Here is a 69,577-nt window from a genome sequence, read left to right as displayed (position 1 = left end):
TGCTGTCTGTTCAGGTCTCATTTGTATTCAGAACAAATAGCGCTTTTGCTTGTACATTAATTCTATTTGCAAACTGCTACACCTCGTTGGGGTGGGGGAGGGAATCACTTTGGGTAAGTAGTTTTGCCAAGGGAGTGAAGTGGGCTGTGTGTGTGTGTGTGTGTGTGTGTGTGTGTGTGTGTGTGTGTGTGTGTAAGAGAAAGACAGAGATAGAGATAGAAATAGATACAGAGACAGAGAGACAGAGGCAGAGGCCAGGAAGGGAGAAATAGAGAAAGAGAGAGAGAGACAAGGTTGGACCAGCTTGCTTGGTGTAAGAGCCTAAATCAGTATCAAGGTTCTGGACTCAGACCAACCTGCTACAGAATGCCAGAGACAACTGAATGATCAGGAGTCAGAAACAGCTGAGATTCTCCACTGACGGCCTCTGCAGAAGCACATCTCTCAGATGCTGTGCCCAGGACTTAAGATGGCCTAAGAATAGTGAGTCGTTGAAAAGCAACACCCCTGCATTCAGAGGACTCCCACACAGATACGGGTTCAATACACATGTAAACATCTGCCCAGCAAGCACCCACACCTCTTTTTTTTTTCTCTTTATCAGTCATAGGACTCAAACTCAGGGCCTGGGCGCTGTCTCTGAGCTCTTTTTGCTGAAGGCTGCTGCTTGACCACTTTGAGGCGCAGCTTCACTTCTGGGTTTTTTCTTAAATGGTTCATGGGCTAGAATAATCTTCACTGACTTTCCTGCCTGGGCTAACTTTGAACCCTGATCCTCAGATCCCAGCCTCCCCAGTAGCTAAGAGGATGGTGTGAGCCACCAAGAGCCTGGCTGACCAGGAGATGGTGTTTAATGTGTCTTGGGACTGGAAGGGTGTGCCAGGCAGTAGAGCTCTTCCTTCAAGATCAAGACTTTCTTCAAGGTCAAGGATTTGGGGAGGTGTTCCAGACTGTGACTTACAGATGTTCGACCCTTTTATTTTAAAAAATATGTACATTTAAACAAATCTCTATTAGGATGGGGAAGAGGGATATTCACAAGACAGCCCGTTGACCACTTGAGAGGGGGTGGGAGGGAAAACACGGGAAAGGGGAGGGGTATCAATATCCAAGAAGTAAGGTACCCACTCTACCTGACGAATGTCACTGTGACCCCTCTATACATCACCACGACCATAAAATTAAAAATAAAATCAGCATGCGGAGGAAGAGTGCATTTCTTTTTGGAGCACAATTTAAAGGAAAAAAATAAAATAAAATTAGTAATTGAGATTTGAAACTCAGGGCCTGGTGTCCTCCAGGCAAGCCCCAGAACCAACCTCCAGGGAACCCTAACCCACCCCACCTCCTGGGAGGGAGGGGGAGGGTGGGGGAGGGGGACCCCCCCATCGTCCCCCCATCCCCTTAGAGAGGATGGTCATCACTGCAGATCTGCCCCCCCCAAAGAGCCTGCCCATTCCCAGCCCATCCCCCCGCCCCTCCCCCTCCCCCACTCCCGGCCAGGCTGGGGGCTGGGCCGGCGGGCAGCGCGCAGGCGCAGTGCGCCCCCCCCCCCCCCCCCCCCCGCCCCTCCGCCGGCCCCGGGCTCGCAGCCGCTCCTGGCAGCCGGCCCCCCGCCCCGCGTGGGTCGGGAGGAAGAGTTCCTGGCAAGGATCTCTCGGAGGAGGAGCAGGCTTGGACGGGGCGCGGAACATCTCCTGGTGGCCATCTCCCGCCTCCACAGGCAGGTAATGGGGTGCGGTGTGGGGGGGGCGGGCAGTGGAGGGGGGGCACCCCGCCTGCGTCAGGGCCGGCGTGGGAGGGGACCCTGAGCTCTGCCCACACCCCACCCCCGCCCGCCCAGGGCCGCAGCGAGGCTGTGCTAATCTCAGCTCTGCACCACCTGGGGAGAAGCCCCTGGGGAAGAGGGGGGCCCCCAACCTCTCTGAGACCCCAGGAGATCTGGCACTGGGCTGGGGTGAAGGTCGGAATCGTCTCCTGCGGGGCTCTCACCTTCCCTTCCCTGCTGCCCTAGTGTCTCTCCCTCCCCTCCACCCCCCACCTCTCCCTTTTTCTTTCCCCAATGATAAAAAGGATGGGGGGCTAGTTTTTCTGCCTCCAGGTGACACCCCCTCCCCCTCAGGTCCCTGTTGGCCTCTTCAAATACCACCTCAACCACAGCTGGGTGGGTGTTTAAAAAACAAGACCAACCAGAAAGAATGGAAGCAAGAAGCAGGTTTGTGGTCACTTTCTTATCATCTCCCCTCCGGGTGATTCTTGAGCGCCAGGAGTGCCTGAGCTGAGGTTGATGTGGTTCCTGGCCCATGAAACGGTGTGTAGAAATCTGCCCCCCTCCCCACCCCTGGCCCCAGGGGGTTCAAAAACCAGGAGTGATGGAGGAGGAGGAGGAAAGGCCAGGCTCAGAGGCCTGGCAGGTGTGGGGAACATTTTATCAGGAGGCTTTTCTTCACCCCATTCCACCAAGAGTGGGGATGAGGACTGGGCCTGGATGGGTGGGGGGGTGGCTCAGGGCCTCTTCAGCCAGGGCCTCGCCTTGTCCTTGAGTGTGCTGGCTTCCTTCCTGGTCAGAGGCCTGCCTAGACAGACCTTGCAACATATAGCCAATCTCCAAGGCAGATGGACAGAGAGGTACCAGCCAGGCCTTAAGGCCTGGGCTCTGCTCCTGGGCTCTTTAGCTCAAGGCTACTGTTTAACCACTTGATCACTTCCAGCTTCCCCCCCACCCCCACATACACACAGTTAATTGGAGCTGGTTCAAGACCAGGATCTGAGCCTCTTGTGTATCTAGGATTATAGGCTTGAGCCACAGGCACTCCGCTTCCTGGCTCTATTTCGAAAGAAGGAATATTGCTGCCATGAGGAGCCTTTTAATTTGAAATTCTGGAAGATGGATAATGGTATCTACTGTACTATTTTAGTGCTGACTTCATTTCCTGGTCCAGAAGATCAGAAATCTGTGCATGTTTTAGGGGTACAGCATGAAACCCATCTGCTCAGGTCAGATTTTTCCATATTCACATGAAGATTTATGAGGTGGTAACTTATGTCAGTATAGCCAAGGATAATTCTGTTATATTTTTTTCCTCTGCCATTTGGAATACACATATTTTTTAGTAGTCATGAAAATGTAATAGAAAATACACACACATGCACAGAACTCTCTCAAATGCGATAATAAAGACATTCCTCTTACTTGGTAAAATCTTTCACCTCTGTTTTGTTTGGGTAGCATCCACTCGTATTTTCTCTGTAATAGACTCTGTTTATCCACAGTTTTTCCTCCCACAGATGCCACTGAAATATAAGAGCTACAGTTGAGTTTTGGAGAAACTATTCTTGTTTGACTAAAATCCAGGGTAATGATTTATTTTTCCTGCCAGTGAAGATAGGTTCCCCCCCCCCGACTTTAAAGTAAATTCACACAAATAATGTGTGATATATATATATATACACACACACATAAATTTGAAAGGTAAAAAGAAATTCTACCATCTACAAATGTGTATACATTTTTTTTTTTTTGCCAGTCCTGGCCTTGAGCTCAGGGCCTGAGCACTGTCCTTGGACTTTCTCAAGCCTAGCGCTCTACTACTTGAGCCTCAGCACCACTTCTGGCTTTTTTCTATGTATGTGGTACCGAGGACTCGAACCCGGGTCTTCGTGCATGCTAGGCAAGCACTTTAACCACTAGGCCAAACTCCTGGCCCCATGTGTATACATTTTTATGTAGACAGAATCAAACCATAAATACTTCTTCCCCCCTTGTGTGCCCATCCTAGGACTTGAACGCTGTCCCTGAGCTTGTTTTGCTCAAGGCTAGCACTCTACTGCTTTGAGCCACAATGCCATTTCCAATTTTCGTAGACTTTCCTGCCCAGGCTAGCTTCGAAACCCAGTCTTCAGCTCTCAGCCTCCTGAGTAGCTAGGAGTAGAGGTGTGGGTCATGAATGCCCAACACAAATATTCTTATAGCTTTCCTTTTACTCAGTAATCCTACATGGAAATTGCTTGATTATTTATGTATTTATTTTTGGTGCTGGTCCTGGGGCCCAACTCAGGGCCTGGGTGCAGTCCTTGAACTTTTTTGCTTAAGGCTGGTTCTCTACCACTTGAGCCTCAGCACCACTTCCGGCTTTTTCTATATAGGTGGTACCAAGGAATCGAACCTGGGTCTTCATGCATGCTAAGCAAGCACTCTACCACTAGGCCAAACTCCTAGCCCTGACAAAGTCATTTTTTCTTTCACTCTCTCGCCCACAAATTGTACAGCTCATTTCCCACATAGAGTCTCATGAGTACCAGTGCTCTCTTTGTTCAAGAGGAGAGCGATTTTAATACATCTAGGTGTATGAGACAGCCCTCCAAATATTGTAAAGATCCACTCAACATTTGATGGACAGAGGAGAGTCGGGTTTCCTTTCTTAAGGGCCTTGTCTTTTTTAATGTTGAACACTTTAAGTAGTTGTACAGAGGAGTTTCCATCCAAACCGCCAGTTTGTGAGTACCATGACCTTGGGCCATGTGGCCCCTTCCATCCTTCTCCTCCTCCTCTCCCAACCCCACCCCCCCTCCCCTCAAGTTCCTGGGGTTCCATTTTCACGTGTGCCCATTGAATATTGACACTGCTTTCACCCACTTAATGATCATAATTGATTTGGGGGCGGGAGATACTGGGGTTTGACCCAAGGGCCTGTTCTCAAGGCTAGAGCTCTACCACTTGAGCCTCAGCACCACTTCCAGCTTTTGTCTATGTATGTGGTATCGAGGAGTTGAACCTGGGTCTTCGTGCATGCTAGGCAAACACTCCAGCACTAGGTCAAACTCCCGGCCCCTGCTTTGGTTATTTTTGAGCCGGAGTCTCGCCTTTTCTCTAGGACTGCCCTAAACTGACTCCGATGTATCTGGGACGACAGGAGCTCACCAACACGCCAGCTTTCTCGTTGAGATAGGGTCATCTCCAGAACTTTTCTTTTCTTTCTTTTTTTTGTTTTTTGTTTTTTGGCCAAGATTACAGGCATGAGTCACCGGGGCTCAGCTTTTACGTGATTCTAATGACCTTTGGTGACTGGCAAGCAGTGACAGAGCTGTCATTTTAGTGAGTGATTTCCCTCATGGGGGGAATCAGTTATGACTGCCGGTTTCCGTGTGCTCAGCCTTCCCCAGAGGGACTTCAGACTTGGCTCCCACGTAGACAAACAGCAGCAGCAAATAAATAAATAAATACACAAAACACAGTGTAAACGTGAGCAGGTGGTGTGTGTGGTGTTGGAGGGACTTGAGAATACATTGTGAATCCTGGAGTGTTCCTTTCTTGTTCAGAGATCATTGCAGATCAGAGAACCCAACTGGGATGTTTGATGTTCTCTCTCCCCCCCCTTCCCTCCCCCTCCCCAGTCTCTGTCTGCTAAAAGTTAGGTAAATAATAAGCCACTTAGAAGAACTACCTTAACAGCATATTGGAAGAATCCAAGAATTTATTTTACATTTTAACTAGCATCTAATCTAATTGGTGATTTAAGTATGGAATTCTGCCTTCTACACACACACACACACACACACACACCACACGTGTTTTAAAGCATAGAGTGACCTAAAATCGTGTGTGTGTGTGTGTGTGTGTGTGTGTGTGTGTGTGTGTGTGTGTGGTGTGTATGCTTGGACTCTGGGCCTCAGTACTGTCCCTGAGCTCTTCAGCTCAAGACCAATACTCTACCACTTGAGCCACAGAGCCACTTCTGATTTTCTGGTGGTTCATTGAAGATAAGATTCTCAGGGACTTCAGTGCCTAGGCTGGCTTTGAACCATGATCCTCAGATCTCCTGAGTAGCTAGGATGACAGTCGTTAAGTGCCTGCCTTAAAACACTCTCTTCCCTACTCCCTACCCCCTGCCCTGCCCCTGTCCCCCAGCAATTAGAAAATTCATACTAGATGGTACTTGTATGTTTATTGAGGATAACATATTTTATGCCAATTGGTAAAACCACTACTTCAGTGATTAGAAAGGATCTTTTCTGGAAAGGGAAGTGTCGGTTAAAAATGGCTCAAGTCTTGCATTCCAGCACATTCTTCAACTGCCAGCTGGCACATTCATCAGTGTGCCAGAATGGATTTCGGAGTGTCACAACATAAACTGCCATCTTCCAAATCAGGCCTCACCGCCTTCACACGACCCACATCAACCTACTTGTTTGAAAACTGCCACAAAATACTTTTTTTTTTTTTTTTTGCCAGTCCTGGAGCTTGAGCTCAGGGCCTGAGCACTGTCCTTGGGCTTTCTCAAGGCTAGAATTCTACCACTTGAGCCACAGCACCACTTCTGGCTTTTTCTTTGTATGTGGTACTGAGGAATCGAATCCCGGTCTTTGTGCATGCTAGGCGAGCACTCTACCACTAAACCATGTTCCCAGCCCCTGAAACTATTATTAAATTGAAAAGTCCTTAAAGGTAGTGGTTACTTTTGTATAAGAGAATTATAAGTAGTTTTGTTAGCATTCCTAGATTTCTGGAAATTTCCTGCAATAATTATATATATATATAGTAACCAAAATAAAGTTTTGTGCTTTAGATTTATAAATTTCTGTGTGTATGTGCCACTGTTGGGACTTGTAGTCAGAGCTTTATGCTAACCATTTAGCTTTTCACATAAGGCCAGCACTCTACCACTTAAACCCCAGCTTCTCCTCTGGCTTTCTGGTGGTTAATTGGAGATAAGAGTCTCATGGGCTTTCTAGGCAGGTTCTGCTAACAGAACACTGTGGATTTGTTCTTGGATGCACTTGACTGAGCCAGACTGGGGAGGCAGTCTCTAAGAAGCAGGAAACTGGCAACTGAAGTTCAACCTGGGATCCTCCAATCTGTGTATCTTCAGTGGAGTCTATAATTGATTGAGAATGGTTTAATTTAGAAAAGCAGATGTAGATTAGTTCAGGAACCATTCAGTTAGGCCCTGGGAACTTAATAGTAAAGGAAATCTGGGAGGTCTGACAGCCAAACCTTGCCAAAGATGGTGAGGCTAAATATACAATGTTTCTTTCTCGTTTTTTTTTTTTTCCTGTTTGTCTAAAATGGGACTAGAGCTCACTCTTGGGTGGTTTGTGTTCATTGGCAAATACCTTACTACTGAACCACGCCTCCAAACCCTCCTTTTTACGTTTATCTTTTGAGACATGGTCTTGTTATATAGCCCAGGCTGGCCTCAGATTTGCAACTTTCTGCCTCAGAGCTAGAATTACAGTTGTGCTCACTACTTCTAGTTACCTTCCCCATCCTCCCAGCCCTTTCTTTTATTTTTTTGAGGGGTGGGTGGTCCTGAGGTTTGAACTCAGGGACTGGAATTCAAGGCTAGCCCTCTATCACTTGAGCCACATCTCTGCTTTCAGCTTTCTTGCTGCTTAACTGGGAATCAAATATCTCACTCTCTTTTCTGCCTTGGCTGATTCAGAACCAGCTCCTCATATCTCAGCTTTGCAAGTAGTGAGAATTATAAGCATGAACCACCAAGCATCTGGCTTAAAAATGTGGTATCATTAAGGACTCTGAAATGTCTTTAATGGATCGAGTTACCTATTTGTGTTATTTAGTCGTTGAAGTCTTGTATTTGTACTACTTATACACTTGGTTCTTATGCAAATTTGCATAAAAATGCCACCCCCATGGAGCTAGGAGTTTGGCCTTCGTGGTAGCCTAGCCTTAGTGCTTGCCTAGCATGCACAAAGACCTGGGTTCGATTCCTTGGTATCACATGCATAGAAAAAAGCTGGAAGTGGTGCTGTGGCTCAAGTGGTAGAGTACTAGCCTTGAGAAAAGTCCAAGGACAATGTTTAGGCCCTGAGTTCAAGACCCACGACAGGCAAAAAAAAAAAAAAAAAAATATATATATATATATACACAAAGTTAAAAAAATGCCACCCTCCAAATGATGCATTGATTGATTTTGATACCCATTTCACATTAACTGTGCCAGTTAATGTGAGTGGGGGAAAAACAAGCTAAGGGAAAGTACCCTGGTCCTGAGTTCCAGCACCAATACTGTCTCCTTCCCCATCACAATCCCTCTATCCCCTGTAAATTTAATGACTTAAAGTAATAGTCATTTTGTTGTCTATTGTGGTTTCTGTGAATGAGGATTTTGGAAAAGAGTGATGAGGTTGGTGATTCTGATTCAGAGTATGCCATGAAATACGTAGCTGGTGTGAGAATACTCCAGAACCACGCCTCCAAACCCTCCTTGTTATGATGGGCTTAAGCTGATTAGGCATTTCTTACTCTTGTTATGGTCTCAGAATCTGTGCTTTCACTATGTGGGCTAGTTGAGTTTCCTTACATTATGGTGGCTCTGGCAAGTCAGACGGCGTATCCGGCTGCTTGAGGGTCCAAGCCCAAGGATACCAGCTGAGAAGAAGCAGTTTGATGACCTAGCCTCACAATTCACAATGTGTCACTCAAATGTTTCAAAGCTCTTCTTATTTTCAGAGGGGGTGGGGGGGACTAAACATCTCTATCTAATAAAGCCATCAAACATTAAAGAACATTTAGCTTGGGAAATATTAGATTAGTGACTCTCTTTGGAAAAGAGATTATATTATCAGTCGTAGGTCTAAGAAGAAAGATGTTATGTTTTTGCCTTAAAGGGGAGGAGAAAGACATATTCCCCTTAGAGCTAACTGAGTGGGGAGATTACCAGACCATTCTTTGAAATAATTGTCTGTGCCTTTTCATTCCCCTGTTGGAATTATGCCTAGACGGCACACGTTAATTTTCATTTTACTTTTCTTGAGTAATGAGTCATTAGGAGAGAAAAGGTCAGCAGTAATTTTTTTTTCCAGTTTTTCTTGTTGGTGCCTATACTGGGGCTTGAACTCAGGGGCTTCAGCACTGTCTCTTAGCTTTTTTTTTTTTTTTGCTAAAGATTGGCACTCTACTCCAGGAATCATAGCTCCACTTCCTGCTTTTTTGAGGGGCAGGAAAGAGAGGATGGGGGAGGGGAGCCACAGAGAAGATTCCTGTGAGCTAAGCTTAATATGTGCTCATCTGAAACACAGTGAAATCCTTAAAGACCGTGATGAGGAAGAATGTGGTCCCTGTAGGCTAGCTGCATAGATGAAAACTGAACAACGAAACCTGTTGAAACTCATCTGCCTGCCTGCCTATCTGTCTATCTATTTGTGCTGTCCTGAGGCTTGAACTCAGAGTCTTAGGGCTGTCCCTGAGCTTTTTATGCCCAAGGCTAGCGCTCTACCACTTTGAACCACAGTTCTACTTCCAGTTTTCTAGCGGGTTCATTGGAGATAAGAATCTCACATATTTTCCTGCCTGGGCTGGCTTTGAACAGTGATCCTCATATCTCAGCCTCCTGAGTAGCTAGGACCGCAGGTGTGAACCTCCAGAACTTGGGAGTGTTTGAAGAAGGGAGAGTTGGATAAAGGAGAAAGACAGCGGGTTGGCAGTAGATGATACATTGTGTGTGTGTGTGTGAGTGTGTGTATGTATGTGTATCTATATAGATATTATATCTATATATATCTATGTCTATATCTATATATATATGGAATTTTCACAATGAGCCTCTCCACCTCCACACAACTAATATCTGCTTATAATAATAGAGAGAAAAAAAATCAGAACTAGCCAGGAGCTGTTGGCTCATGCCTGTCACCTTAGCTACTCAGGAGGCTGGGATCTGAGGATGTTGATTCAAAGTTATCCTGGGCAGGGAAGTCTCTGAGACTCTGTTGTCCACTACACAAAAAAGCTGGAAGTGGTGCTGTGGGTCAAGTGATAGAGTGCTGGCTTTGAGCAAAACTGTTCAAGGACAATGCCCAGATGCTGAGTTTAAGCCCCCCCAGGATTAGTGCACATACACCTGCGTGCGAGCGTGTGTGTGTGCGCGCGCGCGCGCACACACACACACACACACACACACAGAACATTCGATAAGGATGAAAACGCACGTGGTTCGAGATGTCAGGGAAGGCCTCTTTCTTAAGATAGAATTTGGATTGGCCTTAAAAATAGGACTGTGTGTGGAGCAGAGGGAAGTTGGTAGAAGGGAGGCAGAGGGAAATGATTGGGCTGCCAGGGAAGACACAGACTGGTGGCTTAGAGCACAGTGTGGAGGCGCTAAGAAGCCGAGGATTAATAGCGCCTATTATTAAGGAGCCACTGAGGAAAGAGACAGGAAGTTGAAATTCGATATGGAGTAGGTTTGCAAAGAATCCTAGGTTCTTTTTTTTTCCTCCTTAAGTTTTAGCAAGGATCTATTTTAACAGTGTAGAGATAAATAAAAAAGGAGGAGGAGGAGAAGAGGAGGAGGAGGAGGAAGAGGAGAAGAGGAGGAGGAGGAGGAGGAGGGGGAGGGAGAGAAGGAGAGGGCAGAAGCAGCTGCTTCCAAATGCTGGTGGCTAATGTCTGTAATCCTAAGTATTTAGGAGGCTGAGATCCGAGGATCACGGTTCGAAGACAGCCAGAGCAGGAAAGTTGGTAAAACTGTTTTCTCCAATTAACCACCAAATAGCTGGAACTGTGGCTCAAGTGGTACAGCACTAGCCCAGGGAAAGCACCGAGGCCCTGAGTTCAAGCTCCGTGGCCTACAAAACAAAATAAAACAGAACAAAACCCCCCAAAACCCCAACAAAACCCAAAACAGATTCCTAGATTCCTAGCTAGGGAAGTAGAAAGATGGTAGTGTGTCCCAAAACAGAAGGGGGGAAGTAAGGAGAGAAAACTGTTTTAAGTTGAAGCATGACTAGAGGTGGAAATGTCCCGCCAACCTTTGGGGCATAAAGCACATGCCCATTCGCCTGGTGCTAGGAATGTGACCCGTAGGGAGGCCTCGTTGTGTGTTTGTCATGACGTCTAGCAGCAGAAAGGAGTAGGATGCCGTTCAGAAAAGGAAGCAGCAAACAGAATTGAACAGTTGGCTGTCCAGATGGTGCCAGGGAGCAGAATTGCATTAGGTTTCTGGGCCACAGTTTAAGAGTTTTGGCAAAGAACCAAGAAGTCAAGAGCCAAAAAAAAAAAAAAGCTTTTTCTCTTCTCTCATTTTTTTTTTTTCTCTCTCTCTTCTCTTTGGGGGTGGGTGGAAGAGGAATCACTAGATGGGAAGACTTGGTCATATTTCGTTGCTCTGTTCCCTTAAAAATGCTTAAAAAGAGAGTTTTTCCCCCCATTGTGTTTGTTTTATTTTTGCCTTATCTGTCTTTGGGATGATAAGGGAGTGGACACAGAAATGCAGGGACAAAGGTTAAAAAAATGCAGCAATGATACTCACTCGACACTGGGTTGAAAACGAACTGTACAACTTGTGGGTGGGGACAGGAGGGGAAAAGCTAGGAGAGAGCAAGAGAAGGGGTACTCTTTACCTGACTTATGTAACTTATAAGAAGAGGAAAATTTTAAGGTGTAACATTTTTTTTTCTTATGCAACAATATATAGCTGGGCATTAGGGACTCAAGTCTGTAATCCTGAGATCTGAGGATCAAGCTTCAAAGCCTGGGCAAGAAGGAACATCCATGAGACTCTTGTCTCCAATTAACCCCCCAAAAAGCTGGAAGTGGAGCTGTTGCTCAAGTGATAGAGTACCAGCCTTGAATGAAACAGCTAAGGGACAGTGCCCAGGCCGAGTTCAAGCTCATGATACCAGCGTGTACGCGTGCACACATGTGCTCACACACACACACACACACTGTACCTTTTTTTTTTTGGTCAGTCGTGGGTCTTGAACTCTGGGCCAGGGTGCTGTCCCTGAGCTCTTTAGCTGAAGGCTACCACCCTACCCCTTGAGCCACAGCGCCACTTTCCACACACTATACTTTTCTGTGTCAGTAGATACCTACATTGTTACATTGTCATTTGAATTTTTAAATTTTTTTATTTTATATGGACTGTTTTTTTTAAAGATGGAAGAAAAACAATCAATAGGTCAAGATGTGAAATAATGTTGACGGAGAGTTCAAGCCCCACAAGTGACCAAAGGAAAAGAAAAAAGAAATTGACTGAGACAAAGGACAAACAGAATGAGAGATGGCTAGAGATGGGAGTGAAAACCTTTCTTCTCTTCTCCTCTCCTGCTTCATCTTTTTGGTTGGTCATGGGGCTTGAACTCGGGCACTGAGCACTTTCCCTGAGCTCTTTTTGCTCAAAGCCAGTGCTCTACCACTTTGAGAAACAGCTCCACTTCTGGTTTTCTGGTGGATCCTTGGAGATAGGAGTCTGATAGACTTCCCTGCCTGGGCTGCTTTTGAACTGTGATCCTCAGCTCTCAGCCCCCTGAGTAGCTAGGATGACAAGTGTGAGCCACCAGTGCCCAGCTGAGAAAGAAAACCTTTTATAGTGTTTCCCCACCTTTGTGGCCATCCTTCTTTTAGGTCCTTGAATTGATGCACTACTGTGATAATGGAGTTGAGTTCTTCACAGTAGCATGAATATACACGTTTGTCTTTTATTATTTCTTTACAGAGACTTGAATACCTGAAGAAATGGATACTTCACAATCCAAACAATATCCAGTGAAGAAACGGGTAAAAATACATCCCAACACGGAGATGGTCAAGTACACTTCTCATTATCCCCAGCTGGGAGATGACAGCTACGAGGAAATCAATGAGGACTATGGGAATTTTCTGGACCAGAACCCCAAGAAAGGTCTCCTGAGTGAAATGAGAAGGAAAGGAAGAACTTTCTTTGGCACCATAGACACTCAGCCTCTCTCCACAGAAGCCCCAAGGACCAGCGAGACGGGCCGATTCCAGGGCTTTGCCGAAAAGAATATCTTTCAGTCTCGAAAAATGTGGATCGTGTTGTTTGGATCTGCTTTAGCCCACGGCTGTGTGGCTCTCATTACTCGGCTTGTGTCCGATCGGTCCAGAGTTCCCTCCTTAGAGCTCATTTTTATCCGTTCTGTCTTGCAGGTCTTCTCCGTGTTAGTTGTGTGCTACCACCAGGAGGCCCCGTTTGGACCCCGGGGGTACAGATTGCGCCTCTTCTTTTATGGGGTATGCAATGTCATCTCTATCACCTGTGCGTACACCTCCTTTTCCATCGTTCCTCCCAGCAACGGGACTGTCATGTGGAGAGCCACCACGACGGTGTTTAGCGCCGTCTTGGCCTTTTTACTGGTGGATGAGAAAATGGCCTGCGTGGATCTAACCACTGTGGTTTGCAGCATCGTCGGGGTGTGTCTTGTCATGATCCCCAATATTGTGGATGAGGAGAATTCTTTGCTGAATGCCTGGAAAGAAGCCTTTGGGTACACCATGACCGTGATGGCTGGAATGACCACAGCTCTGTCCATGATAGTGTACAGATCCATCAGAGACAAGGTCAGCATGTGGAGCGCCCTGTTTACGTTCGGGTGGACCGGGACCATCTGGGGCCTGTCGACCATGTTTGTTCTCCAAGAACCCATCATCCCTTTAGACGGAGAAACATGGAGTTATCTCCTAGCCATTTGCGTCTGCTCTACCGTAGCCTTCTTAGGGGTGTATTATGCGTTGGACAAATTCCATCCTGCTTTGGTCAGCACGGTCCAGCACCTGGAGATTGTGGTGGCGATGATCTTGCAGCTTGTCGTGTTACACATATTTCCAAGCGTATATGATGTCTTCGGAGGCGTGGTCATTATGATTAGCGTGTTTGTCCTTGCCGGCTATAAGCTTTACTGGAGGAATTTAAGAAGGGAAGACTATCAGGAAATACTAGAATCTCCCACGAAATGAATATACGATTCCTATTGTCTGGTTAACGTCCACTTAGGCACATGTGACACTGCCACTTTAAGGTTTACCTATAAATGTCTTTTGTGTTCTATAACTGACAGAGTGCTATATAATATAATTAAATATGCGCAGATGCAGAAAAATTAGTCTAATATATTCAAGAATAAATATTAAATAAGAGATGATTCCATGAATCTTGTGTCTTTGCCGTTATTAACAAAAGGTAAATTGTGGGAAGAGAACATCAGTTTCTATCACTACAGAAGAAATGAGGGGCCAGGAGTTTGGCCTAGTGGTAGAGTGCTTGCCTAGCATGCACGAGACGGGGGTTCGATTCCTTGGTACCACATACATAGAAAAAAAAGCTGGAAGTGGAGCTGTGGCTCAAGTGGTAGAGCTCTAGCCTTGAGAAAGCCCAAGGACGGTGTTCAGGCCCTGAGCCCAAGCCCAGGACTGGCAAAAAAAAAAAAAAGACTTGCCAGGCACTAGGTTCATGCCTATAATCCTGGCCTTCAGATTTTGGCATTCAGAAAGCCAAAACCTGGAGGATTGAGATTTGATGCCAGCTTTGGCAGAAGAGTCTGTAGGACTCCATCTCTACATGATTCAAGTGATAAGAGTTCCAGCTGAGTAAGCAAGTTCAAGCTGGTTCAAGGTCCTGAGTTCATATCTTCCTATCTCAGTTCACAAAAACAAAACACAATGAAAATACCTTGTGAGACTTGAGACTTATTGACTGATGGTACATGTTCATAATTCTAGTATTTGAGAGGTTAAAGCAGAATCACAAGTTTGAGACCAGAATGGATTACATAGTGATTTCCAAGCCAGTTAGGGCTATATAGTGAGGCACTATCTAAAAAATAAATGAATAAACAACAACTAAAAAAGAACACAAGACTTGAAAGATCGAATTTATGTGATCTTAAAGTTCCAATATTTTAAACTGGGCACTGGTGGTTTATGCCCATAAATCCTAGCTACTCAGGAAGCTGAGCTATGAGGATCAGGGTTTGAAGCCAGCTTGGGGTAGGCAAGTCCTTGAGACTCTTATCACTAATAAAATATGCAGAAAAAGCTGGAGGTGGCACTGTGGCTCAGGTGGTAGAGTGCTAGCTTTGAGCGAAAGCAGCTCACACAATACCCAGGCCTTGAAGTCAAGCCCTGGATTGGGGGGGGAAAAAAATAAGTTCCAAAATTTTGAAATGGTTAGGGAAACACAACACACACACATCTAGCGGTGGTATGCTGGGTAGAAGAGCTGAATTAGCCAGGTGTGGTGAGACGATTCCTCATTTTGTCTTTATATCAAGTTCAGACACAGCTCGGATGGGGTCAGATCTTTTGTGTCCCCACACGGTTGCCTCACCCAGCAGAACTTAGGGAACCAGACCACAAGGAGGTACCCCAAGGGTTGGGCTGGATCAGGGGGACAGGGCAGAACCAAGCTCCCACAGGAACTGACCTCTTACACCACAAGGCTGGCCCCAGGGCCACGCATGCCTGCTCCTCCCAGCTGGATCCAGGTTCGAGGCCAGCTAGGACGGCAAAGTTTTGTGAGACCTCCCTGCTTTTGTTCAATTAACTAGGAGGGAAAAAAAAAGGAGAGAAGTGGAGAGCTGTGGTTCAAGTGGTAGAGCACCAGCCTTGAGAAAATAAAGAAGTAAATAAAAGCAGCACGGGGACAAGGCCCAGGCCCTGAGACGAAGCCCCTACAGTTAAATTAAATTAAATTAAATTAAATTAAGCAGACACGGGGCCCATCGGGCGTCCTCAGGCTGCGGCTTCCATGGGTCTCCCACGTCTCCCGGCTTTGTCCCCTAACAATAACGTCCAGCTGCAAGGCTCCAGTTCCGATGCAGCGAGGACCGCCGCCATTGGGTGGCTGTCGAGTCTTCTCCAGCGGTGCCCAGACACAGGAGCCGCAGCGAGGCGCCGCCAGGCCCGGCGTCGCCCCAGCGCCTCTCCGGGTCTCTTCCCCACCACCGCCGCCGCCACCAGCCCACCCCAGCCGCTGGGCCGGGAGGGAGGGGGGGGGCGCTTGATTGACAAGCCGGCTCGCCCAATCCCAGGGCGGCTCAGATAGCCGTCACGACGGAGACCCGGGGACGGTGCTGAGACGGCCCATCTGATTGGACGGGGGGAGTGCGTTTCCTGCCTCCGGGGTCCCGCCCCCCTCGGGAGAGCTACGCGGCGGCGGAGCGCAGGCCTCGTGCGGTAACGGCCATCCCGGCGGCCGCCCCGGCGTCCTGGGCTCTTCCTCGGGAGACGAGCAGCCGCCCGGGGCTGGACAGCGGCCAGGTGAGACCCCCGAACCGACCGGGGGGCCGCGCCTCGGCGGTGACTCGCGGCGTCGCTTCCTCTTCCCCGCGGGGGAGCTCAGCCCCGGGGCGCCGTCTGCCGGCGGGGCGCGGAGGCCGTGCGGGGCGGGGGGGGGGCGACCTCGGGCCTCCCCGCCCTCCCCGCCCTCCTCCGCGCTCCTCCTCTGTCCCGGGGGCCGAACCCCATCCCCTGAGCGCGAGATGTCTGACTCCCTCCCCCATGCCGGGACAGGCGAGCCCCGGTCCTGGGACACGCGGTCCTTTCATGTTGGGGCTCCCAGTCCATGCCTACCCCGGGGCCGGGGGGCCGGGAAGGAAGGTAAGGGGCGTGGTAGGAACCGCGGGGGGGGCCTGGGAGCCGGAGGGAGCCCGCAGTGCGCGCCGGCCCCTCCCCCGCCTCGCTCTTCCCCGGGGCTCTGGCCGGACCGGAATCCGGGGCTCCTTTCGCCCGGGCTGTGCGCTCCGGGACGCGGAGGTGGCCTGTCGTGGCTGAAGCGAGGGGGACGGGTTGGTTTGGGTCACACCAAGTCCAGGGCCCTGGCGCCTCCCTGGGGGGAGGTGGATCTGGCCCCAGGCCCTGGGCCGGGCAGTGAAAGTGGAGCTCTGCAGCGGAAAGGTCACTTCCCCGGGTCCTCGGGAGGATGAGAACTGGAGGTGGAGGAAGGTCTGGTCCCTTCCCAGCCGGGGGAGCGCGGTCAGAAGTCTTCTCTTTTACATACTTGGACAGGGCACGCCAGCTCTTAAAGATCTTGGGAGGCATCTGGACATCTTTGTGTCTTGATAGCCTCAGCCTGCACAGTGAGGTCAGTGGGGGAAATAATGCAAGAAGAAAGGGTCGTTTGGATCTCTTCTTTCTTTTCTTTTTAAGTTGGTGGTTGGACGTGGGCTTTGAACTCAGGGTCTGGGGTGCTGTCCCTGAGCTTTTATAAGCGCTCAAGGCTGTGGCTCTATACCACTTTTGCTGACCACAGTGCTACTTCAGGATGGTTTCCTGGTGGTTCGTTGCAGTTAAGAGTCTCAGGGGAACTTTTCTGCCGGGGTTGGCTTTGAACCGTGGTCCTTAGGTCAGTCTCCTGAGTAGCGAGGATGACAGCCACCTCCACCGAGTGGGGAGTTTTTCAGTAGTGTTGTGTGGGTGTGGGTTACCTGTGTTGGGTCCAGTCCTTTAGCTTTTTCCATTCAGATCTGGTGCTCTACCACACCTTCACTTGAGCCACGCCCTCACTTCTGGCTTTTTTCGGGGAGGAGATGAAGGGTCTCCCAGACTTTCTTCCCAGGCCAGCTTCGAACCTCAATCCTCAGATCTCAGTCTCTTTGAGTAATGAGCCAGGAGTGAAGACCGGCTACTGTTAGTCGTCACATTTTGTTAACGTAAACACTTCCATCTTTGTCTCACACTGCTGGTTTTCTTGGGGGAGATTGTGATCTGTCCAGGGGTTCCATAACCACCCCGTGCTGAATGTTGGGCCATTAAAATTTAAATGCGTGCCTCAACTTTCTCAAGCATTGTGGTTTAGACTTCGCAGTGGTTCCAAGCCCATGTAAATAAAAATGCGTAATGTTTGGTTAGGCAGTAAGTGGTACTTTGCGCTGTGGGTGTTCCTCTTTTTTTCTTTCTGAACTTTAAGAACTTCGCAAAGTTCAGGGTGGATTGAGGTGATTATTGTTATAAGTAAATCTGGTCCGGAACCCTGCATGAATAAGTTTACTGACCTTGATAATAGAGGAAAAATAGCAGAAAGTTAAATGAGCATTTTGTTGATAAGTGAAATTGAAAGGAAATCTAGAAATTGCTGAGCATTTAACAGATTCTTTGTAATACTTTTAACGTGATTTAGGAAGACAGCTAACAAGGCAGCAGCTAGGTCTGGATGATCCTCACGGTCTGGATGATCCTCACGTAGCCCTCTATCAAGTAGAACTTACAGCCTTCCCTTTAAAACTGATTGCACATGCTTTGTTTTGATGACATTTATGTATCTTTGTGGTTTCAGTCTCCTGACATGAACCTGAGCTTTTGTTTTTGCTCAAGGCTAATGTTGGAAAGAAGAATCTCATGGAGCTGGGTGAAGTGGCTTATGCCTGTAATCCTAGCTACTCAGGAGGCTGAGATCTGAGCATCACGGTTCAAAGCCAGCCTGGTATGAAAGACCACCAGAAAGCTGGAAGTGACACTATGGCTCAAGGGGTAGGGCGGTAGCCTTGAGCTGAAGAGCTAAGGGGCAGTACCCAGGCCCCGAGTTGAAGCTCCACAACCGACAAAAAAAAAAAAAAGAATCTCACAGACTTTCCTACCCAGGCTGGCTTCAAGCTCTAGTCCTCCTATTTCATCCTCCTGAGTTGCTAGGATTACAGGTGGCTCCAGGCCCTATTTAATTTTTATCTTTGAATTACTCAGTAGATTTAACTGGGTTTCCTGTCTTGCTGTTCTGTTCGCTGTGTCCTGCCTGTTGTAGACCTTAAAATAAAACTCTGAATATATCCCCCACTGGTCAGAAATCTATGAGCACAGTTTGGGTTTCATAACCTTTGCATGTCTGCACAAAACCTATTTTTCTCATGTAGTACTGCTCGTCCATAGCTGTCCCTGACCACGCTAGTCCTTCACATTTACTCCTGTATTAGGCCTACCTTCTGATCACGGCTCTTGAAACTGAATGTCTACGTATAGATTGCCTGCCTGCTGTTGAAACCAATTTTCCTTAAGTTACCCAGGTAGCAGTGATGTCAACTTTTGTTGAGGCTCATTTTTGTTCCATGCGTTACTGCTGTTATATTTGAATCATAGTCCTCATTCATTCATTCATGTAAAACATAAAAGAAGGAAACAGAAGTATGTTATTTTTTAGTTACTATTTTTAGCATACTGAACAAAGGAGTTTCAATTCCACACATCAGATTATGAGTACAATCCATCTCGATCAGGGTAACCCCTTCCATCCTTCTCCCTTCTTCCTGGGTTGCTGAGATTGAGCCCCTCAGATCTCCCCCTCCTGAATAGCTAGGATTCTAGGCATGCGCCACCAGTGCCAAGCCTGCAGGATAACTGCCATATAACAAAGCGGTTTATGAATACAGTGCATCTTGATCACTGTCACCCCTTCAACATCTTACCCCCTTCCACCCATTTCTTAATTATTTTTTCTTGCAACTTTAAAAAAAAGTGTATTTTCCTGTCAGGATAATGTATAGAGGAGGTACAGTTACGTTTGTAAAAATAGGAACGCTTCATGAACGCTTTTCGTGTCATCCTTGCACAGGGGCTGTGCTAATCTTCTCAACATCAGTCCAGTTTTAGTACCTATTCTCTCCTCCCCCTTTAGGCTTCTTCCCCTTTCCTTTTAGCTCTCTTCCCTAACATATACTCAGTAGACATTTTATATGTGTACATACATGCGTCTCTCTCTCTCTCTCTCTCTCTCTCTCTCTCTATATATATATATATATATATATATTTTTTTTTTTTTTTGCCAGTCTTGGACCTTTAACTAAGGGCCTGAGCACTGTCCTTGGACTTTCTCAAGGCTAGAGCTCTACCACTTGAGCCACAGCACACTTCTAGCTTTTTTCTATGTATGTGGTACTGAGGAATCGAACCCAAGTCTTCGTGCATGCTAGGCAAGCACTCTACCTCTAGGCCAAACTCCCAGCCCATATATCTCTCTCTATAGATATGTATATATAGAGAGATATATATGCTAATTTCATGCCTTGCCTTAGCCTTCCTTAGCCTGTGAGGCCTGTGAGTATATTCTTCCCTCCAGCCAGTGGCTCCCTTAGGTTAATTAGTATTAAATTTGGCTGCTAGGAACAGGAAGATGCCAAATATTTTTACTCAATTCAATATTGGCATGAGACTCAATGTTCTTTCCAGGTATAAGGGTAATGTCTATGTGTATTATTAGTAGTAATGCTGAGATTAAGATTTCTTTTAAATTTTTTTTTCTGGTGAGTCATGGGGCTTGAACTCTGGGCCTGGGCCCCTTCAGCTCAAGGCTACAGTCCTACCCCTTGAGCCACAGCGCCACTTGCGGTTTTCTGGTGTTTAATTGGAGATAAGAGTCTCACAGACTTCAGTGCCTGGGCTGACTTTGAACCAGGATCCTCAGATCTCAGCCTCCTGAGTAGCTAGGATACAAGCGTGAGCCACCTTTCCTGGCAGCAACACACTTATTTCTGTTTTCCTGCATTGCTAGGATGAAGAGCCTGAGATACCACCCAGCCTGTGGTCAAGATGGAGCCTTGTGAACTTAACTATTTTGGGGAGTTGAGGGGGAGGGGCTGGAGTAACTGATCCTCTGATCTCTGCTCTAGCAAGGTGACATGAGCCACCATTGCCCTACAGAAACATGTATTTGTAATTAGGGAAAATCACTTATAAGTGAACTTCATTTTAAAAATTGGTTAATCAGGGCTGGGATGTAGCTCAGTGGCAAAGTGCTTGTCTAGCAAGTGCAATGTCCTGGGTTCGATCCCTAGTGCCAAAAAAGAAAAGACAAAAAAAAAAAATACAGTTAAAAAAACAAACAAACAACCAACCAAAAAAAATTGGTTAATCAGCTATCTTGGGTTGCATTTTGTTCCCCCATAAAAGTATGTTCAAGTCCCATCCTCTGTTCCTCACAATGTGTGCAGAGGTCATCAAGTTAAAGTGAGGCCATTGGGTTCTGCCCTAATCTAGTATGACTGGTGTTCTATTAAAGAAAGGAGAAAAAAATAGTGAGAAACACGCAGACACACACACGAAACATACATAACATGTTATATATGTACATACATATGGATATGAGGAAACACACACAGAAAATGCTCAGGAGTTGATGGCTGTGCTCAAACCCTGCCTGAGAGCATCAGAACCTGAGAGAGCTGGGAAAGGTCTTTTGGTAACATGTTTAGAAAGAGCATGATCCAGCCCATTCTAGCCTTCATCAGGGAGCTAGCCTCAGGAAACAAATGTACTACACAACTGGAGGAGTGAGGCAGCAAGAAATAAAAGGCTAAGGGTCAGGGATGTTGGATACTTTGTAATCCCAGTACTTGGAAGTCACTGGACTTTAGTGAGTTTGAGGTATCCTCAGCTCTCCAAGTCCCTGTCTCAAACAGGAAAAGTAAACTGAGGTACTCAAGAAAAAGTAAGTGCAGGAAGTAACTGGTAGCCTTGGGACTGGAAGAATAAAGAAGAGTTTGGGATTTATATCTAGAAAGATCTGAAGTGGATAGACAGGTGAGTGTTATAATCAAGAGGTATGTCAATTGCTGAGGGGTTGGACTTTAAGGGATGACAGTGTCAATGAAACAAAAGGCTGAATGAGAGACTTTTCCAAGGCAAGTGAGTATAAATTGATTATGGTGCTAGTAGGGTCTGGTGAATGGGAAGATAATGGATTGGGTAGAGCTGTGGTTTGGAGGTTCTGTATGAAGCATGGTGCGTTTGAGGTGACAAGACATTGAAGTAGAAATGGTGACAATGCTGGAGCATTTGTAGATAAGTTTTTAAAATTTTTTGCATATACACTTACATACATAAGATAAAAACTTTTTTTTTTTTTTTTGATGCTGGTCCTGGGACTTGAACACAGGGCTGAGATGCTGCCCCTGAGCTTTTTTTGTTCAAGGCTAGGACTCTTCCACTTGAGCCACAGCTCCACTTCTGATTTCTGGTGGTTTGTTGACGATAGAGTGAGTCATGGACTTTCATGTCTGGGCTCACTTTGAACCATGATCCTCAGACCTCAGCTCCTAAGGAGCTAGGGTTATAGGCGTGGGCCACCAGCACCCAAACCAGCAGGAAAAAAGGAGTTTGTTTCATCATAATCCAGTGAGGAAGCAGTCAAGGCTAGCACTCTTACCTGAACCCTAGCACCACTTTCTGGCTTTTTTTCTGTGTATGTGGTACTGAGGAATCAAATCCAAGGCTCGTACATGCTAGGCAAGCACTCTACGAACTGTGCTACCTAGTATTTTGTTTTGTTTTAGGATAATTTCTTATTTTCCTAATAGTTGAATTTGTTTCATTAGTGAGTTTGTTTACGAAGGAAAACTATTTAGGAAGATACTAAAATTGAAAAAAAACACCTTCTGTATGAATTACCTAGTCTTTTTGCATTATTTATGGCATGTCAAAGTTAGTTATTCTTGGATTGTTCTCCCTTCATTGTTTACTGAGAGTGTCATAGCTCAGCCAAACTTCCGGCCTTAGTCACTTGGGTATTGTTACTAAGCTGATTCTTATCAGAAACAGGAAATTGTCAAGATGTGTGTTTAAGTACAGTAGATTCTAAAATGGTTTTGGAATACCATGCTAGTGATCCCTGTACATTTCATTTTTTATATACTACTAGTTGGTTCATTTTTCCTCAAAAAATAACTGGCAGGTCTGGGGACGAGGCCCTGAGTTTCTTATCCTGCATTGCCAAAAATCCCATGCCCCGAGCAAACAGAAACCAATGGATTTGCTAGAAAGAGCCAAATTTGTCATTGCCTGTATGGCAAATCCTGTCTTTCTCCATGTACAGATTGGGTACAGTGATTGAATGTTTGAACAGTATTACTGTTATACCTGATGTATTGGTAAAAGTAACTTGGGAAAGAACATGCCTAGGTATTTGAGTTGGTATTTGCCTATGAGTTTCCAGAGTAAACATATTTTCATAATAATGGGATTTTAATTTCATTCTGGAGGTTGTGGAGGCTGCATGAAATGTGATGGTAAAATATATCATAGAGCCGCAATATGTATTGAATAATGATGAAAGCATCCTACCTACATGAAAGTAGGTCCATTTGAAGTATAAGACCAGTGAAGGCCTTTTGCTCTGCCTTTAGTTAATTTACATGTAGTGGATGGTGTGAGTGAGATTTCATACACACCATCTTGATGTTAGGTATTCAGTACCAAAACCTCAAGCCAGGACAGCAGACTGGGTTCTCATCGCAGCAGCCCGCTGGCCACGTGCTTGTTCCTTACCTGGTGGCCATCAGCCACGCTGGGCCCAGTTAGTGCCATGAGGTCTCTGCCCTGGGAGGAGGCTTCCCTCCTGTGTGTTCCCAGGCGCATCCATCAGGCCTCTTGCTCTGGAGGTTGAAGGGAAGTGCAGGGGAGAGACTCAAGAGAGCTGGAAAGGAAGGAAGGGGGGTAAACACAAGAAGGATTTAGCGGGTCTGTGACCTGGCCCTCCTTCAGATCCTCAGCATGAAGTCATGATTCCATTTCCATGTGCATTTGTCAAAACCAAAGGCTGGGGAACAGTGCGGCCTGGTGGCCCCCACCCAAAACCCCAGCCCTTGGGAGGCTGAGGCTGGAGCTGGCTGGAGGCTGCTTTGTGTGCTGTGTAGAGACACTCCTGGGGATAGACAAGGTCAAAGGCCAGGAGATGGCTCCGGGCTCCTCTGGCATTGGTCCTAGAGTTATCCAGATCACCTCAGCAGCTCTTCACCCCCGAGGGTTTTCCCTCCATGATCTCTGGCTCCACGTCCTCATGGGCTGTGCTGTGTGCTTGCTGCTCTGGGCACGGTTGCATCTACCCTGAGGGTGGAGTGGTGAGAGGACAGCCTGGAGCAGAGGTGTTGCCCCACCTTTTGCCACCCCCTCGCTTCCTTTCTTCTTCAGGCCACCATCCCCTGGCTTTTTAATAGTGTTACTGATTAAGTCTTTTTATTTCTTGTTCAAGTTTGTCATTTTTACTCTCTTTGAAGCAGTTTATCAGTTCTTAATCTAGTTTCAATTTCATTGATTTTAACATTTTATTGCTTTCTTTTTTTTGGGGGGGGGGAGGGTGGGTCATGGGGCTTGAACTTATCTTGGGTGCTGTCCCTGAGCTCTTCAGCTAAAGGCTATTGCCCTACCCTTGAGCCAAGCCCCACTTGCCATTTTCTATTGGTTAATTGGAGATAAGAGTCTCAGGTCCTTTTGTGCCTGGGCTGGCTTTGAACCTTGATCCTCAGATCTCAGCCTCCCGAGTAGCTAGGATTACAGGCGAGAGCCACCTCACCCTGCTTGCTTTCTTCTTTCTTAAAGCTTTAATTCCCCCCCCCCCCCAAGCTCTCAGAAGGGTAAGAGATTTAAAAAATTGCTGGAAGATTTTTTTCCTTCTGAGTATTTGCCTTTGGTACCATAAATGTCCTTCCAGGCATTGTTTGAATTTTCAGCAAGTGAGCACTTCCCAGGACGGATTTCTAGTTCGATTCTGTTACAGTCCAAGGGGTTCAAGCTCACAGTGAATGATTTCAGTTCACTTCAATGCGTTGACATTTCTTTTATGGCGCAGTCGGTATGACACATGGCTGTCTTATCTCCACGCACTTGGAAGTATGGGTGTTTTTCTTTATGGGGGCCGAGGATCGTCTACAAGTTAGTTGGATCCTTTTGATGGACTGTGTTGCTGGGTCTTTGTACCTTTGCTCATTTTCTCTCCCAAGTAAAGGCTCTGGCTCCTTAATTGGGTTTTCTGTCTAGCAGAGCTGCTGACTTGTCTCGTCCTTGTCCTCGCAAGGGCTGGAAGTCTGGGTTTGCTGCTTGGACTTTGATCTTGGGTGTGGGGCCACGGTTTTTCTTGTGGTATTGTCTGAAATGGTTCTGTCTTGAGCTGGGGCTGCTGTTGACTTTGTATGGGTTGTTGTTCCTGACTCTCCCTCCTGTGCTCGATTGCAGGGACTTCCTTCATGTCAAGCCAAAGTTGCAGCTAGGGCATTGCCCCTCAGTCACCATCACTCGTCGTGGGCTCTGCCTGCCTGCTCCTCACCTTCAGCGCTTCCTTGCTTCCGTTTGCAGTTTCAGTTGTTTTTGCTAGAGGAATAGGGGAAGGGACAGCTTTCCCTTTCTCCTTCCGTCTAGTTTTCTTTCACATGCTGGATATGGCAGGACTGACTGTTTATCCCTCAAGGACTGTGAGAAGCAGGTGTAATATGAGTTACTAATTCTACCACCATATACAAAGTTCTCATGTATTTGGACGTTTATAGAGAGTGACTACCCCCTCCACTTCTGTGTGAACCAATAAATTTGACACTGGTGCCCAGTTTCTGTTCCTACCAACACATTTACATTGAATGGATACCAAGAATCAGGTATAGGGCTGGGAATGTGGCCTCATGGTAGAGTGCTTGCCTATTATGCATGAAAGCCCTGAGTTTGATTCCACACACACAGATAAAGCCCAAAATGGCACTATGGCTCAAGTGGTAGAGTGCTATCCTTGGGCAAAAGAAGCTCAGGGGCAGTGTCCAGGCCCTGAGTTCAAGCCCCAGGATTAGAGAGAGAGAGAAAAAAAATAGATGTAAAGTTTTCTTCCAAGAGTGCATCTTGTTGAGCTTTGTATGTGAAATAAACACACAAAAATAATACTAACTGGGAATTGCCTTGTGAAAGCTAAGTCAGTTGATTTGAAAAGACTTATCAAAGGAAATTGCTATAAAATTTCCTCACTTTTCAAACAAGTTTGAGTGAGACCTTTATTGTTTGGGGGCAATATGCAGAAAAAATGCGTTGTATATTTAGAGCAGATATGACCACTGCTTTGTAGGGCTTTCCTTTTAAGGAGCTTGTAGCTTGTACCTGAGGGAAGAAGGCTCTGAGACTGCCTCTTCTATTTCCTGGACTTCCATCAGCATCCTGGTTTCTGTATTCGTATTTTAGTATTTTCAATCCACGCAATAATTTTATTCACATTTTGGTATCGTGTGATTGTATTTGGCCTCTAGTGAGAAATTTCAGTTGAAAATAGCTGAAAACTGTTTGGCCCAGTGAAGACATTATCAGTGTAAGGAACTGAAGGTCGGTCCAGGAGGCAGCTCACTTTATCAGGGCTGGCCCCATTTCCCAGCAACTGTCCTTTCACTCCAGCTGGTAACAAGAGGGCTACAGTAGGAGCATTCTTCAGCTCTATCTGCCTATGAAAAAAATCCTGAAAGTCTCCTGCTGTGTTTCTCAAGAGCCAGTTTTCCCAGGGGTTTTTAACATGCTGTGTCTTGCATCCCTCCTTGACCTTCTGGCATTAGTTGGAGCAGCTTTGCTAGGGAAAGTTGGTCGCCATTGGATTCTCACTCCTGGCTATCCATTAGAGGCACACGGGTCAGTTTTCTAAAGTAATAATACTTGCTTGACATTTTAGGTTAATTAAAATACAGTAGGGGTTCAGGTACCTTTTTTTTTTAAAGTTTACATGGGGCTTTAATTAACCCAGGGTTACCCCTGAAGCTAGAGTCATTCCCACAAATTACATGGCTAAAATAATAATAGAGAAGGCAATCAGAATGTTGTTTGGAAATGAAACATTGAATGCTGGGTATTGAGCTTGTCAGTATGTCAATTGTTACCTTTTTCAAAATATTTGTTGCCAGTTTTATGTGTTTAGAGTTACTTTTCTATGTAAATTTTCCAGCCAGTTTTTCAGGAAAGATTTCAGTAGAACCTAAAGCTCATTCTATTAGGCTTCTGGACTAATTGGGTGGTAGTAGGTCCAGGGAAGAAACAGTCACTGCTTAAGTGTCTGTGAGTCTCTCTGTTGCTGGCTTTCCTGTTGCTCATGACTGTAACTTTCTTATATCTTGTGTTAGTAATGAAAAATTGTTCTTTTGAAGAAATGTCAAACAAAAGCTGGGGAAAAATATCTATAAGTATATGTATTAATCCTTGAACTTAGAGCCAGAACACTGTCCCTGAGCTTCTTTTGCTCAAGGCTAATGTTCTGAGCTTGAGCCACAACTGCACTTCAGGCTTTTTAAATAGTTCATTAGAGATAAGAGTCCCATGGATTTTCCTGCCTTGGGCTGTCTTTGAACTGTAATTCTGAGATCTGAGCAGCCTCCTGAGTAGCTAGGATTATAGGCACAGACATGATCCTATAATCCTGGCCTCAAATATTTTTTTTTTGTATTTTTCTCGTCAGTGTTTTTGAGTACCACATCATCCTGTTTTTTCTTTTTCTTTTTTTAGTGCTGTGGGGGCATATTTATATCATTCTTTTACCATGTGTGGGAGACTTTGAAGCTTTGCATACTCCAGAATGTATCTAGCTTGTTTATGCAGTATACTTGATTATCCGTGCATGATGAATTCTAGATTCTACCAGCATGTGTTGGTAGGTAAAATGTTTATAATAGTACCATGCATTTTAATGTTTGCAGTGTCTGTCTTTGTCACTTCTTTTCATTCCCGGTATTTAGGCATTCCTTTCCAATTCTCACCCTCAGCCCCCCTCTTGGTGCTACTGAAGATTGAGGGCTTCGTGATGATTAGGCAAGTACCCTACCACTTGAGCCACATTTCTAGTCATTTTTGCTGTTGGTTGTTTTCCAGCTCCTTTCGCTTGGACTGCCATCTCCTTCTCCCGCCTCTCGGGCTCGCAGGGGTCTACCACCATGCCTGGTGTGTTGAGATGGGGTCTTGAAATGGTTTTGCTTGGGCTGGCTATGAACCATCATGGGGAAACTATCAATTTCACTAGCCCGACAAGAACTACCTTTATTATAATGAGCCTTCTTAGTCTGTATTTGCTGCTTTTCTTATTTCCACCCTACTTCTTATTTGTTTTAGTTGCTTTACTACTTTTCTTTCTTCCCTTTTTGTTTCTCTCTTATTTGCATGTACATGCAAGAGAAAGACAGCGACAGAGAATCAGAGTATGTGTATGTATGCATCAATTCTTGGGCTTGAACCTCAGGGTCTGCCTAGCTGATGTCCCTTTGGGCTAAAGTCTAGCATTACCACGTGAGCCACAACTCCACTTTCAGCTTTTTTGAGTGGTTAATTGGAGATGAATCTCATTGACTGTCTTGGAGCCAGGATCACCCCCTCCCTCTCAGCCTCCTGAGCAGCTAGGAGTTACATGCATGAGCTGCCGGAGCTTTCGTGTATCTGTGTGTGTGTGCTGTAGATTCAAGGTAGGCCAGTGCCTTATTCTGTTTTTGAAACTGCTTAGGATATATACTTTTCACTCTTTTCTTTTTGAAGGGGGGGCCAGGAGGTGGGAGTAGGAATTAACTCTTGAGGGCCAAACACTCTTACCACTGAACTACACTGATAGCTTGGGTTTTTCTTAATGTTAATCATTTGAACTGAAGCATCTCCTTCATAGTCCTTTCGTTACTTCCACAGTGTCTCAGATTGTTTTATTCCTGAGATAAGGATGTTAAAAATTGTCTGGTGTAGCCCAGACCCAGAGTTCAAGTCCCACAACCGACCAAAAAAAAAAATTGTTTGGTGTAATAATTGGTGTTTTCTCCTTGTGGTGTTCTGCAGTTACATTTTTTCCTTATAATAAAATGCTGCTCAAAAAGCTTCTGTATTGTGTAGAACTTAAGTTTCAATCCTACCTATGTATTGAGTAGAACATTGTATAATAAACTTTATTGCTAGCACTAGCTTTTGCCTTACTTTATGTAATGCTAATGTAGCAATGGGAGTTTCGAGTGTGTATTTGTGTGTGTGTGTGTGTGTGTGTGTGTGTGTGTGTGTGTGCTAGTCGTGGGGCTTTAATTCAGTGCTTCACATTCTTGGATTTTTGCTCATTGTTGGTACTACTATTTGAGCCACACTTTCATTCCTGGCTAGTTAACTGGAGATGAATACCTTGGGTTTGTCTACCTGTCTGGCTTGGAGCTTCCAGCCTCCTTGAGAGAGGATTACAGGAGGGAGCCACTGGCTAAGTTTTGTTTAGTTTAGTTTTTGCCTGATATATTTTTCCCTTCAACTCTTAGTGATGTAGTAAGTTCCTATTACATCAATTTTATGTAAAACTGTTTTCTTTGGCTTACAGGGCTGAAAGATGGCGGAAGAAGTAGTGGTGGTAGCCAAATTTGATTATGTGGCCCAACAAGAACAAGAACTGGATATCAAGAAGAATGAGAGATTATGGCTTCTGGATGATTCTAAGTCCTGGTGGAGAGTTAGAAATTCAATGAATAAAACTGGTTTTGTCCCTTCTAACTATGTGGAAAGGAAGAACAGTGCTCGGAAAGCATCTATTGTGAAAAACTTGAAGGATACCTTAGGTAAGTTGTTTTGAATTAAAAGAAAGAATAGTTGGGCACAGTGGCTCACGCCTGTAATCCTAGCTACTCAGGAGACTGAGATCTGAGGATCAAGGTTCAAAGCCAGCCCGGGCACAAAAGGACCAGAGACTCTTTATCTCTACTTAACCTATAGAAAATGGGAAGTGGGGCCTAGCTCAAGGGTAGGATGGTAGCCTTGAGTTGAAGAGCTCAGGACAGCACCCAGGCCGAGTTTAAGCCCCATGACCCACAAAAAAAAGAAAGAAAGGAGAGAGAGGGAGGGAGGGAGAGAGAGCGAGAGAGAGAGGACTTTCTTATAAGTGGATTCTGGATTGTAGGTCTTTGTACAAAGTTCTGAAAGAGTTGACTTGAAAAGGTCAAGAGTGGGATTTCAGTAGACCAGCTGGGTTTGGTTCCCAGCAGTTGTTCAAGCCAAGACACTGATGAAGGTCTTCCAAATTAGCAGTTTCTGTCAATCCAGGCCCAAGTTCAAAGGTCAAGTGAGAAGGAGCAGAATGGCCATGCTGAACTTACTGTGTTAGCAATGAGCTTCTTCTGTCATGATGCCACTGGAAACTTAGAGGAAAATTCTGCCTCTCGCTAAAGTCCAAAAAGGAAGATGTGGATTACCCAGGGACGAGGACGTCAGCAGCTTATTTGACGTGGCAAGTTACTGAGTTTTGACATGTAATGGTTTAACATTTTTTAAGCAGTTATTTTCTATTTGACGTGAATTTTAAGCTTGGGTCATTGTTAAGACCCACAGTACTGATCTCTTTGCTATTTTATTTTTTTAATTTCACCATCCTTAGTTCCTCGAATGGTTTTTGTTTTTGCTGGCCTTTTTTTGGGGGGGGGGGGCGGAGGCAGTGGAGCCTTCTTGGAGCCTTCTTTACCCTGGCTTAGCTAGGCAGATAGGAAGGAAGTAGGTGCGGATGAATGCTGCCCTTTTCTTATGAAACTCTTCTTAGCTAGCAGGAAGGAAATGGGAGAGACAGGAATTAATTCTGGTATCAGGCAGGCATGCTGCTGCTTTAGGGCTCTTGGTCTGTGTGTGGACCAATAGAGCATAATGAACAAATACAAAATGTTAGTTAGTACTTTATATTTAGTATATTACTTACTGCTTAGTACTTTATGTTTGCTTTTATTTTGTATGCAGAGTTATTGTTAGACGTTTCCAGTGGTGGTGAAGGTGGTCACCGGGACGTTTAACTGCCCAGATCAGTAACTAACCTGTCAGACCTTAAACTTCCTAAAGCTGGGAAGCCTCTGCTAGCTTTCTTATACACAGTATTACTGTTTTAGCTGCCTACATTCCATGGTGTTGGAAATGTTGTTTTGAAGTAATAATCTTTGGCCTGTATAATTATGTAAATTTAATTTGGACCATCTGACAGCCCCCTCCCTTTTCAAAAAAAATTTAGTAAGGGTTTAATTTCCTGTAATAGTAGAAATAGTTACCATTCCCTGCATAGGAAGTGCAGGTTAAAGACTAGCCTTTTCCTGTACTCAGTTTTAAGTGGCCCTTTTTCGTAACTTAAATGTGTCCTATTATTAATGAATTTGTGTCACAGCGATTGTGTTGAGAGTCATTGTTTGGAAGTTAAGACTGTAAAGGAAGAAGCAGAGAAAAGGAAGAGTGCATGTATTCTTTTTTAATGATTTAAAAATATATTTGCCTTACTATTTCATCTGAAATAAGTCTTAGCCATAAGGCCATCATGATTTACTTGTTTTACAAGTTCTTTTCTAGTTTAGAGGGAAAAGTTTTTGGAAAGAGGAAAACTTTGTGCTGGCTTGGGTGTGGGCCAGGTCACGTGGGGTGGGTGTGGGAAGTTTCAGTGTTGCCGAGCAGGCCAGGAAGTCACTAAGAATTATCCTGTGCTGTGCCGTGTTAACAAGTTTACCAAGGACGTCGCAGAATTTTGTTCAAAATGGATTGGTTAAGCGTCTTTAAAGACTTTTTCAGTAAGTTATACCTTTTGATAAATCCATACTTGCTGCAGTTTTTGAATTAGTTTTTTCACTTTTGTTAATTTCAAGAGAAATTCTATGAAAAAGCTGATAGTTTGTGTTTATGTAATATAAGCAAAATGATGGGTAACATATCATGTGCTTTTAGCTTTAACTTGTAAATAAAATCATTTTTAAATGTTTTAGTATGAATGTTTAAGAAAAGGGGAGTAGATATGGGTGATTTGGATTTGATGCAGTTTTAATTTAGTAACACTCAAGATGGCACAAACATCTGAAGTGAATTAAATCAATTTAAAACATACTACGAAACTTTTTCAAAAACAGAATCCATAGCAGAGTTCTTTATCCTTGAACTTTTTGAATGAACATACTATTGTTTACAACTTTTTTTGTTCAGATTTTGTAGCCACAATGTAAAAACAGTGTGTCATACGCTAGTACACTGCTAGTAATTTACATAATACTAATCTGTGCATCTCTGGAGGCCTTTTTATTATATCCGATCTTCTTGAACATTTACTTTATATATATATATATATATATATATTTTTTTTTTTTTTTGCCAGTTCTGGGCCTTGAATTCAGGGCCTGGGCACTGTCCTTGGGCTTTCTCAAGGCTAGAGCTCTACCACTTGAACCACAGCACCATTTCTGGCTTTTTTCTATGTATGTGGTACCGAGGAATCGGACCCGGGTCTTCGTGCATGCTAGGCAAGCACTCTAGCATTAGGCCAAACTCCCGGCCCTTACTTTATATTTCTACAAAAAACGAACAGAGGAATTATTCTAGCAATCCCTTATACACAGGAAATGCTTAAGGAAATCGGGACATGGGGCAGAACAGAAAAGGAGTAGTGGTGGTGTTGAGGAAGATGGAATTATAGCATGAGGAACCATTTCATTTGTGTCTCTTTGATCGAGAAAAGTTAATGCTGTTGTAATATGTCTCATAACTTCTGCTTACTTATTGAAGACATAATAAGATTTTGGATCTTTCCATTTCAAGCTTTTGGATTACTTTGCTCTTTAAAGAACTTATTAATTTGTTCACTGACATATTTTTATTGAGAGTACTGTAAGCCAGATGAATCATAAAGCGAAAACCTAGTACTAATTTTCAAAGAATTTAGGTTCTGGCTGGGAGTTAGATGATTTTTATTATTATACTTTTTGTTACTATAGTGAATTTCATATCTAGTGCAGTCATAAGTATATTGATCATAAGTCAAACACATGCTATATAAGGAATGTAGAAAGATTGTATTGTACCATTAATGCAGTGATTTCACATGCGTCATTTACCAGTGCAATGGTAATAGTATTTACTGTGTCTTAAGAAGTTAATGGTTAATCTTAAAAGCATTTGTGGTCCAAATGCCACCGTTTGAGATTTATAATGAAAAGACTTATTTCCTTAGTCTCCGTAGCACTCCCAAATTAAATTTTGTCAGGTAGCTTGTCAGAATACAGGCAGACCGTTCATTCACCTAATCTTTAAATGGACTTAAGGAATGGAGCGGGGTGTCAGTGGCTCACGCCTATTATCCTAACTACTCAAAAGGCTAAGATCTGAGGATCACAGTTCAAAGCCAGCCTGGGCAGAAAAGCTTCCATAAGACTCTTACCTCAAATTAACCATCAGGAAACTGAAAGTGACACTGTGCCTCAAAGTGATAGCATGCTAACTCTGAGCAAAAAGAGCTCAGGGACAGAGCCCAGGCCCTGAGTTCAAGGGCCACGACTGACAAAAAGAAAAAGAAAGAAAGAAAAGATTAAAGCAAACAAGATCTGTGCTCTTGTGTGGTAGCTAGAATGCCCTTGGAAACAAAAATTGCACAGGATTTTAAATAAAAGAACAAGTACGCAGTACGTTATTTTGTATGAACATGAGAAAAAGTTTAAGTCATTGCAGTAGGAAGAATACCATATATTTGTGTTTAGACCTAAGCTCTGCTGATTTCCTGCTCTTTGTTAAGCAAGACCAGGCGATCCTGGAAAGAACCTTCGCTTCTAAAAAGTCCTATCGTTCTGGGAAACAACTGCTTCTGTGTATCGTAGGAATCAGGACATCTGTGAAAGAAGTGGAGACATAACCATGATAAAGTACACTGAGGGGAAGTAGAAGAAGCAGTAGTATTTATATTGGGTTTGTTTGATTAAACATCTACTACACAGTGATAAAGCATGAAGGGAAAGTGTCATGGCTAAACTAAAGAAAATGTGATTAGAAGAGCACACTCAACCGGCTTAGCTCAGAGAAGGTGAAAGGGACACTTGAGTGGTCAACAGAGTGTCGGTGGGCAGGGACAGGGCAGTTCCAGCCCGCGTCCTCGTCCTCCTCCCAGTCCTCATTGCTGACTTGTATGGGGTATGCAGTCTTCCTGGATGGAGCCAAGCTTGATGGTTTTCTGTTGGGAAATCTAACATTTGTACCTCTTGGCAGGGGATGGATTTGGTTATCTTCATCCCCACCCCTTTGTTCTCTGTGATTAGGAAGGAAGGCTTTTCTGGATCAGTGTTTTTTGGCATGTACGTGTGTTTTACTTTCTCATTCTACTACAGTCCACCCATTTCTCTGCTAGTTAGCTTCCTTCTGATTGTGTTTGCATAGAAACTTTGTGATTGTCACTATGAACTTGGTGTCAGGTCTGATAACGTAGCTTGGAAAGTGTATCAGAAGTAATCGCTGGTTTTAAAACAACAACAAAAACGCCTGAAAAGATTGATAAAATCGCAGCCTGGTGGGCGCAGCATTCTCATGGTGGCATCCAGGCAAGCCTTACAGGTCCTCAAGCGAAGCTCCCTTCTCTGTGTGCTGGTTCACTTGGCTAGCAGGTGCTAGCATCTCATCAGGAAACACGAGACTCTTCTTCAATGCCAGGGTTTTCTATCCCAGTCACCCTGCCCAGCTTGGGTAGTATTGAGAAACGTGAGTGTCTTGTGTATAGCTTAGAAGTGGATTTAAGTTTTAAAAAAGAAATATATTCACCTAATTTCTGTCTTTTTATTGGAGTTTAATTCATTTCTGTTTAATTACTGATAAGGACTTAACTTTGTTTTTTCCTATATTATACTTGTTCCTTATAATTCCTCTATTACTGCCTATAATTACTTTATTATTTTTGATGAAGTACTGTTTTGTTGCCCATCTCATTTCTTTGTATATTTCTTGTATTTCTTAGTTTTTCCCCAGCAGTAACCCTGAGGTAGCTAACATTTTAGGAGTTCCTTCAGTTTTCTTTTTTTGTTTTTAATCTCAGAATGTTTTCTTTACGCTTTTGGAACATGACTTGACTTTCTGAACTTTCTTTTTTATTTATTTATTTTTTATTTTATTATTATTATTTTTTTTTGCCAGTCCTGGGCTTGAGCTCAGGGCCTGAGCACTGTCTTTGGACTTTCTCAAGGCTAGAGCTCTACCACTTGAGCCTCAGCACCACTTCTGGCTTTTTTCTATGTATGTGGTACCGAGGAATTGAACCCGGGTCTTCATGCATGCTAGGCAAGCACTTTAACCACTAGGCCAAACTCCCGGCCCCTGAACTTTCTTTTTTAATGTGTTGGAATGCCTGAATTTTTTTTTTTTTTTAATCAAGGCTAACCCTCTACCACTTAAGCTACAGCTCTTCTTCTGATCACTTTTTTGTTTGTTTGGTTTTGGTGTTTATTTGGAGAGAAGAATGCCACAGCTTTTCCTTCCTGGCTGGCTTTGAACTTTGATCCTCAAATCTCAGTCTCCTGAGTCACCAGTGCCCAGCTAAGTCTGTGTTCTTAACTCACTCATATGGTTACTAGAGTCTATTTTGTTTGCTTAGTAGTCTCCTGGTAGTTCACATTGTTTCCTTCGACTTCTGAAGCCAAATGGAAAAGTGGGGCAGCCCGTCCCTATTTTTGCAGAATAGCTGTACCAATATTGTTTTGCTCTTGCAACACTTGGGCGGGCCACTTCCAGTTCTTAGACTTCCCAGCTTGGGGTCAGCCAGAGGCGAGACCTTAGGGTGTTCTCGCCTTTCCTGCGCATGTGCCCAGCGCCAGTCGTATGCTCAGGTGTGGGCACGCAGCAAGTTCCTCACCTCTGTGGGTAGCCTTCCCCGTTGTCTTCCTCCTCTCGCAGGTCTTCAGCCCTGTTCCCTGTCTAGTTGTTCTTTGCCCCCGGGCTGCTCCAGGAATCAGTGATTTGGGGTTAAAGCTTCCTAGGACGACACCCTAGCCCCGGGTGGGGATCAGGTGAACGCAAGGCGAGCCATGGCGCTGGTTCTTCAGGGAACTGCGGACAAGTTGAAACCTACCATCACAGTTCTCTTAAAATAAGATCTCTGTTGCTCCCTCCAGCTCTTGGAGCACATTCAGAGGTTGAAAGCACTGCACGGGATTGAAGATCCTTTTACACTCTCATTGCCTCCTTTTTTAAACAGGCATTGGAAAGGTGAAAAGAAAGCCCAGTGTTCCGGATACCGCCTCCCCTGCCGATGATAGCTTTGTGGACCCCGGGGAGCGTCTGTATGACCTCAACATGCCTGCCTATGTGAAATTCAACTACATGGCCGAGAGGGAGGACGAGCTGTCCCTGATAAAAGGGACCAAGGTGATCGTCATGGAGAAGTGCAGTGACGGCTGGTGGCGAGGCAGCTACAATGGCCAAATTGGATGGTTCCCTTCAAACTATGTGACTGAAGAGGGCGACAGTCCTCTGGGAGACCACGTGGGTTCTCTGTCAGAGAAGTTAGCCGCAGTTGTCAACAACCTCAATACCGGGCAGGTGCTGCACGTGGTCCAGGCGCTTTACCCCTTCAGCTCGTCCAATGACGAGGAACTCAATTTTGAGAAAGGCGATGTCATGGATGTCATCGAAAAGCCAGAAAACGACCCTGAGTGGTGGAAGTGCAGGAAGATGAATGGGATGGTTGGTCTGGTGCCAAAGAACTACGTGACCGTCGTGCAGAGCACCCCGCTGACCTCAGGCCTGGAGCCTTCGCCCCCGCAGTGTGACTACATTAGGCCTTCCCTCACCGGGAGGTTTGCGGGCAACCCATGGTATTACGGCAAAGTCACCAGACATCAGGCAGAGATGGCATTAAATGAAAGAGGGCACGAAGGGGACTTCCTCATTCGGGACAGTGAATCTTCGGTAAGTCAGGTGGCAAAGGTGAATGGAAGTGGAGCAGTGGCCATTTCTCATGCCTGGAATCCTAGTTACGCAGGCGTCTCATGTCCGTTCAAAGTCACTGTTCAAAGTCAGCCTGGGCTCTGATTAACCGCTAGAAAACCCGGTGTGGCTGTGGCTCAGAGTGGTAGAGCACTAGCCTTGAGCAAAAGAGCCAGGGACAGCACCCAGCCCTGAGTTTAGGCCCTGTGACAACAGACAGGAAAAAGGTACATGGCAGTAGAGCTTTGAGTGTTTTTTTGTTTTTGTTTTAAAAAGATGAAAGCAGGCTGTGGCTCGAGTGGTAGGGTGCTAGCACTGGGCAGCGAACCTCAGGGCCAGTGCTCAGTCTGAGTCCAAGACTTAGGACTGGCACCAAAAAAAAAAAAAAAAAGGACTGCAGAGGTTAAGTAGCTTTCTTAATGTTAACCAAGTTGTAAGCCAGGGCACAGTCATAAATGTTCTAAGGGAAAATCAGCATTCTTTCCCACTGTATGTATTTAGTGTTTTTTTTAGCATACATTAATTTTAATAAGGAAATGTCACCAGCATTTCTACACATGTGTACAGTGAATCTTATTCACATGCATTTACACTCTGTTGTTCTTTTTCTTTTTTTTTTTTTTTGCTGGTGACTGAACTCAGGCCTGAGCAGTATCCTTGGGTTTTCCCCACTTGAGCCACAGCACCACTTGCAGCTTTTCTTTTTTTTTCTATGTATGTGGTAGCGAGGAATTGAACTTGGCCCTTTGTGCATGCTAGGCAAGCTCTACCAGTAGGCCAAACTCACGGCCCAAGCTTCTAATTTTTTTTTTTTTTTTTTTTTTTGCCAGTTCTGGGCTTGAGCTCAGGGCCTGAGCACTGTCCTTGGACTTTCTCAAGGCTAGAGCTCTACCACTTGAGCCTCAGCACCACTTCCGGCTTTTTTCTATGTATGTGGTACTGAAGAATTGAACCCAGGTCTTCATGCATGCTAGGCAAGCACTTTAACCACTAGGCCAAACTCCCAGCCCCTTATTTTTTTTTTTTTTAAGTTGTTTTTTTTTTTTTTTTTAAATTAGCTTTAGTTGTACAAGTTAAAACATTTTCATGAAGTTTCCTTGTCCCATTTTTGTACTTGTAGATAAACTAGTTCAGCGGTTCGCACCCTTACTCATTAGTCCTCTCTTCTTCCACTGGAGCTCCTGCTCTCCAAGAGAGAGCCCGTCCTATATCCCTTTCAGTTTTTGTCCTGGTGGATATTAATTGTGAGTTTCGCCATGGCATTTCAGGCATGCATACTGCTTTCTCTGTACCCAACCTCCAGCCCCCGATTGATCCCCAGCTTACGCTGAGATTCCTTCTGCCATGTTCGTACGTACCAACGTCGTCCCTAGTGAACAAAAGAGCTGTAGCCCGGTGCTGTTCAGCATTACTTGGCCTTCACCAGCTATGTTAGTTTTGCATTCCTGGAATATTTTCTGAGGCATTAAATTGATAAGTAAGTGGAAAAGACTGAGAGTAGAATGATGCCCTAGATGAACAGGGAAAAGCCCTTCCCGTGTTGCTCTTCTTCAATATGTAAGAGAGTCACAGATGGTAGGAATTCTAAACTTGAGTTGACATTTAACTTGGTTGTTCAAAAGTTAAAATACACTTTTTTATTATATACTTCTGAAACCTACTATAAAACTTTGAAATACACTTTCAGTAAAAGGTAAATTATATTGAAGTATTAGAAAAACATCCATATAAACAGATTAAGCCGGGTGCTCGTGGTTCACGCCTGTCTTCCTAGCTATTCGGGAGGCTGAGAGCTGGGGGGGATCATGGTTCAAAGCCAGCCTGGACACAAAAGTTCTTGAGACTTAGCTCCAGTGAACCACCAGAAAACTGCAAGTGACACTGTGGCTCAAAGTGAGACAGCACCCAGGCCCAGAGTTCAAGCCCCATGACCAGCCCCCAACACCCCCCCCCAACCCCTCCAAAATGGAGTGAGTTATTTGGACTCGTACATATTTGCATGGATTTTAAATTTGATAACACTCATTTTCCTTAAAACTTCCCTTTTTTTTTTTTGCCAGTCCTGGGCTTGAGCTCAGGGCCTGAGCGCTGTCCTTGGACTCTTTCTCAAGGCTAGAGCTCTACCACTTGAGCCTCAGCACCACTTACGGCTTTTTTCTATGTATGTGGTACCGAGGAATCGAACCCGGGTCTCCATGCATGCTAGGCAAGCACTTTAACCACTAGGCCAAACTCCCGGCCCCTTCCCTTTTTTCTTGATCGATTATGACATTGCTTTTCTATTTATCAGATCAAATTAGGTTTTGTGTGACTGTAGCTGTCCAAGATGAATGTACATACATTTGTACAAAAGATTGAAAGAAAATGTTTATGTTTAAAAGAGGTTGAGATTAACTGAACTTCCTGCTATACACTTGGAAAGATGAATTTGAGCATAGAATATACAGATTTACTTGTGAGTAGAGCACAAATACTAGGTGAACTATGCCATTATATTTAATAATACAATTTTTAAGTTAATGGTCTTGAATAAGCGTATTTTGTCTGGCCTGCATGATGCTTTTTAACATTTCAGTTCATTGCCAGTATTTAATGACATACTTTTTTGTGGGGCTTGAACTCAAGGCCTATACACTATCCTTGACCTCTTCAGCAAAAGGCTAGTGCTCTACCACTTTGAGCCATAGTACCACTTCCGTTCCTGATTACATATTAGGAAATTGAATATAAAAATGCAGATTTCTGATCTCCCTTAAAATTGAAAGCTCATCATTGGCATCATAGTCCCTAATTTCTGCAAGACAGGAATCACAGGTGAAGTGTCCACTTTCTTTAGACTAGGCGTACACCGTCATTCTGTCTGTCCATCTTCCTGACACCAATTAACATTACTCTCTTGGCTCACGTGGTACTTGAGTTTGTGGCTTGCAGAATTTTGATAAATTTTCATTTGTACTTTGTTTCTGATAATTCAGAGTATTGTTCCTAAGTCAGTTGCCCTTTGCTGTAAATTGAGAAAGAGATGGTAGAGATGTTTGGGATTTTTCTCATGTATTTCTCCAGTAGTCAGTTTGAAGAGGAGTTCTCTTGCCTCAGACAGGGGACTAAGGATGTGCTGTGGGCGTCATGCGATGGGCACGGAAGTGCAGAAACTTGACTGAGTAGTCCTGCCCCTAACTAAATGAATTCTCTGTCCCTGAGTTTTCTCATCTATAAGAAGTATTTGTCTTGAGGAAGAACGGAAATAATGTACTTGCATAATCGCATGTGGTACCTGGTAAATGTTTAGATATAAAAATGATGATACAGCTGGGCATCTAGGAGGCTGAGAGTGGAGGAACATGGTTCAAAGCCAGCCCAGGCCAGAAAGTCAGTGGGACTCTTATCTCCAGTTTACCAGCACCACCAAAAGAATCTTGATAGGAAGCTATGTCTCAAGCCAGAGAAGCTCAAAGACAGTGCCCAAGCCTGAGATCAAGCCCCAGGACCCCCCCCCCCCACGCCTCTTCCTTCTCCCCCCCTAAATCATACAGGCTTTCAAATGTTTACTCTTATTTGTTTTGTTTGTTCTTCTCTTTTAGCCAAATGATTTCTCAGTATCACTAAAAGCACAAGGGAAAAACAAGCATTTTAAAGTCCAGCTTAAAGAGACTGTCTACTGCATTGGGCAGCGAAAATTCAGCACCATGGAAGAACTTGTAGAACATTACAAAAAGGCGCCAATTTTTACAAGCGAACAAGGGGAAAAATTGTATCTTGTCAAGCACTTATCATGATACTGTTCATCAGAAGCGACTGCAGTACAGCTTTGATTCTCATCGTAAAGTTGAAAATGAGGAAAATAGTGATCCAGTCTGCTTGATTGGATGTTGCTGTTCCTAACTCTGTATGAGAATTGACTATAACATACAAGTATTTTTATTATAACCCAACCCATACATACATAACTACATCTGCAGTGCATTTGCATAGAACAAGTCCTTTTCTTAGGTCTTCTATTTTACTGTTTTCTTCTTGCAGGTTTTGTCTTTGCTTCTAATATTAAGGTTTTGTATTTTGGGGAAAAAAATCAAATGATGCAGCTTAGAAGTCTTTATAAAGAAGTTCCTTATTACTTTTCCTTTATTTCCTTGTGAAGATACCTTGTTAGTTTTGTCATGGACTCTTCATATAAAATTATATATGGCATATGGTAAAATAAATTTCTTGAAGAGTGTTAATCTTTTTGTGACAATAGCAATAATACATGGAAAATTAGAAATTGATGTATTTATCACAAGTGTAAATACCAGGTATGTCAGTCAGATGTGCCATTATTAAAAATTATTCATTGTCTTCAGTGTACTACAAAACGGGTGTGATATAGGGTAGGAAATAACTTGTACAATTTTAATTTACAGCTGTTGAAACAAAAATCACTAAATTCTTAAGAATTCTGAGTGGTTTTTTTCTCATCTGGGGAAATAAAGCAGTCTGAGTTTAGCTTTTAAAAGTGAAAATGATGGCTCTAGTGTCACTTTTCTCCTAGTGTTACTTAACAAGTTGTTTTAGGGAGAGGTGAGACAAGATAGATGAAGAGGCAGGAAATTTTTAGTTTTTAGCAGACTTATTAAAAGATTGAAGACTGAGAAGTTAAGAGCAGGAAGAATGTTTCTGAATGACAGTGCAGTGACGATCGCGTTTAACTGAGTGGCCAGTGCTGGTAATTCTACCTGTAATCCTAGAAACTCAAGAGGACCGTGGGTCTAAGCCAGTCTGGGTTCTTATCTCCAGTTAACCACCAGAAAGCAGGACGTAGAACTGTGGCGCTAGTGGTCGAGTGCTAGCTGTGAGCACAAAAGCCAAGGGACAGTGCTAGGCCCTGAGTTGAAGCCCCAGGACCAGAACACACACACACACACACACACACTTCTGAAGACTGATTTGCCACTGGGTGGCAGCCCTGGTTTTCCCTACTAAAGTAACATCAGTATAAATACTACTTAAGATATGAAGGTCTGTTTTCTTTTTCTTTTTTTAATTGCTTCTAAAAGCCTTTTAATTCTTATTATATATGAGTGTTTATTAAAGTTATTTATTGTGGACACGGGAGTGCTATGTACTTTACTTTTTTTCTGTAACATCCCCTGAGTATTATAAGTTGAGAACAGTGCTTTTATATGCATATCCTCATACATGTTAACGCATGCATCTGGTAGGACAGAAGGCTTTCACAGATCCATCTTGAAATGGTACAAGAGGGCTGAGCGCATTATCAGTGTCTGAAGAACAAAAAGGCCTAGGAGATGAGCAGCGAAGGTGGTGACACCAGATCACCCTTACAGGTGCATGGCAAGTGCATGATTTCCGGTCAGGATGCTGTCAGGGAAGTCACCACGGTTTGTGTAGGGCCTTTTCTCCGTGGCAGATTCCACTCTTTTCCCCCCACTCTTAAGAATGGTGGAATTTCCCATCGCTTGATTCAAGGAAGCCAGCCACAGCAGCCTTGGGCAGAAATCCCTTTCAGACAACGTGTGGAAGAAGCCACGGCATCAAAAGACAGGAGGCCTTGCCTAAAGTTCAGAGTTACAGTTTCCTTGTAAAAAGGGAGAAGCTGAGTTCCCCTGAGATACCAGGCTGCTGGAACCCACCTAATCACCCAGTGCACGCTGGGAAGACATGGAAATGTAATAAAATCTTCTAATCCTTACCCCCTCCCCCATCAATGCCTCCATGTACAGTTATGGTCCTCCCTCTCCTGTGTTTTCCTGTGAAAATTTTAGAATTGCTCAGACATATTTCAGCATCCATATAGTGTTAACTAGAAGGTAAGTAATACAGATCTTTCCGCCGTTTTTTTTCATATATTTTTTATTGTAATTAATAGAAGGGTTACATGATATTTGCTAGATAGATGGTGCATTGATTTCCATACATTGATACCCTTTCACATGTCTTGGTCCCCATTTCCCTCTCCCCCACCCCCACCCCACTGGTCACTTTTCCTTGAAGGACAAATCTGTTACATAGGATGGTTTTTGCTTTTACTTTTTGTCGGGTGGGGGACTTGAACTTGGGACCTGGGTGCTGACCCTGAGCTGCTCAGTTCCAGGCCCTACTCCTTGAACCTCCGTGCCACTTCTGGGGCTGGCTTTGAACTGTGATCCTCAGATCTTAGCCTCCTAGGCTAGGATTACAAGCGGGAACCATGCACCTCGCTGGTTTTTATGTTTTATTTTTTAGATCCGCATGATGAGTTCTGAGGAAATCCATTATGTGGTCTGATTGTGAATCTGGAGGAAACTAGCAAGCTGGTTCTGTTGACGCTAGCAAGATGGTGTTACTCAACTGTTTTATTTTGAATGCAACTGACAGGCAAAGAATATGCATGAGCCACACCCTAAATTCTTGCTGCTATGGGACCACACCTAAACCAAATGATTGAGAAAATGTGTTATTTTTAATGTAATAATGAAATGCTGTTTTGATGGGAAAGGACATACAGTTATAAACAAGCAATCACTTGTTTACGAAGCAAAGCCTAAACTGCTTGGTGGATTTTCCAGGGCTATCTATAGAAAAGTGCAAGTTATCAGTAAGCACATTCACTGAAGTTTATATATATATATATATATATTTTTTTTTTTTTTGTCAGTGGTGGGGCTTGAACTCTGGGCCTGGGTGTTGTTCCTGAGCTCCTCAGCTTAAGGCTACCATCCTAGCCCTTGAGCCACAACACCACTTCTGGTTTTCTAGTGGTTCATTGGAGATAAGAGTCTCATGGTCTTTAGTGCCCAGAACTGGCTTTGAACTGCAATCCTCCGATCTCAGCCACCTGAGTAGCTACCACACCCAGCTATAATTTTTTTTTTCTTTCTATTGTGTGGCTTAAACTCAGGGCCTGGGTGTTGTCCCTGAACTCTTGGCATAAGGCTATCACTCTACCACTTTGAGCCACAGTGCCACTTTCAGTTTCCTTATAGTTAATTTGAGATAAGAGTCTCAAACTTTCCTGTCCAGGCTGGCTTGGAACCACAATCCTCAGATCTCAGCCTCCCGAGTAGCAAAGGTTTTTTTTGAGAGTGCTTGCTGGCTAGAGCACTTATATCAGATACATCAGAATGGTCTGGTACTTACAGTGGCTTATACTACAGACTGTTAATTCCAGGTCTTATTTTTGCAGTGCTAGTGACTGAACCCAGCATGGGGAGGACACATGCTGGCTGATTATTACTGCTGATTTTCAGATGACCCAGTAGAATAACAAGCTTTGGAACATGGGGGAAAAATGATCTCACTATTGCGAAATAATGTGGCACGACGGATTGGCAGTTACAGAAGGCACAGAATGCAGTTTCCTCTGATTTGTATCTCACCAAGGACTCTCAAAACTGGAAGACAAATGTAAGTACACCTTCAAAAAATGAAATGTCTAAGATAAGACACTGATTCGCTTTAAGGGAGTAAAGTTAGGCTTTGATATTTATATTGTCAGATATTAAAGAAATTGAAGATAAATGATTAAGAGCCGGTGTTTATTGTGCAGCTACTTTGTGCCATGCCCTGGTGTTAGTGTACCATCTCGTTTCATCCTCCCCACATCCCTTTGGCTTGAGTGGTACTTGTAAGGTCTAGCCAAGGCAGTCAGGCTCCACTGCCATGCTTGAAACCACCATGAAGTAGCTAGCTCAGAGTGGGCGCCTTCCTGTGTGGATTCCAGAGGCCCGATCAGAAGATGGGCAGTCAGCACAGGGCCCAGCTGATAGGAATAGAAAACCCCTAATCGATGGTGGCTGTGGTTACGAGTGTCGTTTTTCCTGGCACTGGGCCTTGTCTGCATTCTTTAACTATGGTGGGAGGCCCAGTGGTGCCTGGGATGAATGAAAACAATGAGGCCCACGGAGTTTTCTTCCTTCGTGCATCAAAGGATCCTTCCTTCTTCAGGCTACAGTGGGCCAGGCCTCCAGGGAAATCCCTCGAGCTTAGATTCCCAACGCCTGTGGTTGCTAGCTCCAGAGACATTATTTCAGTGCTAGCCTTTCTGTCACCCCCCCCTCTTGATAGTCACCTGGCTGTCTGAGGACCACAGCTGCCTGCAGGACCAACCTGAACCAACCTGAAAGTCACATTGGGTGGCTCTTCCATCCATGGCTCCTCCCATCCACTCGAGCAGGAGCTGTACTCCTGCCTCCTCTAGCCTCTATCCATGAGCAAGGACACCAGCGTAAGCTGGTCTCTCTCTAGATGGCTGCCAGAGCCAGAACCTTGCACAGGCCGCAAGGCCAGAAGTGCGTCATCCTGTCTTAACCTCAGACTCTTCCCTTGACCTTCATTCATTGCGCTCCAAATAAGTTCCAAGCCCTCCAACAAGACACTGAAAGCCGCCTGGAATCGTGTGTGGGTCTGCCTCTGAGCCCGGCGCAGTGCTGTGCTCCTAAACATAATGCCTGCATGACTACTGTTTTGCTTTTTAATTGAATGGTCCCCAAAGCCACCTTCTCTAGGAAGATGTCTGATTTTCACCCCCTTTCCCTAGAGTGGGTTATGGGCTTCCTTTATTTCTCTGCTTGTGTTGTCAATATTGTTTGGGAACTATTTCTGTGGGCATCGTCTTCATTGTTGAAGGTGGAATCTGCCGCACAGTTGGTCTTCAATGAATGATGGTTAAGCAACTTTCCCGAGGTGACTTTGCAAAGATGTTCTCTAAAACCTGTGTTTGTTCTTTTATATTTATATATTAAGGTGCTTCCACAGCCTTTGATGTTTCAAAGGCTGGATTTTTTTTTTTGCCAGTACTAGGGCTGGAACTCAGGGTCTGAGCACTATCCTTGGGCTTTCTCAAGGCTAACACTCTGCCATTTGAGCCACTTGCAGCTTTTTTGTGTGTATGTGGTACTAAGGATTTAACCCAGGGCTTCATGCATGCTAGGCAAACACTCTACCCCTAGACTTTCTTTATTTTCTGTATTTTTAAAATATGCATCAAAATATTCAGTTGTACTATTTTTTAACGTTTAAAAAGGTATGAATGTTCCTTCTCTACTTTTTCTGAAGTGGGTGTGTGTGTTAGCAAGAAACACAGGTGAGGGTATCTATTTGATGAAGAACATCTTCCTTCTAGAAACATCCAGGCCCCCCACGGCAAAGTTCATGGCCCACTTCTGTTCCCTTGGCAGATTATCACCTCCTCAGAGTCACCCTTTCTCTGGAACTCTTGTGAGCCACTCCCTTTGATGCCATATCAGGACATGGGCAGAAGGGAAGGCGGCCCCAGCCAGCCCGCCCCTTCTGAGCTGTTTGGGCCTGCTCCTCTTTCCAGAACAATCCAGGCTTCACAGTACTGAGACTTCAGTTTCATCCTCTGCTGTCTGGAAACAAGATGGCTGAGATGGACTCAGGACCCCATTCTGGAAGGAAATAGCTTTCCAGTGAAACTCAGTCTCTCCTACACAGCCCCTCGCCATGGTTCTGGAAGAAATGTGGACACGTCTGTTCACGTTTAGTTTCTGCACTTTGATTCCATGCTTTCTCACGGGTAAGTAGGGCTTGAAATGCATCTGAGTCTTAAGTTTAAGGCTTGGTTTGCTTGGCCAGTTTTCATTTGCTTAGCATTTCTGACCACCTTTTCCGTGCCAGGTTCGAGGCTGGGATGCTGATTGGAGATGAACAGAACAGTTCACTTTAGGCACGCTGTGCAATGCAAGCTATCACTGGCATTTGAGGATTTAGCTTATTCTTACCCTTTGGTAAGGTCCACATTGGTTGTTCCCAGCCTTGAATGAAGACTGGGGTTGCTTTGGAAGCTGGGAATTCCGTGTTCCTCTCCCAGGCTGCCTGGGTGGTTGAGATTTTTTTAAAACTCCCTGTGTGGGGCTCTGTAATAAGATTGATTACTGGGTTGGGCAGAAGAAATGCAAGATGAAACAACAGTCTTGTATGTATGAAGTAACCAAGTACTTCAAAAAGGACCGGGCCTTGATTGTGAGATAGCATCTTGGATTGAAGTCCTGGAATGGAGCAAGGTGATGGTAGAAAAATTGTAAAAGAGCAAGTAAAGTGCGGATGGTCCATCATAATAACATAGGGGGAATGGGGCTTCTGCTGGAGAAACGTTGCTTCCTTAATTTTGACTAACAGGTTCCATGAGCTGCTAACATTGGTAGAATTGAGTGGAAGTCCATCTCCAAAAACTGGATTGTCTTTACAGTTTTTCTGTATATCTAAAAGCAGGCCAGTCACAGTGACTCTCACTGCAGCCTGGGTCACTGAAGAGGCGTCGGGAAGGTGAGATTGAAGGGAGTTCTCGAGACCCCGTTGCAACCAATATGCTGGGTGTGGTGGTTCATGTCTACAATCCCCATCTATTCAGGAGCTGTAAATAGGAGGAGCCTGCTCCAGAGGAACCTGGGCAGAAACGTAAAACAATAAATAATCCAGTCCAAAACAATAGCTAAAGCACAATAGGCTGGAAATGTGGCTGAAATCGAGTATTTGCCTGATGTAAGTGCAGGGCCCTGAGTTCAAGCTTCAGTACTGGAAAAAAAAAAGATAAAACTCTTGGTAACACAAAGAGTAGATAAGGGGAATGAAGTCAATGGACCCACTAGTCAACCTGAAAATGTTCCCAAACAGTCCTAGCTGGAGCAATTTAAAGTAGCAAAGTAAGGGGCTAGGAAGGTGGCTTAGTAGTACAGTGCTTGCCTCGCATGCATGAAGCCCTGAGTTCTATTCCTCAGCACCACATTCACAGAAAAAACTAGAAGTGGTGGGGGCCGGGAGTTTGGCCTAGTGGTTAAAGTGCTTGCCTAGCATGCATGAAGACCCGGGTTCGATTCCTCGGTACCACATACATAGAAAAAAGCCGGAAGTGGTGCTGAGGCTCAAGTGGTAGAGCTCTAGCCTTGAGAAAGTCCAAGGACAGTGCTCAGGCCCTGAGCTCAAGCCCAGGACTGGCAAAAAAAAAAAAAACAACTAGAAGTGGTGCAGTGGCTCAAGTGGCAGGAGCAAAAAAAAGCTCAAGGGCAGTGCCCAGGCTCTGAGTTTAAGCCCCAGGACTGGCTAAATAAATAAAGAAAATAGCAAAATGAATAACAGTGTTGGATTTTAGCCATAGAATAAAATACATATTTGAGTCCCAAATGACTGGATAGAGAAATAAATGGTTGAGAAGTTAACTCTCCCTCACAATTCCAATTAAAAATTTAAAAAGTCAGTATTACAGTAATGCTTGCAAAAAAAAATCTTATCATTTGAAGTTACGAAAGTTAATGGATGAAAGCTTGAGGAGAAACTAAAAACTATCATAGTCATGAGAGACAAGCCAGACTTAGGAAAGAGAAGAGACTGACTAGAAAAGACAACAAAATGGGGAGTCCTGGGCTGGTTCCTGGGAGAGTGGGGGTGGGGAGAGCAGCAGGGCACTAGAGGAAAAATTCGAGAAAATACAGACATGGAGCTTCGTTCATGATTCTGCACCAGCGGCAGAATCTTCGTTCTCACAGTTCTTGACGGGTTGCTACCTACAGAGGCTGAGGGAAGGAAATAGTGGAATTCTCAGTGCCGTTCTGCAACCCCTGAAAATCTGGTATTTTAAAATGTAGCCAATCTGCTTTGCATCTTCCTGGGACAGCATGAAGATGCTGCATTCCCCTTGAATGGTCATTTTTGCCATGGTCAGTGGCCGAGGCCACCCCTGTTCCGTGGCTTTACCAATCTGCCGGGAGACGGCTGGCTCAGTTCTGGTTTGATGAAGTGTATTCATGAACCAGTTGTATATGATCAAAAGTGGGTTTTTAATGCCTCCAGGGTGAATACTTCAAGAGGATAGACTGCTAGGTCAGATGGTAATTGCCTGTGTAATTTTACGAGAAACCTGCCAAACCATTTTCCAGCGAATGTACCCTTTTATATTCCTACAAGCAGTATGTGATGGATTCACTTCCCTTCTCTGCCTGCATTTGATTTTGTTATTTTTTAAAAATGTTGCCATCCTGAAGCTGTGTAAACACTCACTCTCATGGTGGTGTTTCTTTGCACCTATTTTTTCATGAGATTAAACATCTTTTCATGTGCTTATTTGTATCTTAATATCCCCCTGCTCTGATGTCTTGTTTTCTAACTCCATTGTTTGATTTTCTGCTGTTGAAGTTTTTTTTTTTTTTTTGGTCAGTCCTGGGACTTGAACCCAGAGCCACTGTACCTGAGCTTTTTTGCTCAGGGATGGTGCTTTATCACTTTAAACCAAAGTGCACTTCCAGTTTCCTGGTGGTTAATTGAGGAAAGGGTCTCACAGACATTCCGGTGCAGGCTGGCTTTGAACCATGATCCTCAGATCTCAACCTCCTGAGCTGCTAGGATTATAGGCATAAGTCACCAAATCCATGGACTTTTAAATTTTAAAATAAAATGACTTACTGAAACTTATCTAACAAAGCAAAACTTTGTAGAGACTTTTGATAGGAGCTGTGTGAAACATATATCAATTTAAAGAAAATTGCCATCTCTGTTATAGTGAATATTTCAATCCATGAACGTGGTATACATCTCTTTATTTAGACCTTTGCTGCTTTTTTTCCCTTTTATATCAGTATTGTGGAGTTTTCCATATATAAATTCTGGATATATTTTGTTAGATTTATACCCATATGTTCCTTTTTCTTTTTTTTGTAATTGTAATTTTAATATAATTTTATCTGTATAAGTGTTCATAAATAGTCTTCAGAAATATAATTAGTTTTTATGTTCATGTTATATCCTGTGAACGTGTGTATTAATTTGGGGAACTGTTTTTGTTCCAGATTCCATGGGATTTTCCACAAAGCCTACCTATTATGTCACCTGCTAATTGGGGTGTTTTCCTACTTCCTTTCAAATATGTATTCTTTTTACTTCCTTTGTTGACTTGTAACAATGGCTAGAATTTCCAGTACTCCGTTAAATAAGAGCAGTGTGAGGGGGTGTCTTTGCTTGTTCCTGATCCTAGTGGAAAACATTTAGTCTCTCCATTTAGTAAGATTTTTCTGTAGTTTTTCTTTTTTTGTTGTTGTTAGTCATGGACCTTGAACCTCAGGGCCTGGACACTGTCCCTGAGTGCTTTTGCTCAAGGCCAGCACCACTTCTAGTTTTTTCTGTGTATGTGGTACTGAGGAATCCCACCCAGGGCTTTGTGCATGCTAGGCAAACACTCTGCTACTAGGCCATGCTTCTGGCCCCAAGTTTTCATTTTTTGAGAGCTAGAGAATTCTGCATGGTATATGAATTATATCTTTATGGTAATTATATAGTTAATGAACAAATTACATTATTGATCATCCCTAATTACATCAATATGTACAATATAGCTTTATACTTACAAAGCTTTATAATCCCCCAAATAAAGAATTGATTTATTAGGCTACAGTACCAGAGGAAGAGTGTGGGAGAGGGCTCTGCCTCCCTTTCCTGTATCCTCTAGGCCACTTCTCCCTGGCCCTTGCCTTTGTTGTCTCTTTGATGATTTCCAGGTTGGTCTGAGGAGGAAAGGAAGCCCTCCCAGGTGGGCATCCCAGGCCTTTCTTTGTTGGGCAGACCACAGATGCTGAGGGTGTCACAAAGATACGTCACCAGAGAGTCCTGCCACAGAGGACAGGCAAGGGGGACGACACAAGGTGTCCCCATTCCCTTGTGGTCACAGAGCTTGGCAAGAAGTAGCAGGTGCCCACCTGGAGTTAGGCACAGCCTAAGAAAGGCCCCCGCTGCCTATTCAGGCAACCGTGTGCGGGTGTGTGCAGTTCCCTTAGCAGCTGATGCTCCACTGGTCTTGTGTGGTGTCATGCGGGGATGTACTTGGTATCAGAAAGGCAGGGCCTTTGTGAGAAGCTGGCAGGAGCCTGCACGGGCTTGTCATGAAGGGGTGGGAGGCACAGGCTTGTGTAAGATGGCATAGCACATGGATGAATCAAAGTTGGATCCAGCGCAGTCTGACCTACGGCTTGTAAATAACATACCTCAGGACTAATACCTAGACTACAAATGATCTCAAAAGCAAAGATAAATAAAAACTGGCACGATAATCCCTAATAGACGTTTGTCCAAAAGAAGACACACGGGTACATGGGAAGAATTATTTAGCACCACTAATCTTACCAGGCAGGGACAAACCCAAACCACAACGAGGTACCACCTCACCCCAGCAAGAATGGGGTTTTTCTGTTACTTTTTTAAAAAACAAAAGAACCAATCAGGCTGGGGGAATAGCTCAGCGACAGGGCTGGCGCAGACCGTGTCAAGCCCTGGGTTCAAATCTCAGTTCTGAGAAACACACAAAAGAAGTCAGTAGGTCACAACAGTAAGTGGTAACAAGTGCTGGCTAGCAAGGATGTGGAGCCGGAGGGGGGGGTACAGTCTGTGGGGTGTGATTGGGAATGTAAATTAATTGCCACCTTTATGGAAGTCAGTCTGGAACGCCATCCAACAATGACATCCCACAGTATTTCACATGCTGCAAGTCCAGCTTTCTTGACAGCTGAAAACTATTTCGTTGTGTGGATGTAGCACGTTTCCCTGAGCCATCCACTAGTTAATGGATACTAAGGTCCTTTCCACTCCTTGGCTATTCTGAATAGTTCTATGGCTTAAAGTCAGATGGTCGCAGAAAGAGAAACACTGCAGCATCTCTCACCTCTACGCAGGTTTCTCAAACAGTGAACCTTACGGACATTTAGAATTGAATGAAGGCTACCAGTGGTTGAGGAGAGGGCAGAATGGAACAGGCCAAGAGGTACTAGACTACAGTTAAATATGACTGATTCTGATTTTCCAGTGCACAATAGGGTCACTGCATATTAAGCGCAATGTATTTTTCAAAACCGCTGGAAGAAAGGCTCTTGAGTGTTTCCTTGGTTTGTTTGTTTGATTTTACCTCAAAAGAATGTTTAAGGCAGAAGAGCAAGGTTGACGTGGATTTGAAATTTCACAATATGTACCTGTATCCAGATATTGTATTTGCATATATATAATTCATTTGGGGCTTTTTTCAAAACAAAAGAAAACAAAACATGTGTCCGAGTAAATATTGTGTCTCAGTTTTCTCATCTATAGAACAGGAGAACTGATGACCCTTCATCTGGTATGACCATGAGGATTAAAGAAGAGACTCATGGGACAATCTGGCAGCAGAGGGCCTAGCTAAAGTTTGGCCAGAGCTGGGTTGGAAGTGTGGTTCAGCAACAGAGCATCTGCCTAGCAGGCATGTAGCCCTAAGTTCAAACCTCAGCACCAGCTGGGTGCTGGCAACTCACACCTGTCACCCTAGCTACTCAGGAAGCTGAGATCTGAGGATCACCAGAAAACTGGATGTGGAGCTGTAGCAAATGGTAAGAGCACTAGCCTTGAGCACAGAAGCTCAGGGACGACAGCGCTCAGGCCATGAGTTCAAGCCCCAACAACGAAAGCAAAACCTGAAACAACAAAAGCAGTGCCACTCCCCCTGCCCCCTCCCATATAAAATAGGAGATTAACTGTCACAAAGACTAATATGCCACTTTACCACAAATGCAGAAATGCAACCATGAGGCTGAACATCGAGCACGAAATGATGAGATTAAGAATTGTGTCTGCTTAGTGGCCTGGTGGCCTCTGTGACACCTGCCCCTGAAGCAGGATACCCATCAGCTCTCTATCTGCCTTTATCCCAGACCCCCGGGCTCTTGTGCCTGCCCCGCAGAACCTCTCAGTCCACTCAGTCAACATGAAGCATCTCTTGGTCTGGAGCCCAGTGACCCTGCCTGGAGACACAGTCTACTACTGGGTTGAGTACCAGGGGTGAGTGTTGTGTGTGTGTGTGTGTGTGTGTGTGTGTGTGTGTGTGTGTGTGTGTGTGTGTGTGTGTGTGTGTGTTTGCCAGTCCTGGGACTTGAACTCAGGGCCTGAGCACTGTCCTTGAGTTTTTTTTCTCCAGGCTGGTGCTCTACCACCTGAGCTGCAGCACTACTTCGGTCTTTTTCTATGTATGTGGTACTGAGGACTCAAACCCCAGGCTTTGAGCATGCTAGGCAAACACTACCATGAGGCCAAACTTCCAGCCTTGGGGTTTGAATTCAGAGCCGCCCTCTTGCACTTTTGAGCTTTGTGGCTTGCCGCTGGGTGCTCTGCCACGGGAACCAGAGCTCCATTTCTGGCTTCTTTGCTGCTTCCCTGGACATAAGAGAGTCAGGGACTTCTCTGCCCTGGGGTGGGCTGGGGGTTTGGCTTCTAACTGGGATTCTCAGATCTCTGTCTCCTGAATGACTAGAAGTATAGGCCGTGACCCACCGGGGCCAAGCAAAGGCTGTTTGTTCGCTCACAAAAGTAGAATGAATAATAGTTACTGGGTAACTTGTTGACGCAGACCCTGTCACACTGTACCTTTCCTTCCTGGGTCAGGGAGTACGAGAGACTGTACAAGAGTGACAGCTGGCTCCCCAGCACGTGGTGCTCCCCCACGGAAGACCCCAAGTGTGACGTCACGGGTGACATCACTGCCGTGGTATCCTACAGCCTCCGCGTCAGGGCCGCCTCGGGCCTGCGGACGTCAGCATGGAGCGCCCTGAAGTTTAGTCAGCACTCAAGTAAGGCTGCACGCCTCTCCTCCTCCCTGACCCCACTCTGTCCCTGCCTAGGCCCCGAGTGTGCAAATCATCTCACAGAGCCAGGAAAGTGGTCCATGGAGGCCCCACCGTGGGTGTCTCTCCTGCCTGTCCCTGTCAGGTGGTGGAGAGGCTAGTGCCAGCTATCCTGAAGGTGGCGAGTTGTCACTAGGACTTCCTCTTACTTCAGTTAAGCCTCCATGAATCTTCTGGGCTTCCCATCCTTATTTATTGATTGTTGTGTGGTGGTACTGGAGCTTGAACTTGACCTCACGGTCCCATTTAGCTGCTTCTTCTTAAGGTTGGTGCTTGACTACTTGAGCCACAGTTCCACCTTCACCTTTTTGCCGATTCAGTTTTTTGGGGGCAATTATGAGTGTTATTTAATCTATAATAAGTGAGGGATGAATAAAATGGTAAGCCAGTGAGAGGGCACACTGAATGTAAGAAATAACTAATGTTCTTTTCTCTAATCATATCCATAATCACAATATACATGATGTATATATTGAGAAAAGAAAGTAAATATTCAAAGTAATGAAATACACGTTTTTCTTAGCTCAAAACACTTCGTCTTACTAATATGTCAAGTCTCAAAATTACCTGGATATTTACAAGCCCTCCTCAAAAATTCTGGCAGAATTTTATGAGGAACTTAAAAAAGTAGATTAAAGATGTATATGCAAAAACATGGATACTGCCATAACCAAACCTCTTTTAGGAAGAAAATAAAAAGAAGAGTTTCAAGAATAACATCAATGGAAAAAAAATCTAAACATTATCAGTGTTCCGATTTTGATCAAACCTTTTTGCTGGTTCATAGGAGAGAAGTATCCCTCAGATTTGTCTGGCACTGTGATTCTCACATCTCAGCCTTCGGAATAGCTAGGATTACAGGTGTGAGCCAGTTTTTGGTTTGGTTTGGTTTGCCATCCTGGGGCTTGAACTCAGGGCCTGGGCACTGTCCTTGGGATTTCTCAAGGCTAGAACTGTACCACTTGAGTCACAGCACCACTTCTGGCTTTTTCTTTGTATGGTACTGAGGAATCGAACCCAGGGCTTCATATGCTAGGTGAGCACTCTACCACTAGGCCAAACTCCCGAACTCCACATAGAGTTTTGTTTTTTTCCTTCCTTCTGTCATGGGGCTTGAACTCTGGGCCTGGGTATTGTCCCTGAGCTTGTCAGCGCAAGGCCACTACTCTACCCCTTGAGTCACAGTGCCACTTGGGTTTTCTGGTGGTTAATTGGAGATAAGTGTCTCATGGACTTTTTAATGCCTGAGCTTGCTTTTAACCATGATGCTCAGATCTCAGCCTCCTGAGTAGCTAGAATGACAGGTGTGAGTCACCGTGCCTGGCTGAAGATAGCTTTGAAAGGGAAGTAACTCTGTGAAGACATAAGGCTGTGGTTCAAATCTCACCCTAGCCACGTGATAATGGGTTCCTGTTTCCTCCTCACTAGGTCACTGTGGGGAACCACATAAAATGGAATGTGCAAGTGCTTAGCGAAGTACAGCCCTGTTGAAAGATGCTATTACCATTTATTATTATTATTGTTTTTGTTATTATTATCCCAGGGAGTCTAGAGCTGAGAGCCAGAGGACAGAGGAGGGACAGGGTGGGACAGGAGTAATGGTATGAAGAATTCAGGATTTTCTGCCAGGCCCCCATCCCAGGCCTCCAAGCACAGATTCTTGGGGCCAGCCAAGAGCGCCACAGCTCTTCCTGTGCCCACAGTGCTCAGGCAGTATCTGGCACCCCTCCCTCTGGCACCAGACAGTGTGGGGCTCCAGCCAAGGCTAGGCCCACCCCCTAGAGGGCTGGCACCTGCTGCAGGAGGGGAAGCCAGGTCAGATGGAGATGAGGGCAGGCCTATGGATCTCTGGGTGGTCGATGCTTAGGGCCCAGCGTCAACAGGAACGGCTACGGGGGTCACTAAGGGTCAGTCTGCGTGGGGGATCTGCACTCCTCTGGGAATGCACAAAGACCCAGGTCAGATTCCTCAGTACCACATACATAGAAAACACCGGAAGCGGTGCTGTGGCTCAAGTGGTAGAGCTCTAGTCTTGAGAAAGCCCAAGGACAGTGCTCAGGCCCTGGTTCAAGCCCTGGGACTGGCCCCAAAAAATAATAGGAAAAGGAAGGAAAGACATATTGTCTACTTGCATACTGAACCCTTGTCCTTGAAGATCTAGAGAAGGAGCAGAGATGTTAGTGGAGTATCGAGATTAAAAGGAATTGTAGAAAACCTTGGTTTAAAAACGAGTGCTGGTGGATATAATGTAACCCTTCTATTAATTACAAAAAAAATTCTAAAAATAAATATGAATGCCTCACTTTCCAGAGCCCCCAGCTGAGCCCTCCCTTGCCATGGCCACTGCCACGTTTCCACAGGTGTCTCGGCCCGTGGTGTCCCTGGAAACTCAGCCAGTCCTCACCTGAGCTGCCTTTGCCCCTCCCCTTGTCTCGTCCACAGCGCTCCTCACCCCTCCCAGGATAAGGGTCCTGAGGAATGGCTCCCACTTGTTCATTCAGCTGGAAGACCTGGGGCTGAAGTTCCAGTTTCTCGTGGTCTACTGGAGGAAGGAGCCCGGGGCCGAGGTAAGGTTTCTGACCTGGGCTTTGAAGTCAGCCTGTAGGAAGGAGGCATGGCCAAGAGGCACTGGTCAGCTTAGATGGGCAGCCTGGCTGAAGCGTGCGTGAAAGAGACCATTAGCCCTTTCAAAGAGCTGCCTGGGTCCAACCTAGGGATTGGCTGGGAGTGTGTGTGTGTGTGTGTGTGTGTGTGTGTGGGCACACTGGTATTGGAATTCGAACTCAGGGCCTCAAACACGCCCTTTTTTTCTGCTGAAGGGTTAGTACTCTACCAACTTGAACCACAGCTCCACTTTGGCTTTTTGCTGGTTCGCTGGAGAGAAGAGCATCCTGGGATTCCTTTTCTTCCTGGGATGGCTTTGAGCTGCCATCCTCAGACGTCAGCCTCCTGAGTAGCTGGATTTCTAGGCCTGAGCCGCAAGATGCCTGGCTTGGCTGTCTTTCAGACCTGGTCTAGCTGAAATGTAGAGGCTGCCTCCCTCTCTCAGTGCTAGCTTAGTTGCACCCCCTAACATCAGCTGGTTTCAGTGGGTTCGGGGCAGCAGGCCAGGGCGGGGTGGTTTGAGGAGCACGTGAGGCAGCCACGAGCCTCTCGAGGGTGTGGGTCTTGGCAGTGTAGACAGAACAGTGAGCCAGAAGCCTGCTTCCAGCCAAGCCCGTGTCATTACCAGGCAGCCTGGGAGAATGCCGGCCTTCACCTCGGGAGTGGGCAGAGCCAGACAGCACGTCCTTACCTCGCCACCCCCACCCCATCATTCCATCCCCCACAGGCCTAGGACTGGGTCTCAGCCCCTTTATCCCTCTTCCCAGCTTGCAGGGACGCAGCATCTCAACACCCTGACCTCGCGACCACCATTGTTGTGCATTGCGTTCGCTCAAGCCTGGGGTTTGCAGAAACCAGCTGGTCTCTGGGGCACTCTCTCAGGCCAACCCCTGGACCATACCATCGTGCCCCCCTTTTCGGGGGGTGGAGTTTCCTGGGGAAGGTGGAACAGGCCATACCAGAATCAAAATTTGTGTCCTGAGTCACTGGGGCTGGGCCGAGACAAGGCTCTACAGGCTTGGGGCGGGCGGAGGAAGATGGGTAGATGATGGATAGACAGATGCGAGAAGGCTCAGCCTGCTGGCTCCAGTGCCCCCCTGTGCCAACCCCTTAGGAAGCAGCAGCCATGCTAAACCCAGACCCAGCCAGGTTCCCAGCCTCCAGGTTCCTGCCCCAGTGTTATCCCAACTCCAGTTTTTCTTTTTTCTTTTTCATTCTTGGTAACACTCAGAGTTGATCTCAGGGCCTTGTACTTACCATTTGAACCATGCCTCCAGCCCTTTTTGTGCTTTCGTTTATTTTACAGATGGGGTCCGGCACTTTCTCCTCCCAGCTAGCTAGGATTGTAGGAATGTGTTAGCCTCCCCTGCTCAGCTACTATTTTTTTTTTTCCACAGCTCCTCCCCGGCGGCATTTTTCCTTGGTGCCTTGCCTTTGTCTTCAGAGTGCTGTGTATTTCTGTTAAGCCTGAGGACAGTAGGGTCTCGGTCTATTTTGTTGGAGGTGTCCAGCATGTAATAGATGCTCAATGCACGCCAAGAAATGGGTTGCGCACATGCACGGCTGTCCCAGAATGCAAGTGGCTCTCTCTGTATCCTGTTTCCTCTTCCCGCTGTGCTTACACCCTGTGTCTCTCCCCTTCCCAAAGGAACACAAGACAATGGTGACGTACATGGGTCATCCCGTGCACTTACAGGCCATGAAGCCGGGCGCCAAGTACTGTGCAAAGGCCCGCACGGTGGTCCAGAGCATTGACAGACAAAGCCCCTTCAGCCAGGCACAGTGTGTGGAGGCGCAAGGTAAGGCACCCAGCCCTGGCCTGGGACCCTGGCTGGAGACCCTCTTGGTACCTGCTCCCTCGGCGCCCGCTGCAAGTTCTAGGTCTCCTGCTTTCACTGACCTGCCCCGAGCTGTCTGGAGCACTTTCCCCACATGTCTCCTCCAGCTGGGTTGTGCAAGGCTGGGCTCCCACATTCCGGGGTTACAGTGCGGGGGGGGGGGGTCACAGAAGAGCCAGGCTGGGGTGCTGGGGTCAGGCCTTGCAGAAACTGTCAAGATGTGCAGCTTCTTCCGTGCTCAGGGGGTCTGGGGACCGTCCACTGGTCTCATGTCCTCTTTCCCTTTCCTTTTTTATTTTTCAATGGTGTAAAAATTCCATAGTGTTGAAAAAACCTTCCAAAGAGAAACAAACCCAAGCCAAGGTCACCAGTGTCTTGAACTCAGGGCCTTGGTGCTATCTCTGAGCCTCCCCCCCCTTTGTGTTTTGTTGGTCATAGGGTTTGAACTCTGGGCCTGGGCGCTGTCCCTGAGCTCTTGAGCTCAAGGCTACCGCCCCACCCCTGGAGCTACAGCCCCACTTTTGGTTTTCTAGTGGTTAACTGGAGGTAAGAGTCTCACGCACGGACTTTGGTACCCGGGCTGGCTTTGAACCGCCATCCTTAGATCTCAGCCTCCTGAGTAGCTAGGATGACAGGCGTGAGCCGCCTGGCTGTTTCCTGGTCTCAGGATTTCTTCCGTGACATAAATCCATGCCAGCAGCCAGTTGGGCAATACTTGGTTTTCCGTCACCGCCCAACCCTGTTCTGTACTGCTGTTCTTCCTCCTGGCACGCTGCCTTCCTCCCTCAGAGACGCAAGGTGCAGGCTCCCACAAGGGGTGTAGGACACTCCTTTCTCTCCTTCCCTGGGTGTGGGTGGGGGGCAGGGAGGTAGAACTTTCCAGAAACAACGTCTTCAGATAGAATCTAGAAAGATGGCCCACGTGATGGATCGAATGCACAGATGCACACACGCTCTCGGGAGGCTGATGTGGAGGGAGGTCCGGGACTGGAGGCTGCTGCTTCTGCACGGCTTTTCTAACTCGTTCTTCCTGTTCTGTCCCCAGCAGAGACTCTGCCCCTGGGCCTGGCCCTGTTTGCCTTTGTGGCCACCATGTTGCTTCTCGTGGCCCTGCCGTTCTCCATGTGGAAGATGGGTCAGCTCCTCTGTTACTCCTGCTGTCCCGTGGTGGTCCTGCCCGAAACTCTGGTAACAGGGCGCCTTCTGCTCTTTGCAGCTTGACACTGGCTGAAGCTGCCGTGGGCCTTCGCTGGGCGTGGGGCGTGCTTTGCACATTGTTTGTTGTTGTGAGTTGTGGGACTTGAACTCAGGGCCTGGGCGCTGTCCCTGAGCCTGTGCACTCTACCACTTGGAGCTACAGAGCCACTCATATCTCATCGGAGGTAAAAATTTCTCGGGGACTTTCCTTCCCTGGGCTGGCTTGGAACTGTGGTATCCAGAAAGGTGGGCTTTTCTGGCCTCACTACACCTTGGGGTTCAGATTCCAGCACAAGCTTTTTAGGGGGCACGTTTATACCACAGCAACTAGTACAACTAGTACTTTCCCCCTTCTCTTTCCCTCCTCCTCCTCCTCCTCCTCTTCCTCCTCCTCCTCCTCCTCCTCCTCCTCCTCCTCCTCCTTCTCCTCTTTCTCCTTTGCTTTCTGTTTATATTAGAGATTGTTAGGCAAGCACTCTACCCCTGAAACCATGCCTCCTACCCGCTTTTGTTTTCTCATTGACAACGGTAACTTCTGGTCATCTTTGCCCTTTCATTAACGTTTATATAACGATTGATGTGTTTGGCCACAGGTCCATGACTTAATTTTCTGTTTTCCTTACCTGCTTTTTTTTGGGGGGTGGGGTGGGGGTAGAGGAAGCTCTCGTAGGGAGTTCTTAGAGAAGGGACACGGGCCAGCGGGGCCCCTCAGAAATTGTTGGGTGGATGATTCTCGATGATGCTGGAAACCAGCGGGTTTGATTTTTGTTTCTTTTGGGGGTCTTGAAAGTTAATGAACCCACTCGTTGGGCTAGTCTTTATTCTCACTGCGGACAGCTGATGGTTTCTTACAGAAATTCATTTTCAGAAACTAACCAAGCCATCGCAGAAGCTCGAGGCCTGGAAGAGGGAGGAGAAGGTGGATGCCTGCTCTCTGACTGTGCTGCCCCCTGAAGAGGTGTTTGGAGCCTGGATGTAGCACATCTGGAGGAAGGGACCGCCATGTCTGCAGGACCAGGAGCGGGCTGGGCTCTGGTTCCCTCCTCGGAGAAAGGACACGGGATGGACGACGGCTGCGGGTTTCACGTTCTCTCAGCAGCTGAGAGAGACAGGAGCTGAGGGTCTCCCAGGTGCTAAACCCACACACATTCACCTAGTGATACTGGCTAGAGGGACCAGAGGGACGGGTCCTCCCTCCTTGCCCCTCCCCTCCCCTCCTCAGTTTTCTTATCTGCAAAAAGGATCAGCTACACACTGCCCTCTGTCTGTCTGTCTGTCTGTCTGTCTGTCTGTCTGCATCTAGCACCTGCAGGGCTGTAGAGAAATGGATGGCATTGTAAGCTGTGGTGGGTTGAGTCTCCAGTTGGACGGGACCATGTTCTAGAGCAATCCAACTTGATCTCACTTGGCTTGGAGGGCACACGTGTATTGGGCTCAGGTCAGCCCCTGCGGGGAATGGGCCCACTCGGCCAGCTGTGTGGGGCCACGCCTGTGAACTCTGGGTCCCCTGCCCTCTCCAGGGGGGCGGTAGGCAGAGGGTGGCAGGTAGAAGGGAGGGTGCCCCGTGGCATACGGTACACTTGTATGTCGGTCTTGTGTTCAAGCTCAGAAGAATAAAAATAAAAGAGCCTGGCACCAGTGGCTCACGCCTGCCATCCTAGCTACTCAGGAGGCTGAGGTCTGAGGATGGTGGTTCAAAGCCAGCTGGGGCAGGAAAGTCTGTGAGGCTCTCATCTCCAATGAGCCGCCAGAAAACCGGAAGCGGTGCTGTGTCTCAAGTGATAGAGCTCTAGCCTTGAGCCGAAGAGCTCAGAGACAGTGCCTAGGCTCTGAGTTCAAGCCTCACAACTGACCATCCATCCATCCATCCATCCATCGTACAGTGTTCCCCTGAGGAATCTTTTGGGTTCCTGACCAAAGTGGTCTTTAGGATTTTATTTCCACGATCAGCCTTGAGTCCAGAAAAGTCTCAAAGACCCCCTGGGGGGAGAGAGCGAGGCACCATGGAGTCCAGGGCCCAGAGCAGGCCTGGGTGGGCTATAGCCTCTGGCAGCACAAGATCCCCATGGCACAGTGATAAAGAGGTAGGAGAATCACCGTCTGAAGCTGGTCAACACTTGTATTTGGGTTGGGCTGGAAAACAAAGCTTTAACTAATTAGGCTCATTTAACAAGAGTCTACAACCAATCCAAGAAAGAAAGGCTGGCACTGGCCGGGGTTTGTCCACCCAGAGAATCCGGGGCCCATCAATGGCTGGGGTGAGGTGCAGGCCACTGGCACATAAAGAGGCCCAAGGAGAAGTCTGGGAAGCTGAGATGGACCAACAGACAGCCTGCCCGCCCTGCCAGTTCTTTCCAATTCTTAGAGAAGTTTTAGCGGGGTGCGGTGGTACACGCCCGGGATCCCAGCCCTGCGAAGACACGAGGAGAATTCCATGGATTCTCCCCTCCCTGCTTTCTGTGCTCCCTATGAACCCTCTGCTCGGGGTGGCGTCTGAGGGGGCAGGCTGGGGTTATGGGAATCACCCAGAAGGCAGGGCTCTCATTAGGCCCACGGGTGTCTAGCGCCACCTTGTGGCCATGAGCTCTGGACGCCCTCCCTGCGCTTCTGGCCAGTGCAGGCAGGCGGATGGCCCAGAAGGAGGGGCCTGCAGCTCAGCCCCAGACAAAGCTGTGTGACCAGTAGTGCACCCACCACCTGCTGTCGTCCCTGGCTCTCTTTCCTGCCCTGGCCTTTGCCTCAGTTTACCCCTTTCCTCTGGGTTGCATCCCCCTACACTTCTCTCTCTTTCTCTTCCCTCCCTCCCTCCCTCCCTTCTTTCTCTTTTCTTTTCACCTAGCCTGGGGACTATCCCTAAACTCTTTGTCCAGGCTAGTGCTCTACCCCTTGAGCCACACTTCCACTTCTGCCTTTTTCTGTGATTTATTGGAGATAAGTCTTACGGCTGGGCTGGGAGTGTGGCCTAGTGGTCGAGTGCTCGCCCAGCATGCACGAAGCCCCAGGCTCGATTCCTTAGTACCACATACACAGAAAAAGCCACAAGTGGTGCTGTGGCTCAAGGGGTAGAGCGCTAGCCTTGAGAAAGCTTAAGGACAGTGCCCAGGCCCTGAGTGAAAGCCCCAGAGCTGGCACACACAACAAAACGCCTCATGGCTGGCTTTGAACTGCACTCCTTAGATCTCAGCCTCCTAAGTAGCCAGGATTACAGATGTGAGCTACCAGTGCCTGGCTTAAAAAAACAAACTTAAAAATTGATATTTGCCAGGTGCAGTGGCTCACGCCTGTAATCCTAGCTACTCAGGAGGCTGAGATCTGAGGATGACGGCTCAAAGCCAGCCTGGGCACTAAAGAAGGTGAGACTCTTATCTTCAGTTAACTACTAGAAAACTGGAAGTGGGGATTGGCTCAAGGTAGGGTGATAATCTGGAGCTGAAGAGCTCAGGGACAGTGCCCAGGCCCAGACTTCAAGCCCCATGACCAAAAAAAGGTGATGTACAGAGGGGTTGTCGTATTAGGTAATGAGTACCTTTCTTTTTTGAGACTGTCACCCTTCCCTTGCTCTCTCTGTCTTTCCCTCCATTCCTGTTACTTAAATATTATATAAAAACATTTCCTTTTTTTTCTGTTTCCATCACGATCTTGGGCTAGACTGACTTTCTTCAGAGTTTCTCAGGGCCAGGGTTCAGGAGGAAATCTCTTCCCCCCACCTCTTGGCAGGAATTTGGAAGACTATATAACTGACTTCAGGGAAGATTCTGGCTCTTTCCAGAACATTCTATAGCTGTAATCTAATCAGGAGGGTGTGCGAGACAGTTGTTATAAACGGATTCTGTAGGAGCACACGGCCCAGAGATGGTAAAGTGTTGTTTAAAGTTCACATTCCATCCATCTTTCTAGAGGGGAGTGGAGGGGAGAGTCGTGTTTCAGTCGGTGAAAAAGTGATGGTGATAGAACCTGCTAAATCTGGTTACATATTCTTGTCTGTGTGAACTGATTCTAGTTTATAACTTTGTTTTGGTGTGGTGCTAGGGCTTTGAACTCAAGGCTTTGCATCGCAGGCAGGTGCTGTACCGCCTAGCCACGCCTCTAGCTCTCCGTTGGCTTTGGGAAATGCTGAATTTTCTCCAGACTTAAGCTAATCCGTAATTGCTTCTTTCCTGTATGACTTCTGGTAATGTAGATTGATGCCCAGTTGACTGCCATGAAAACCAAGGCAACTGGTGCCTGGCTTCAAATTGAGCTATCTGCACATGGCATTCGGGGTCCGCCTAGCCCCCACACTGCTCAAGGAAACAAAACTTCCCTTCTTTTCCATTATCCATAAATACCCGGGACTTTCCAGGCTCCAGCCAGAGCCACCTGTGGTTTCCATAGCCACCGCCAGGTGGCAGTGCCGGCCTCCGTTCCAGCTGGCAGGGATGGCAAAGTAAACAGCCAGGTCTGTGGAGTTAGCTCTTAATGACACACGGGGCTGGGGCCCTGAGGGAGAGGTGAAGGCGGCCTCTCTACTCAGTGCCCCCTGCCATAGGGCTTCCTGCAAGGTTATCCTAGGCCTAGAATGTGGAGTGATTTGGGGGTCAGTTATATTTAGGTAAAGGAACCCCTTTCATCCAGTGGGGGGCTCTTGTTAGATGAGCAGGTGGCTTTTGTTTAATTGTCAGGTAGGGTTTCTCGGTTCGCCTCCCGCCACACCTGTCCCGTAGCTGGGATTAGAGCCTTGACTCACCACGTCCAGGCGTTTTATTGGTTTGTTGGTTGGTTGAGGGGCAGCTCCTCGGGGAGGAGCTGGGGTTGCAGGTGTGAGCCTCCACACCTGGCCTGTGTGAGTGCCCGCAAGCCCTCACCACCAGGGGCAGTCGGGATCCCTGCTTCCGGCCTCCCTATCTGCCTCATGCTACCCTGCACACCCGGAGGGGTCACTGCTGGAGTGCCAGCCATGGTCAGGCGCATGGCTCTGGGGTTCATCCCATCAAAGGCCGTTCCAGGATGGACGAATCCCCACCTGCCACAGCCTGGAGTTCGTGAGCTGGCCTGGAAAACAATTTTCTAAGCCCTGAACTCATTCTACCTGCACAGCCTCCAAATCCAGCAAGGCCCACGCCAGGAACGGGCTAGATTTGGTTTGCCTGGAGTCTTCAGACTTTTCCTTACACCCTGGCCTGTCCACTCAGTCAGCTTCTTTAGGCTGGGTCTTGAACCCTTGGCCCCCAAGAATCTGAGACTTGTGCGTACAGACTGGGCTCCTTGTCCTCTGACCTCTGCTGACCTTCTCTCCAGAGACCCATCAAACAAGGTAAGGACGCCAGGTCCCCAAGAGGCCTCTGTTACCCGCTGCTGAGGTTTACTGTGACCAGTGGAGCTAGATTTAGATTTGGCCAATACCAGGACTTGAACTCAGGGCCTTAAAGTCTCTGGTTGTTTTTTGTTTGTTTACCTCATGGCTGGTGCTCTGCTGCTTGAGCTACACCCCCCCCCCTTCTGGATTTTTGCTGGCTAATTGGAGATGAGGGTCTCTCGGATTTGTCTGCCTGAGTTGGCTTGAAACCGAGAGCCTCAGTGTACCTAGGAATGAGAAGTTGGAAGCCTGTGTTGCCTGGTCCTGTCTGGTCATGTCACAAACCGTTGTCTATCACGTCTGTGTGGGTTAGGTTACTTACCTGTCTCTCCATAGTTCCAGAACTCACTTAGCTCATGACGCCATGCTGTCCTGATGATGTATATATATCATCAGTCCTGGGCTTGAGCTCAGGGCCTGAGCACTGTCCTTGGGCTTTCTCAAGGCTAGAGCTCTACCACTTGAGCCACAGCACCGCTTTCTGGCTTTTTTCTATGTATGTGATACCGAGGAATCGAACCCGGGTCTTCATGCATGCTAGGCAAGCACTCTACCACTAGGCCAAACTCCCGGCCCCTGTCTGATGTACGTATGTGGGCTATCTGAAATGTTGGGTCTTGCTTCCTGTCCAGATAGGCCCCTCCACTGTGATTTACTTATTTTCGCCTTTCGATTAGAGCTGGGATGAAAGGAAGGGCCACAAGGCCGGCACTGCCACCTGGCGGTGGAGATGGAGTCTCGCAGACTTTTCCCACCCTCAGTAACTTGGAGAATAGAATCTCGAGCTCAGTCTCTCGTGTAGCCATACAACAGGCAGGCCTCACGGTGCACAGCTGTTGGTTGAAAAGGGGGTGGGGTGGGGTGATGTGTATGACCAGGCTGGCCTTGAACCACAATCCTCCTGATTTCCACCTTCCAAGTAGCTAGGGGAAACCTATTCTTGACCTTTCTCCACTTTTCAGCACAACTCCACACGTTCTAAAGCCGTGCCGACACCAAGAGTCACAAGGACCACACAGCTAGCTCTGTCAGCTCAATAATGCACAAGCACGCAGAACATCCCACAGAATTAATTAACGCACCATATTATGTTTTTTTGGGGGTAGTGGTCAGTTGTGGGCCTTGAACTGAGGGTCTGGGCACTGACCCTGATTGATTCTGCACAAGGATCGCTCTCTCTCACTTTGAGCCACGGCGCCACTCCGGTTTTCTGGTGGCTCACTGGAGATGAGTCTTACGGACCTTCTTGTCCTGGCTGGCTTCAAACTGTAACTGTAACCCTCAGATCTCAGCCTCCGGAGTAGCTAGGAGGGCAGGTTTGAGCCATTGGCCCCTGGCCTCATGGCAGGGGCCTGTCCTGGGCTTGAGCCCAGGGCCTGAGTACTGTCCTTGGGCTTTCTCAAGGCTAGATCTCTACCACTTGAGCCACAGTGCCACTTCTGGCTTTTTTTCTATGTATGAGGTACCGAGGAATTAAACCCGGACCTTCGTGCATGCTAGGCAAGCACTGTATCACTAGGCCAAAATCCCGGCCATAGAGCCTGTTTTCTGAGGCTAGATTTGAACCTAGATCCTCAGATCTCAGCTTCCTGAGTAGCTCAGATGACAGGTACTGAATTGGGTCATTCTCTGGGAGAGAAAGAAGAGGAGATGGATGGTAAAATACCCTCTTCTGAAGAGAGCAGCATGGCAGAGTAGCCTTGAGGCCGGTGGCATGTTGGGGTTTTTGGGGAAACAGTGGGGAGCTCTCCTGTCTTGGGAAGCTGTCCAGGTTGGCCATTTTGTGCTTTGTGATTTGGATGCAAAGCGGAAATGCACGCTAATTCGTGGAACTCATCTCACCTCTTCCCTTCAACTCTGCCTCCGCCCTTTCTCAATGCCAAGTCCAGGATTGTTCCAGAATCCTCTTCCTTTTCTTCCTCCTTAGCCACACAATTCTTTTCCTGTCCTTTCATGGGAGGCCTTGATCTGCTCCCTAAGAAAAGCAATTATAAGAAATCAACCTCTCTCACCTCCCCCGGCCCCCAACCTCTTCACTCTTTTTTTTTTGCCCTAAGCAGCTCTTGCCCATTGGCGAATTTCACATTGTACTGAAAAAGTCAGCAAGTAATACTCATAACAATAAAAGATGTTTGTATTTTTTAGATGACTTCCCCCCCTTCCCTCCACTGGGCCAACTCCCTGGCGAGAGGCAGGCACAGAACAGAGTGAGGGCAAACATATGAGCTGGAAATAGAGAGGAAGCAGAGGGGACATGGGCAGCTGAAATCTTTTCTTGACAGCTAATTTCCATTTTTTGGTATCAAGGGGTCTGTGCCAGTAATTGGCATGCAGATTGTGTGTGATGGGCCTGTTAGACGGAATAAAGGAAATCAGCTAGTTAGAATAAGTCAACGCCAGGCTGATGGATGGGGCAGAAGGAGGTCATTGCAAAAGAGAAATTGTGCGTGTGTATGTGTGTTTTTCCAAAAGAATCTCCCTTCCCCCTTCTTTATCCAGCAAACTCTGATCTTTCATCATGCATGGAGACAAATATTGTTCCATTTCTCCCCCCTCCCCGGTCCCTCCTTCCTCTCTCTCTCTTTTTCTCTGTTTTTCCCTTAAAGGGATATTTGATGGAACCCACTCTAGGTTTTAATAAAGTATGGGGGCAAAGGAGAAATGAGAGCCGTGTCATGGTTTGTTAGCAGTCCAGGACTGTCGACGAGAGAAGGCCCAGGCGACAAATTACGTTCTGGAATTAATTGGCACCGGGTCTTCCTTGCCCATCACCATTCTTAATCCAGCCGCCAGGGACGCGGCTGGAACGCGGGCCCTGTCTCCTCACCACCCCCCTCTCCCCTTTGCTTTGTGTGAGACGCTGGGCAGAGTTGGTGGTGGTTCCTTTGGCGCCCACCTTGCGGGCTGAAGTGGCCACCTTAGGTATTTCCACAGCTCCACAGACCCGCCAGCCTCTAAAACAAAAACCACGGCCGACGGAGGACGGGGAAGAGAGGGAAAAATGCAATGGTGGATGATCAATGGGGAAAGTCAAAAGGCCTCTTCCTGCTCATCCCACCATCTTCTGTCACCACAGGTATTCAGAGAGAGAGACAGAGAGAGACAGAGAGACAGAGAGAGAGAGAAAGAAAATCTAATGCAGGGAATTGTTGACAGTAAATAGCACGGTGCGTGAGGAAGATGGATGGAGCGGGTGGTGGTACCAGCAGAAGACACCTTACAATGGTGAAGCTGAATCATGAAGACCCAAAGCAACGGGCCCAGTGTAGAAAGTCAGACTCTTGTTCCTCTTCAGCATCCTTAGGCTGGTAGATCAACTCCTAGCACATCCCTGTTCTCTCCTCCTCTTCCTCCTCCCCCTCTTCCTCCTCCCTCCTCCCCCTCCTCTTCTTCCTCCTCCTCTTCTCTTCCTCCTCCTTCTCCTCTCTTTTCTCCTCCTCCCCCTCCTCATTTTGGTAGCACTTTGAACTCAAGACCTTGTGCTTCTAAGGCAAGCACTCTACCATTTGAACCTCACCCTCGGCTCTCCTTGTCTCCATATTCCCAAGTAATAAATACTTAGATTGATTGGAATCTGTTACCTAAATTTTCAGTTTCTCCTACATCGGATGGGTGCAACATTTAAGTCCTACAAACCCATTTTTTTTTAAAAAATGAATGACTGCATCTCATTGAATAAGTTCCTTTATATTCAATCAAACCCATGAAGGCTGAGGCCACAGAGATTGCTGGGCCTGGCCTGTGGGTTCAGGAGCTTTCCTAGGATTGGAGAAACAACGTGGAAGAACTGTTCTGAGCCAAAACCCAGAAGTACTGTTCAGCCATGAGGAATTATGCTGGAGAGGAAAGCCTTTTGCAGTTCAGGTCCAATCCAGCATTTGTGATGGATGGCACGACTGTGAGCTCTACCCACCAAAGCCAAGCCTGTGAGTTCCTGATTGGCCCATATGATAGAAAGCCACACACTCCAAGATCCTCCTCTCCTCTACTCCTTGGGCCCCTTGATATTAGGGCACTGGAGTTAAGAAAGGAGACGACTTGAGCCATGGGCCTACCTTCTGTCTTGGGTGATGATTTTCACATTGAGGTAGATCTTGGTGGTTTATGGTGAGTGTCAGTGTGGTCACTGGGGTGTGTGTGTGTGTGTGTAAGCCTCTTCCAGAAAGGCTAGGACTCACATTTGGGAGAACTGCTTATAAGCCAGTTAATTGTGTCCGCCTCCGACCTTCCATTTAGCTGTGCACAAAGTAGGCTCAGACACTGCAGACACTGGTGGAAAGGGGGGCTTGGAGAAGCTGGGCTGAGTTTTTTTGTTATCTTTTCTGTTCACTCTTTGTTCCCTGTAAAGCCACTTAAACCTGGTCTCAGAGCCACGGGCGAGCACGTCTACCTTACATTGTATGAGTCCAAGGCACAGAAGTTGTGAAGTTTCTGTAATTACTTGCCATTATCATCAGAGAAAAATGTTTACTGTGCACTGCATGCTAAATGAAGCATTTTACAAATTGAAAAAAGAAAACCACAAAAAAACAGCACATCTGAATCCACAGGACAATTTTCCAGGTAAATTAGAAGGAAAAGTCGAATGGGACTCAGGTTTAATCCCACAGAAAGTGGCCTTGTTTGGAAATACGTTTTTGTTTGTTTTTTAGTCTGTCAGGGGGCTTGAACTCAGGGCCTGGGCACTGTTTCTGAGTTTTTTCTTTTTCTCAAGATTAGTGCTCTAACCACTTGAGCCACAGCACCACATCTGGTTTTCATGGTTAACTGGAATTAAGACTTTTCTGCCAGAGCTGGCTTCAGTCACGATCCTTAGATCTCAGTCTCCTGAGTAGCTAGGATGACAGGCGTGAGCCACCAGCACTTGGCTAAATATTCACCTTTTAAAACTCTTTGTTGGGGGCCGGGAGTTCGGCATGAAGACCCGGGTTCGATTCCTTGGTACCACATACATAGAAAAAAGCCGGAAGTGGTGCTGAGGCTCAAGTGGTAGAGCTCTAGCCTTGAGAAAGTCCAAGGACAGTGCTCAGGCCCTGAGCTCAAGCCCAGGACTGGCAAAAAAAAAAAAAAAAAAAAAAACCTCTTTGTTGCTGTCGTCATCATGATCATCATTCTTCTTTTCAAAAATGTCTTTCCTGGGGCCGGGAGTTTGGCCTAGTGGTTGAGTACTTGCCTAGCATGCACGAAGACCCGAGTTTGATTCCTTGGTACCACATACATAGAAAAAAAAGCCAGAAATGGTACTGAAGCTCAAGTGGTAGAGCTCTAACCTTGAGAAAGCCCAAGGACAGTGCTCAGGGCCTGAGCTCAAGCCCACGACTGGCAAAAAAAAAAAAAAAATGTCTTTCCTTTCCAATGCAATTTAAGCCCAGATTTTCTCTAGTGGTCATCTAGGAAGTGGAGAACATTCTTAGGTGTGCGAGCACATGTTTAAGAATAATTCTTCACCTAAGCTGGGGGAGTCAGGTCCCATTCTTTGGGAGTGTGGCATTGACCTTGGGGATGAAAAGCCAGTTGTTTAGATTCTCCATGTTGCTGTAATGCAGTTCCTCAGTAACTCACATCGAAGATTAGGGAAAGGCAATCCGCAGAGACTAAAGAGCAGTGCTTAGATACCACCTCCAAGAAACGAGGCCCGGTATCAAAGCCATCGTGCCTTCCTCTTAGGATTTTGTAGTAGAATTTCATGACCTTTAAAACATAAGTACATCAATGGGTCTCTCTCCTTTCTCTGCCTAAACTCTATGGAATGGATTCTGTGATTGGAATTGCAGCAATATTCTCAGCCAGGGCTTCGTGGTACATCTGACTGCTTGTGATTTGGGGGGGT

General features: G+C 46.2%; 3 protein-coding genes and 1 pseudogene across 8 annotated transcripts; 3 read left to right on the top strand and 1 right to left on the bottom strand.

Annotated features, from left to right (window-relative positions):
* Positions 1 to 1,577: 1,577 nt before the first annotated feature.
* Positions 1,578 to 13,902, top strand: Slc35g2 (solute carrier family 35 member G2). 2 transcript variants are annotated; one of them, XM_090323354.1, is made up of 2 exons: positions 1,578 to 1,723; positions 12,459 to 13,902. In XM_090323354.1, exon 2 carries the CDS (start codon positions 12,479 to 12,481, stop codon positions 13,715 to 13,717), a length of 1,239 nt encoding a protein of 412 aa, XP_090179480.1. In that variant the 5' UTR covers positions 1,578 to 1,723; positions 12,459 to 12,478; the 3' UTR covers positions 13,718 to 13,902. The 2 variants fall into 2 exon arrangements, with proteins under 2 accessions (XP_090179480.1, XP_090179479.1); XM_090323353.1 differs by having other exon boundaries at positions 1,578 to 1,727.
* Positions 13,903 to 15,890: 1,988 nt separating this feature from the next.
* Positions 15,891 to 41,240, top strand: Nck1 (NCK adaptor protein 1). 4 transcript variants are annotated; one of them, XM_090323144.1, is made up of 4 exons: positions 15,891 to 16,018; positions 28,794 to 29,028; positions 35,424 to 36,136; positions 39,736 to 41,240. In XM_090323144.1, the coding sequence occupies exons 2-4, from the start codon at positions 28,803 to 28,805 to the stop codon at positions 39,928 to 39,930; spliced, it is 1,134 nt and encodes a 377-aa protein (XP_090179270.1). In that variant the 5' UTR covers positions 15,891 to 16,018; positions 28,794 to 28,802; the 3' UTR covers positions 39,931 to 41,240. The 4 variants fall into 4 exon arrangements, with proteins under 4 accessions (XP_090179270.1, XP_090179272.1, XP_090179271.1 ...); XM_090323146.1 differs by lacking the exon at positions 15,891 to 16,018 and adding an exon at positions 16,277 to 16,357; XM_090323145.1 differs by lacking the exon at positions 15,891 to 16,018 and adding an exon at positions 27,020 to 27,116.
* LOC150043055 (U6 spliceosomal RNA) lies at positions 19,251 to 19,343 on the bottom strand (annotated as a pseudogene).
* A 4,238-nt stretch (positions 41,241 to 45,478) lies between the features above and the next one.
* On the top strand, positions 45,479 to 59,686 carry Il20rb (interleukin 20 receptor subunit beta). Of its 2 annotated transcripts, XM_090323304.1 has the most exons (7): positions 45,479 to 45,668; positions 51,808 to 51,934; positions 52,535 to 52,719; positions 55,216 to 55,340; positions 57,026 to 57,176; positions 58,261 to 58,403; positions 59,281 to 59,686. In XM_090323304.1, the coding sequence occupies exons 1-7, from the start codon at positions 45,596 to 45,598 to the stop codon at positions 59,389 to 59,391; spliced, it is 915 nt and encodes a 304-aa protein (XP_090179430.1). In that variant the 5' UTR covers positions 45,479 to 45,595; the 3' UTR covers positions 59,392 to 59,686. The 2 variants fall into 2 exon arrangements, with proteins under 2 accessions (XP_090179430.1, XP_090179429.1); XM_090323303.1 differs by lacking the exon at positions 45,479 to 45,668 and having other exon boundaries at positions 51,813 to 51,934; positions 58,264 to 58,403.
* The last annotated feature ends 9,891 nt before the right edge of the window (positions 59,687 to 69,577 follow it).

This window comes from Megascapheus bottae, chromosome 32 (assembly GCF_031878675.1).
Source record: "Megascapheus bottae isolate mThoBot1 chromosome 32, mThoBot2.hap1, whole genome shotgun sequence".
Taxonomy (NCBI): domain Eukaryota; kingdom Metazoa; phylum Chordata; class Mammalia; order Rodentia; family Geomyidae; genus Megascapheus; species Megascapheus bottae.
The sequence above is the reverse complement of the archived record's forward strand: the minus strand, read 5'-3'. Positions and strand labels throughout refer to the sequence as shown.

Coding starts and splice junctions, on each gene's coding strand:
- Slc35g2 (XM_090323354.1), top strand. CDS start 12,479: ATGGATACTTCACAATCCAAACAATATCCAGTGAAGAAACGGGTAAAA.
- Nck1 (XM_090323144.1), top strand. CDS start 28,803: ATGGCGGAAGAAGTAGTGGTGGTAGCCAAATTTGATTATGTGGCCCAA. Junction 29,029..35,423: donor AAACTTGAAGGATACCTTAG/GTAAGTTGTTTT, acceptor TTTTTTAAACAG/GCATTGGAAAGGTGAAAAGA. Junction 36,137..39,735: donor TTCGGGACAGTGAATCTTCG/GTAAGTCAGGTG, acceptor CTTCTCTTTTAG/CCAAATGATTTCTCAGTATC.
- Il20rb (XM_090323304.1), top strand. CDS start 45,596: ATGGTTCTGGAAGAAATGTGGACACGTCTGTTCACGTTTAGTTTCTGC. Junction 55,341..57,025: donor GGAAGGAGCCCGGGGCCGAG/GTAAGGTTTCTG, acceptor CCCTTCCCAAAG/GAACACAAGACAATGGTGAC. Junction 57,177..58,260: donor ACAGTGTGTGGAGGCGCAAG/GTAAGGCACCCA, acceptor TTCTGTCCCCAG/CAGAGACTCTGCCCCTGGGC.